We start from the raw sequence: 72,089 nt of genomic DNA, 5'->3' as shown, positions 1-72,089 counted from the left end.
TATGGACCCCGGACTGGGGGAGCCCCTGGTGTAACTCTCCTCTCCTACATAGCCCTCCATCTTTCATCCCTCTAATGTACCTGCCTTTACCACGCACCCACCACTCTCTGTGGAGAAAACTTACCTCAGGCAATCCCCTATATTTTTCTCCAACCATCTTAGAATTATTTATTTATTTACACAGTGGGGAAACAGGCCCTTGCAGCCCAATGAGCTGCACTGCCCAGCAACTCACCCTGTTTCACTCCAACCTAACCACAGGGCAGTCTACAATGACCAATTAACCTACTAACCAGCACGTCCTCGGCCTCTGGGGGGAAACTGGAGTTACTGTAACCTTCTCTGAAGTACATTAAAATTATCATTCTTTTAAAACTCTTCCATGGCCATGTCCTTCTCTTTCTCTGTAACCTGCTGTATCTCCAAGATATCTGCACTCCCATATCTCTGGCCTAGGACCCCAGTTCTGTTGACAGCTGTGCTTTCAGCTGCCAAGATCCTACGCTCTGGAATGTTCTCCACAAGCACCGCTACCTCCCTCTCCTTCCTTAACGTATCCCTTAAAGCCCAACTCTTTGAGTTTATGGCCACTTTCCCTGATATTTACCCTGTGACAAATGTTGTTCTGTAATTATATTCTAAATAATAGCTACAGCACGTTATAAGTACATTATAAACTAAGCTACTGTGTTGATCCACTTAAAATTCTTAGGATGAAATTAAATCTACAGCCCCAAAGTGAACAACACAATCATTGTTGTATTTTGAGCTGAAGTTCCAGCTGAGAGTTTCTCCTATCAGGAGCATACATTATGCTGTTTCCTATAAGCCTATAATTAATGGGTTGAAAATCCCTCATTGTGCGTCACAAACTTGAGCTAATAGTCCTAACATTGCTGATCAAATATCATCTTAAAAAAAAATTTAGGAACAAGGTCGTCATATCTTAAGTGGATCTAACTGAGCTTGTGATGGAGTCATACAGCATTGAAACAGGCCTCTTGGCCCAATTAGTCCAAGTCAACCAAGACTCCCATCTAGGCTAGTCCCATTTACCTGTGTTTGACCATATCCCTCTAAACCTTCCTATCTATCTGCCTGTACAAGTACATGTTGTCAATGTACAGTTCTGTGCAAAAGCCTTGGGGGTGGGTGTGTGTGTGTGTGTGTGTGTGTGTATATATATATCCCACCTCTCCCGGAAGTTCCGGGAGTCTCCCGCATCTCGATAGTGGCTCCCTGATGCCTGGAAATTATATACAATATCACGGAAATAGATTTTTTTGAGCGGGAGAGGGAGAGTGGCATCCTGATTGGTCTCTCTTCTTGCTAAGAGTGACCCTCAACCACCGGGCCACAAGGAAACGATATGATTTGGCGAAATGAAACGATATGAGTCAGCTGCATCTTTCCTCATTCCCTGTCACGCCCACTGTTGAATTTTTAATGCACGCGAGGTCATCAGTGACCCAAGATGTGCAAAGGAATGGGTCCGTGACCCATTTGTGAATGTCCCCGGTGAATCATCCATGTCAGTGCAGGAAAAAGATCAACTCCTCGAGCTTGCAAATGACGGTGGGCTGAAAAGTATGTTTGACATAACATCTCTGCTGGCATTCTGGATCAAAGTCAAGGCTGAATATCCTGAGATAGCCATGAAAGCACTGAAGACGTTGCTTCCATTTCCAACATAATATCACTGCGAAGCGGAGTTTTCTACAATGAATGCAATGAAAACTACATTGTGGAATAGACTGGAACCCCCTTCGAGTATCGCTGTCTCCCATCACCCCTCGATAGGACCGTGTTGTTGCAGGAAAACAAGCCCAGGGCTCCCACTGATTCAGCGATATTGGTGTGTTGCAATGATTTTATACGTTCATAGGAGGAAAATATGTGCTGTGTGTTTAATATCCAAACGTTACTTAAAATGTTATGATGCTATTGACTTATAAGTGACTTATAATTCAGTGGTCCCCAACCTCCGAGCCGTGAAGAATACAGCGGTGGCCGGAACGCACCCAGCACATCTTTAAGAAAAAAGCCAAAATAAGTGAGCTAATTAAATAGGCGCTGCCCAGCACGTAGATGTCGGCCCAGATCAGAGGTGATTGCCGATTTCGTCGTCTCTGATCTGGGCCGGCATTTATGTACCGGGAGGCACCTAATCGATTAGCTTGTTTATTTCGGTTTTTTTCTTAAAGATGTGCTGGGTGCGTTCTGGCTACCGCTGTACCGCTGCATTCTTCGCGGCCCGGAGGTTTGGGACCACTGTTAGAACTGACTTATCACTACATTCATACGAGGAAAATATGCGCTGTGTGTTTAATATTATATTTGTTAGATAAACCCCTTTAGAAACGAAATTGAGTGTATTAGCTACTTACAAGTGAATTATAGTTGACGTATCACCTATATTCTGGTGGCGTTTAACACCACCTCCACCCCACCCCATCTCTGGGGTCGGCCAGTCCGCAAGAATATTGTCAATATTAAACCGGTCCGCAGTGCAAAACAGGTTGGAGACCCCTAATTTAAACTAGCTGGCTAGCTGCCAAGGAGCTACGCTATTGATGTCCTACGTGATGAAGCCAAACTCCCTGTAGTCTTGCTTAAAGTTGTAATAGAATAAACATGATAATATAATACAAGTACATATTTTAATGTCACATTTTATGCATATACCCAACTTGGTTTACAGATTAGACAAAATCACTAAATGAAGTATTACATGCGCCCTTGGAAGTCGACGGGGCGGGGGGGAGGATATGGGGCTGCAGGGGGTGGGGGTGCTACCTCCCTGAAATGAGTTTTTGTAGGGTGGGATGTCTGTATAGCTAGGGTGTACTTTGGCACAGTGCAGTAGTAATTTTATGTATTGCACTGTACTACTGCCACAAAAAAAATCAAACTTCATGACATGAGTGATGTTAAACCTGATTCTGATCTGCGTCTCTATTGTGGACTGAGAGTGGGAAGGGGGCAGAGAGAGGGAAAAGGGGAATGGAAAGGGGAGGGAGTGGGAAGTAACTGAGAGACATTCTGTAATTATCAATAAACCAATTGTTTGGAATCAGATGACCTTGCCTGGGGTCTCAGGGCTGGGTGTGTCTGCACCTGTGCCGTGTATATATATATATATATATATATATCTCCCTCAACCTTTCTCTCTCGTGGTTTGTTCCATATACTGACAATCCTCTGGGTGTAAGAAGATGCCTCTGAGGTAATTATCACTATGGTTCCTGATGCCTAATTCTGAGAAAAAGACTGTGCCCATTGATCCTGTCTGTGTCCGTCACAATTTTGTACACCTCAGTAACATCACCTCTCATTCTCCAACATGCAAAGTTTGACTTTTCTGTTTCATAATGTACCCAACACCACCTGAGTTTATTTCCTCGTTTTATGAGAGTTGTGATCATTATTGAAGACTGAAGTCCCAGCAATTGGGCTTAATGTCTAGGCCATGTGCTTTGTCTGTAGAATGGGCTGCGTTCACCAGCAACTTTGATGTATGTTGCTTGAATTTCCAGCATCTGCAGAATTCCTGTTGTTTGCAGTAACTTGGCAAGTTTGCTGACACAGTACTTTGTGATCATGACCCTTTCGAGTTCAAGGTCACATTTATTGTCATTGAACCATACACATGTATACATCTAAATGAAACAATGTTTCTCTGGGACCAAGGTGCAAAACATTATATATATATATACACGCGCGCGCGCGCGCACACACACACACACACACACACACACACAGACACACACATATATATATATCACATACAGCCATAAAATAGCATTTACACAACAATATTAACAAATAACACATATTCTATAGATGTACAAGTTGACATAAAGTGTATATACAACATATTAGATTAGATTATGAGGACACTCAGTCCTCGTTTATTGTTATTTAGAAATGCATGCATTAAAAAATGATACAATGTTCCTCCAGAGTGATATCACAGAAACACAGGACAAACCAAGACTAAAACTGACAAAACCACGTAATTATAACATATAGTTACAACAGTGCAAAGCAATACCGTAATTTGATAAAGAGCAGACCATGGGCACAGTAAAAAAAAGTCTCAAGTCCCGATAGCCTCATCATCTCATGCAGACGGTAGAAGGGAGAAACTCTCCCCGCCATGAACCTCCAAGCGCCGCAAACTTGCAGATGCAGCACCATTGGAAGCACCCAACCGCAGCCGACTCTGAGTCCGTCCGAAAACTTCGACTCTCCGACCAGCCCTCCGACACCGAGCACTGAGCACCATCCTCTGCCGAGCGCTTTGACCCCGCCCCGGCTGCTGAGCAACAGGCAAAGCCGAGGACTCGGGGCCTATAGTTAAATATACAACAGTATGATGCTGCTCTGCTGACTTTGTCATAAATAACGTGTACTGGGTGGCGGCAGGGGTTCAGAAGTCTCACAGCCTGGGAGAAGAAGCTGTTACCCAGACTAATAGTCCTTGTTCAGCTACTGTGGTACCTTCTGCCTGATGGTAGGAGGTCAAAGAGATTGTGGGATGGATGGGAGAGGTCCCTGAGGGTTCTGTGAACTGCTGGTATGTCACCATTTACAATTTACCTTACCAGCCAGACACCATACTGACTAGGTCTTCCGCTAGTTAAGGTCTGGGAGTCCTCCAGAGCACCATGCAGAAAAGCAATAGTTCCAAGAAGAAAGCTCTCCACCAGCTCCTCGCCTAAACAGAGGCAGATGTAGACAGCAAATTTTAAAAGACCCATAAATGTTGTTGTAGAACCCAGTCATTATTTCATATCAAACCTACTTTCAGTAAGTTTATAGACTCTTAGTCATAGACCACTACAGCATAGAAACAGGCCCTTTGGCCCATCTAGTCCATGCTGGACTATTATTTTGCCTAGTCCCATTAGCCTGCACCTGAAGCATATCACTCCCATCCATTTACTTATCCAAAAATCTCTTAAATGTTCAAATTGAATCCACAGCCACTATTTACGCTGGCAGCTCGTTCCACACTCTCACCAACCCCCGATTGAAATTGCAAGCTCTATCAATCTTTTATTGACTAAACTCTCTTTTTGAAAATATCCGTCACTAGGCCCCAGTGATTAAAATCTCAGTGCCCGTGTCTATTTGTTAGCTAAAGGTTGATGGATGAAATAGCGTAATGCTTCTAGAATAAGTGAGTTATGTAGTTGTCCTGGAATTTTGCAAGTAATGTCCCCATGTTATATTATTGGCTATGAGTGTCCACAAGCTTGGAATGTTATACATATATATATATATAAACACACACACACACACACACACACACACACACACACACACAGACACACAGACACACACACACACAGACACACAGACACACACATGCACACTCTCACGCAGACACACACACACACACTCATGCACACACAGACACACACACTCTCTCTCACACACACACACACACACACACACCCGACACACACACACACACACACACACACCCCAACACACACAGACTCACCCTGACACACAGACAGACACACACACACTCACACACATGCCAACACAAATGTGGCCTCTGTTTATTCACCACGAGATTCATGAAAGCAAAAATGCAAAAAGTTTAAAATTAAAACTGAAATTAAAATTGTGGGTCTTCCTTGCCTTTTGAAAAGTGTCTTGCTTACATATGAAAATTAAATCAGATAGCTTGCATATGTAAAATAATATTTAACGGCAACACCATGTGTTCTTCCAGAATCCATTTAAAGAAATGCTTTTGCTTCTACTAATAGAATAAACAGAATATCTCACAAAGAGTTCCAGACATTCTTTCAATCATTAAAGCGCTTTAACCAGGGACTGTGCGGTGTAGTGGGCATGGAGAGGATGTTTCCTATAATGGGGGAGTCTAGGACCAGAGGGCACAGCCTCAGAATAGAAGAAAGTCTCATTAGAACAGAGTTGAAGAGGAATTTCTTTAGCCAGAGAGTGGTGAATCTGTGGAATTCATTGCCACAGATGGTTGTGGAGGCCAAGTCACTGGGTATATTTAAAGGGGAGGCTGATATGTTCTTAATTAGTAAGGGCATCAAAGGTTATGGGGAGAAGGCAGGAGAGTGGGGTTAGGAGGGGATAATAAATCAGCCGTGAAGGAATGGGGGAATGGTGGAGCAGGTTTGAAGGGCTGAATGGCCTAATTCTGCTCCAATGACTTATGGTCATATGGTGATGCAAACCCAACTTTGAGTTTCAATCCAGCCCAAGTTTTCTAAGATGGAAGTTATTCACCATTTAGCTGTAGTTGTCTCCTTCACTTCATATGCATCTATATTCATAGAGCATTTGGAAATCTATTCAGAAAGGTCACAGAGGTCAAAGAGAGGCTAACATTGATGAAGTGGCTGCCTTCTTCAGTCTGGACTTTAACATGCTGTAAAGGCACAATTTAAGCAGATTCGCACTACATAACAGTGGGGTTGGACCTCACCTACACAATGAGCTTCTGGAATTTAATAAAACATTCCCATGTCCAAAGCAGGTCACCTACCCACAGGAAAGATATCAATAAGATTGAAAGAGCACAGAGGAAAATAACAAGGGTTTTACTAGGTCTTGGTGACTTGAGGTAAGGGGTCCACCACCGAGCCCCAGTGTGGACTGGTCTATGCTCACTCTCCTTCCCATTCCTCAAGTCAACAACCAGCTCTTCAGATTTAAGGCGAGATTTGATAGAGCTGTACAACATTATGAAAGGTACAGAGAGGGTAAATGTAACCAGGCTTTACCCATTGAAGTTGGGTGAGACTAGAACTAGAGGTCATAGGTTAGGGGAGCTTCTTCTCTCAGAGGATGGTGGGAGGGTGGAACGAGCTGCCAGTGAAATAGTCATAGTAGTCATAGTCATAGTCATAGTCATAGTCATACTTTATTGATCCCGGGGGAAATTGGTTTTTGTTACAGTTGCACCATAGATAATAAATAGTAATAGAAATATAAATAGTTAAATAGTAATATGTAAATTATGCCAGTAAATTATGAAATAAGTCCAGGACCAGCCTATCGGCACAGGGTGTCTGACCCTCCAAGGGAGGAGTTGTAAAGTTTGATGGCCACAGGCAGGAACGACTTCCTATGATGCTCTGTGTTGCATCTCGGAGGAATGAGTCTCTGGCTGAATGTACTCCTGTGCCCACCCAGTACATTATGTAGTGGATGGGAGACATTGACCAAGATGGCATGCAACTTAGACAGCATCCTCTTTTCAGACACCACCGTAAGAGAGTCCAGTTCCATCCCCACAACATCACTGGCCTTACGAATAAGTTTGTTGATTCTGTTGGTGTCTGCTACCCTCAGCCTGCTGCCCCAGCACACGACAGCAAACATGATAGCACTGGCCACCACAGACTCGTAGAACATCCTCAGCATCGTCCGGCAGATGTTAAAGGACCTCAGTCTCCTTAGGAAATAGAGACGGCTCTGACCCTTCTTGTAGACAGCCTCAGTGTTCTTTGACCAGTCCAGTTTATTGTCAATTCATATCCCCAGGTATTTGTAATCCTCCACCATGTCCACACTGACCCCCTGGATGGAAACAGGGGTCACCGGTACCTTAGCTCTCCTCAGGTCTACCACCAGCTCCTTAGTCTTTTTCACATTAAGCTGCAGATAATTCTGCTCACACCATGTGACAAAACTTCCTACAGTAGCCCTGTACTCAACCTCATCTCCCTTGCTGATGCATCCAGCTATGGCAGAGTCATCCGAAAACTTCTGAAGATGACAAGACTCTGTGCAGTAGTTGAAGTCCGAGGTGTAAATGGTGAAGAGAAAGGGAGGCAAGGCAGTCCCCTGTGGAGCCCCAGTGCTGCTGATCACTCTGTTGGACACACAGTGTTGCCAACACACGTACTGTGGTCTGCCAGTCAGGTAATCAAGAATCCATGACACCAGGAAAGCATCCACCAGCATCGCTGTCAGCTTCTCCCCCAGCAGAGCAGGGCGGATGGTGTTGAACGCACTGGAGAAGTCAAAAAACATGACCCTCACAGTGCTCGCTGGCTTGTCTAGGTGGGCGTAGACACGGTTCAGCAGGTAGACGATGGCATCCTCAATTCCTAGTCGGGGCTGGTAGGTGAACTGGAGGGGATCTAAGTGTGGCCTGACCATAGGCCGGAGCAGCTCCAGAACAAGTCTCTCCAAGGTCTTCATGATGTGGGAGGTCAATGCCACCGGTCTGTAGTCATTGAGGCCGCTGGGGCGCGGCGTCTTCAGCACAGGGACGAGGCAGGACGTCTTCCACAGTACAGGAACCCTCCGGAGCCTCAGGCTCAGGTTGAATACATGGCGAAGTACTCCGCATAGCTGAGGGGCACAGGCTTTGAGCACCCTGGTACTGACACCATCCGGTCCTGAAGCCTTGCTTGGGTTGAGACGTTTCAGCTGTCTTCTCACCTGTTCAGCTGTGAAGCCCGTGGTGGTTTCGTGTGGGGGAGGGGTATAGTCATGACAGCAGGGTGGGGGACTGTGAGGAGGGGTAACATAGAAACATAGAAACATAGAAAATAGGTGCAGAAGTAGGCCATTCGGCCCTTCGAGCCTGCACCGCCATTTATTATGATAGGAGGGGAGAGTGGAACATGTGTTGGTTGGGGGCTGACAACAGATGGCTCATGTGCAGGATGGGCAGAGGTCACAATGTCAAATCTGTTAAAGAACAGGTTAAGTTCATTGCCCCTGTTCACACTACCCTCAGCTCCTCTGTTGCTAGTTTGCTGGAACCCAGTGATGGTCCTCATCCCCCTCCAGACCTCTTTCATGTTGTTCTGCTGGAGTTTCCACTCAAGCTTCCTCCTGTACCTGTCTTTAGCCTCTCTAATCCTGGTTTTCAGGTCCCTCTGTATTGCCTTCAGCTCCTCCCTATTTCCATCTCTAAACGCCCTCTTTTTAGCATTCGGGATGTCCTTAATGTCCTTTGTCACCCATGGCTTGTTATTTGAATAACAAAGGACAGTTCTTGTTGGAACATTGCAGTTCACACAGAAGTTGATGTAATCAGTGATGCACTCTGTGAGCCCATCAATATCCTCTCCATGTGGCTCACAGAGTGCCTGCCAGTCTGTCACCTCAAAACAACCCTGGAGCGCCTCGTAGGCCTCCTCCGACCATTGGCTCACTGTCCTCGAGGTTGCGGGTTTACTCTTCACCAGAGGCACGTAGCAGGGTTTTAGATGCACCAGGTTGTGATCTGACCTTCCCAGTGTGGGGAGGGGAGAGGAGCTGTATGCATCCTTAACATTAGCGTACATCAAATCCAGAGTCCTCTCCCCTCTGGTTGTACAGCTCACATACTGCGTGAAGTTGGGCAGTGTTCTAGTCATGGTTGAAGTCACCTGAGATGGTAATGAGGGCAGTCGGGTGCTAGGTTTGTAATCTGGCTATGACGGTGTAAATGATGTTACACACCAACGTTGGGTTGGCAGAGGGAGGGATGTACACAACAACCACAATTGCATGCGAGATTTCCCTTGGCAAATAATATGGCCGGAGTCCAACAGCAAAAAGCGGTGGATGGAAGGCTATGGTCCGGGTGCAGGTTGATGACTAGACAGATTAATAGTTCATCACGGTCTCGATGGGCCAAAGGGCCTGTTTCTGTGCTGTAGAGCTCTATGACTCTCCGACTATCCTGTGCTGAACTACTTTAAAAGAGAGACTTACACCTTTATGCCAACTGTTACCAGTTGTATAATACAAGTACTCCACAGGTTACGGCAGGGTTCCGTTCCTGAGGGCTGTTTGTAACCCACAGTGTTTGCAAGTCGGAAATGTGCCCATGAACTGAGCTCTCTCTCTTTTTCACACAGAGGGTTGTGGTTCTGTGGAATGCTCTGCCTCAGAAGGCAGTGGAGGCCAATTCTCTGGATTCTTTCAAAAAGAGTTAGATAGAGCTCTTAAAGATAGCGGAGTGAAGGGATATGGGGAGAAGGCAGGAAAAGGGTACTGATTGTGGATGATCAGCCATGATCACAGTGAATGGCGGTGCTGGCTCAAAGGGCTGAATGGCCTACTCCTGCACCTATTGTCTATTGTCTCACATGGCAGAAGGTTCTTCCAGCCCAACAGCAGCTAACACATCCTTCCCTTTGATGTCACAAATTCCGCACCATATGTACGAGATATACATAGGTCGGCTGTTCCTAAGTTTAGGAAGAACTAAACCCAGAAGTACTTTACTGTCAATAACAAGTTATGCGAAGTGTAGTCATTGGGTAATGTAGGAACTTATATTTAAAAGGAAAAGGATATCATTAATTATTGTGATGGAAGAAACATTAAGGTGGAATATTTCTGTTGTTCAGTCATTAAAGATTCATATCAAGTATATTTAATTTGCAGGTTGAGTCTGTGGTGAGGAAGGCAAATGCAATGTTAGCATTCACTTCAAGAGGACTAGAATATAAACACAAGGATGTAATGTTGTGATTTTATAAACCAGGGGTCCCCAACCTTTTTTGCACCGTGGACCGGTTTATTATTGACAATATTCAGACTGACCCTGGGGGGGGGGGCGGGGGGTAGGGTTGCCAACGGACAAGAGTAGCAGTCAAATATGTTGTGTTTACCCCAAGAAAGACTACAATGACCATGAAGCCTTGCACGGGCACCTGTGTGCGCATGCATGTACGTGCTGATTTTTTTTCTACAAATCGTTTTTGGGGATTCTGTTCGGGGGGTGGGGTTAATCACGACTGGAATATAGGTGATAAGTGGCTAATACACTTAATTTCATTTCTAAAAGGGTTTATCCAATGAATTTAATATTAAACACACAGTGCATATTTTCCTTGCATGAATATAGTGATGTCAATTATCAGGGGAGGACAGGGGACCTTGAAGTAAGTATTGAACGAACTTCCAGTAGAAGTGGTAGAGGCAGGTTCGATATTGGATAGGTATATGGACAGGAAAGGAATGGAGGGTTATGGGCTGAGTGCAGGTCGGTGGGACTAGGTGAGAGTAAGCATTCGGCACGGACTAGAAGGGCAGAGATGTTTCCTATGGTGGGAGTCTTTAAGACCAGAGGACATAGGCTCATAATAGAGGGACGTCCTTTTCTAATGGAGGTGAAGAAGAATTTCTTCAGTCAGAGGGTAGTGATCAATGGAATTCATTAACACAGGCAGCTGTGGAAGCCAAGTCTGTAGGTATACTTAAGGCAGAGGCTGATAGATTTGTGATTGGTCAGGGCATGAAGAAATATGGGACAGGAGATTGGGGCTGAGAGGAATAATGGATCAGCCGTGATGAAATGGCGGAGCAGGCTCAATGGGCTTAATTCTGCTCCTATGTCTTATGGTCTTATATAATGGAGTCCATTTGATAATTTTGTTCTCACTATGAGGTTGTGAATTAGAGATGCAGAGACTCGGCAGGTGCTGGAAGTCTTCAGTAGCACACGCACGCGTTTGGTGGTAGGATCCCTTTGGAGATGGCGGATGTAGCAGAGCATGATGGGTTGAATGTGGAGGCTCATGGGATGGTACGTAAGGGCAAGAGGAGCTCTATCACTGTTAAGGCGGTGGGAAGATGGGGTGCGCACGGATGTTGGGGAAATGGAGGAGATGCGGATGAGGGCGGCATCAAAGGTGGAGGGAGAAGTACCCCACTCTTTGAAGGAGGATGAAATCTCTGATGTCCTGAAAAGGAAGCACACACAATGCAGGTCAGGCAGCATCAATGGAAGGGAATAAACAAGGGATGTTTCAGGTTGTAAATTAATGCTTGTTCATGGTTCTTAACTTGAAAACATCTGAATCCATTGTCTATCTGACCCAAAAATCAAATGGCTTTGTACTCAGACTGTCCAACTTCTGGTTTAAGATGGCACTACTGAAGGTGAGCGATGGCTTGCTGGTAGTTCAAAAGGCAAGAGATTCAACTAAAAGCATTTTTAAGAACAGGACTCAATTTGGTTCTGACTGCCGCTACTCACTTCTGTTGATTGCATAATTTCTGTACTTTTTCTCTTTCTGTGCACATTGGGTTTTGGTCTTTTTTTAAATTAGGTTCTTTCAGGTTTTTTGCTTTGTGGCTATCTGTAAGGAGACAAATTTCAATGTTGTATAATTTTATCAATTTCAAAAAGCAGCTAATCGTATCTCAGGTAGTTTCCTTTTGACTCCTGTGTGCAACAGCAAGCATTCAAACTATTCATCATTCTCAGTGCAACGCTCTCGAAATAGTCAAGAACTGAGAGCATGGGGCTTGTTTTTATTTACCGCCGTGAGAACAGTATTTAATGATTTGTGCAGCCGATCACTTAGGTTTTTATGCAACAAGACATTGTCCGTGAATTACGCAATGAATGGTAAATATGTTAAGTACTGTACAGCACTTTTCCAGAAAGTGGTCACTCCGTGGTGGCGACCCGTCATTGACAGTGCCTCATCTGTTGCACAAGCAGGAGTATTGGTGAGTAGGAGGCCCTTCGTTTTGAAAAATTGATCAACAACCTGAAATATTGACTCCCCCTTCATTTCTGTTTTTAGCTCCCTTGCAAATAACAACTCTTAATCCATGCATTCCGCTTTTATGAAGTGAACATAACCAAGAGGCAAAGATTCATTGCCTGGCAAAGTTGACTCATCCAACTGTTGACCTCAGTATGTTGTACAATGTGTTTTTCACATTCTCAGACGTTTCATCTATTCGTCTTTGAATAGAGTTGTTCAAAGAATCACTTTAATTATTTGATCTGGTGACTTATGCAAAACTGTCCTCAGAACCTCCCTGATTCCTAGCAGAATCAATTATTCTCCAGTTGCACAGGGCTTTCCAGATCTAGCGCTGAGCGATGAAGTATATGAAACACGCAAACCATCACTGTTTTTTTGTGAGGTGCTGGCAAACATGTTTTGAAGTGTTCTCCATTGCTGAAAGTTTTCACAGTGACCGAAAATAAGCCAAGTTTTTATTTGCTTTATCAGGGTGTATTCCTCTCAAATGTTCTAGCAGCCTGGATGGTTTCATTGCCTCAGATGTAAAAAAAATCTCACGTTAGTCATATTGGCTGCTGTTGGTTGCTTGGTGCTGGTATAAATCCATATTTCAGATACTGCACACTATAGTATCTACACTTTTTTTCATTTGGCATGCTTCTGCAATTTTCATTATGGATTAATGACCACAGTCAATCACCTATTGTTTAAGTCTAACCTTGAACACTGTGATCAATAAAGGGGAAAGTTATGATGTTATCATAGCTCAGGCAAAACCTGACACTCTGCCTGAAGGTACATGAAGTGAGGGAGCGTTATATTGGTTGGGCCATAAGCTGGATGAGTGCAGTCCAGACTACTCAAAAGGACAGGCTCTGAACTTTACTCCATTCAATTCTAGATCCTAATTGACAGGAATTGTGTCACTGTGTGATTAGAGTACAGCTAACGCTGTACTACCGTAGTGAATGGCAATAATGCGTAGGGCTGGAAATAACACAATTTCTTCAATCCAGATTTCTCATGATATGACAGATACAGAAGAGTCACCTTGCTTTTCAGCAACTATAATGCACTTCAAGCAAAGTCTAGGAGAAGGGTGGGTTAGCAAGAGATGAGGTGATCAATGTAATCAATTATGAGGCACTGAGGTTCAAATGCTTAAAATAAGTAATTAATTTCTTAAATGAAGCCTGGAATCACTCAAATGCCCTCCTTGCTGTTGAGCACACCCCTGCCCCCTTTATCTTTATCACCCCCCTTCGAAATGCCTACTGCCCCCAAGGGGGCGATATTGCCCACTTTGGGAACCACCGGTCTAGAAGGTAAGGAACTCGAAAAGCTTTTCACAGTATCTCAGTATATGCAACAATAATATACTGTTTCAATTACAATTCCGATGAACGACCCTGAGGCACAACATTTCATTTTAACATTCTGTGAAACTCTCAGAGAATGATAAATCTCTATTACTAAGAATGTTAAAATTATCTGGGAAGCTGGGGGGGGGGGGTCAACCATCAAAAACAATAAAATCAGTAAAATTTGAAATAATAAAAGCTCTAATAGAAAATTACAAAATCGTCAATTAAGATACTGGAGTCAATTGGAGAGAAATCTTTTATTGTCGTGTATCATAGTAAAAAAATTGTTTGTGATGAGAGATTTTTTTACCTTTGACGTTTCTAAGAGGTATTTTAGTAGGATACATAATGATAGGACCTTTAAGGTGGAATTAGTAGGTGGAAGAAATTGGGCAAATAACGTCAAATCACTTGTCACCCTTCTAAACATGGTGGTTCTTTTAGTTTGGATAGACCTGATCAGCAATGGGGAGGTGTGTTCATAGCCCATGGGTCCAGAGGAGTTCACAAGAATGTTTTTGGGAATAAAAGACTTAACTTATGATGAGTGTTTGATGGCTCTGGGTTTGTACTCACCGGAGTCTTGAAGAATGTGGGTGGGGGGTGGATTTCATTGAAACCCACGGAATATTGGAAGCCCCGGATGGAGTGGATGTGGGGAGGATGTTTCCAATAGTAGGATCTGATGGTAGAGCTCAGAATAGAAGGACATCCCTTTAGGGCAGAGTTGGGGAGAAATACCCTTATCCAGAGTGTGGTAAATCCGTGGAATTCATTGCCACAGACGGCTGTGGAGGCCAAGTCATTGGGTATATTTAAAGTGGAGGTTGATAGGTTCTTGATTACTGAGAGGAGAATGGGGTTGAGAGGGAAAATAAATCAGCCATGATGGAATGGTGGAGCAGATTCAACAGACCGAATGCCTTAATTCTGCTCCTATGTCTTATGGAGGATTCTTGGCCCGTCAATTGCTCTAAATGTGGTGCCTCTTTGCACCTGCATGTTCCATGAATGTAGTGTACATATTGCAGACTCCCCCTCCCCACCAGTTAAAGAATCAGTGTTTGTTGTGCGAAGCAGGGAAAGTGAAGAGTTCGCTCGTCTGTATGGTTCAGTGGATCCTATAATGGAACTCTGACTGCTGCTTAAACAAACAAGCTCGCTGAAGACTCTACGGCTCGCATGAAAGATTCATGAATTAGAAACAGAAACAAGTTGGCCATTCAGTCATTTGTGTTTGCGCTCCAGTCCTGTTAACATCCATGTGCAGTATTTCTACCATCAGGTAGGAGGTACAGAAGCCCGAAGGCACATACCCAGCGATTCAGGAGCAGTTTTGTCCACTCTTCCATCCGATTTCCGAATGGACCTTGAACCCATGAACACTACCTCAGTTTTTCCTTCTGTTTTAACACTATCTTTAATTTAACTATTTAATAAACATATATATACTTACTGTAATTGATTATTTTTTTCTCTATAGTTATCATGTATTGCATTGTACTGCTGCTGCTAAGTGAACAAATTACATGACATATGAGGATGATATTAAACCTGATTCTGATTTTAAATTCTAGACTTTATTATTATTTTGCTATAATTATGTTTCCTGTAAAAATTATGTTCAATTTATGCTTTTCTTGTGAATGTTGCTTGTTCCTGTGATGGTGCTGAAAGTAAGACTTCCATTGAACTTGTACAGACTGTGCATGTAATTGTGCATTATGACAATCAACTCAACTTTGACTTAATTGTTCTTTGAATGCACATTCCGGGATTGAAGAAAGTGAGCTGAAGCTGGACAATAACTCTTCGAGCTCGGAAATCAAATCACTTCAACGACCTACTTGGTTCGGTCCTCCTCCCTGAGTGTTTTTGAAGGTAAAGGGAGGAGTCTGAAGCTGATTTGTGACATCAGCAGTTCTACGGCCATTGTTCTCTCTGCTCCCTGGAGAGAGCCATGCGGCAGTATCACGGACAACTGCTGTTATGCACTCTGCTTTGCCCAGGAGGTGATGATGGAGTTATGCAGCCCTGCACCCTAGGCCCCAAACTACTTCCACGATGGATTCCACTCTGTCAAGGTCACTGCCGCCCCTGAACATTTATATCCCCAGCACGATGCCTTGGGGAACACCCATCATTCAGTGGAAATGTCTCCATGCGACAAGGCCAGAGTATCGGCCTGAAATAAATGAACGTCACTAATAAATATAGTAGGGAGCTCTTCAGCTAGAAAGTAACTCAAGCCCTCCCATTGTTGCGTAAGCCCTGTGCAATATTCCTTAAAAATTATGAATTCTAGTGGTGGATGAGAATTGAATTGATGATTGATTTTCCAAGGCCCTTGGAATTTTTTATTTCCTTCTGACATAGAATGAAACCATTCGGCCCATTGAGTCTAGACCAATTCTCCGAGCAATCCCATCGATCTCATCATTTCCATGTGACCATTACTTTCTCATACCCCTGTCAACTTCCCCACGATTTTCACCGCACCCACCGATGCTTGGATTAACCTGTCGCACCTAATTAAACAACCAAACAGCACTCCAGGTGAATAGCCCTGCTCAGTACTGAATTTGTCAACATGGAGCGGGGAGCAAGTTTGTAAATCTATCAGGAGCAAAGGATGTTGGGAATGGTGAGGGTGGAGCGCCACGGGCGGGGTGGGGGAGAGATAGCAGAGAAGGAATGCCAGGGACAGTGGGGGTGGGGGTGGTGAGTTGAAGGAGCAAACCACCCATCCCTGAGACAGAGGGCAATGCTATTTGATTCCAAACAACTGGTTTATTGATCAATGCAGAATATCTCTCTGGTGCTTCCCGCTCCCTCCCCTCTCCCTTCCCATTCTCCCAAACATGATTCCCCTCTCCCGGCCCCCTTCCCACTCTCAGTCCACAATAAAGTCCCGTGTCAGAATCAAATTTATCACATATGTCATGATATTTGGTTTTTTTTGTGACAGCAGTACAGTGCAATACATAAAATTACTACAGTACTGGGCACAAGTCTTAGGCACCCTAGCTATATACACAGTGCCTAAGACTTTTGCACAGTACTGTATCTATAGAACCCTGCCTTCTCCAAAAACTTTCTTCTGGAAAGCTCTACAGAGCTATTTAAAAATAAACTTCACGGCAATTTAAAAGTTTTTACCCCAGGCAGTGAATCTGATCCATTATACTAGTTAGCCACTCCAACTCCTCCATCAATTACTCTCATCACAAAATATCACTGCAAACACTTTAAACCACTTTCTACAATAGTGATTACATTGTAAGTACATGCTGGTATATATGTATTTATGCAAATTGTATTTCCATACCTGTACTTTAACCTGTAACATTTTTATGTAATCCTTTATTCTTTTGAATTGTTGAATATTATTGTTTTTTTGTTGCATGTCAACACACGATAGAAAATTCTAAATAAGGTCACTCCTTGGTCTTTAATCATCTTCCAAAATAGCCCAAGGTATAAGCCAGTCTGTACAAGGCCAATTAACAATTGGCAATAAATGGTAACTTGCAGTCTATGGGCTTAAAGTGTTATAAACAAATATCAAAATGCTTATATATGAGTGATGGTCTGATTCTGGGATCTTCCCGATCCATACGCCTCAGCAACACAGGGATTGAAAAGGTTTATCATGCACCAAACCTGCCGGTTGTAGCTACTAACATGAAAAACAATGCAAGGTTATCAGGAAAACAAATGTGGGCGCCCACAGTAGCTGGGACGGAGGGAACCTGGTAAATGTACACACATACACCAGTCATTGAAAGTGGGAATGCAGGTACAGCAGGCGGTGAAAAAGGCGAATGGTATGCTGGCATTTATAGCGAGAGGATTCGAGTACAGGAGCAGGGAGGTACTACTGCAGTTGTACAAGGCCTTGGTGAGACCACACCTGGAGTATTGTGTGCAGTTTTGGTCCCCTAATCTGAGGAAAGACATCCTTGCCATAGAGGGAGTACAAAGAAGGTTCACCAGATTGATTCCTGGGATGGCAGGACTTTCATATGAAGAAAGACCGGATGAACTGGGCTTGTACTCGTTGGAATTTAGAAGATTGAGGGGGGATCTGATTGAAACGTATAAAATCCTAAAGGGATTGGACAGGCTAGATGCAGGAAGATTGTTCCCGATGTTGGGGAAGTCCAGAATGAGGGGTCACAGTTTGAGGATAAAGGGGAAGCCTTTTAGGACCGAGATTAGGAAAAACTTCTTCACACAGAGAGTGGTGAATCTGTGGAATTCTCTGCCACAGCAAACTGTTGAGGCCAGTTCATTGGCTATGTTTAAGAGGGAGTTAGATTTGGCCCTTGTGGCTACAGGGGTCAGGGGGTATGGAGGGAAGGCTGGGTTCTGAGTTGGATGATCAGCCATGATCATAATAAATGGCGGTGCAGGCTCAAAGGGCCGAATGGCCTACTCCTGCACCTATTTTCTATGTTTCTATGTTTCTATACACACACACACACACACACACACCCTCAATAGACAATAGGTGCAGGAGTAGGCCATTCAGCCCTTTGAGCCAGCACCGCCATTCACTGTGATCATGGCTGATCATCCACAATCAGTATCCAGTTCCTGCCTTATCCCCATAACCTTTGATTCCGCTATCTTTAAGAACTCTATCCATCTCTTTTTTGAAAGCATCCAGAGACTTGGCCTCCACAGCCTTCTGGGGCAGAGCATTCCATATATCCACCACTCTCTGGGTGAAAAAGTTTTTCCTCAACTCCATTCTAAATGGCCTAACCCTAATTCTTAAACTGTGGCCTCTGGTTCTGGGCTCACCCATCAGCGGGAACATGCTTCCTGCCTGCAGCGTGTCCAATCTCTTCATAATCTTATATGTTTCAATAAGACCCCCTCTCAGCCTTCTAAATTCCAGTGTATACAAGCCCAGTCGCTCCAATCTTTCAACATATGGCAGTCCCGCCATCCCGGGAATTAACCTTGAGAACCTACGCTTCACTCCCTCAATAGCAAGAATGTCCTTCCTCAAATTTGGAGACCAAAACTGCACAAAGTACTCCAGGTGTGGTCTCACCAGGACCCTGTACAGCTGCAGAAGGACCTCTTTGCTCTGATACTCAATTCCCCTTGTTATGAAGGCCAGCATGCCATTAGCTTTCTTCACTGCCTGCTGTACTCGCTCACCCTTGTCATTTTGCTCGTCACGCTGAGTGTACGCACCTCAATGTCTTCCCCGGTTTATTCTCATAATGTGTCCGAAACACTCGGGATGGGTTTACGGTTGCCTTACCTGCCGTACATGGCAGAATATCCAATTTCTTCAGCAATGGGGATGTGTAAATGTGATCTGTTGTTGTAAACTGTATTTAAGGTAGATACTTTTTATTTATATGTAATATGATTGTAACTACATTGTGGGATGCATCATTATCTAATTCATCTGAAGTCTTAAATTAACTTTGTGGGTAATTAAAGATGGTATGCCCTGGTACCTAATAAAAAGGGGTTCTTGGCTGTCAATAGAAGAGGTAGATTGGGGCTGCCAGGAGTTTACACTGAACAACATAGTATGGAGCTATTATTGTGTTTACTGGTAGATAGCATTTTATAAATATTGGCAGTTTTCTCTTCACTATTTTTGCTAATTTCTGTAAGTTTGTTTTTAATGCACCTATTAATATCCTTGCACTAAAGTGTGAAGTGAGCCCAGCCATCTTTCCTTTGGTCATAACCCACGTATCTAGCAGTAGCAGAGCTGTTAGTTCAACACTACTCAAGCTCAGGGCATCAGAGTTCAAAGTTCATTTTCCACTGCTGCCTGTAAGAGTTTGTATGTTCTCCCCAGGACTGCGTAGGTTTCCTCTGTGTGCTCTGGTTTCCTCCCACAGTCCAAAGACGTACTGGTTGGTAGGTTAATCGGTCATTGTAAATGGTCCTGTGATTAGGCTAGAATTAAATCGGGGGATTGCTGGGTGTCGTGGCTCATTGGGCTGGAAGTGCCTGCCCTGTGCTATACTGCTAACTAAGTAAAATAGACGCGAGAAACATATTTCACTTTCTGATAAAATATTTTTAATAAATAACTTCATATATAGGATTAAATGATCTTGTGCATGGCACATACACAAAAGTGCAATAGAAAATAAAGTCTAAAGAGGTTTCTACATAGTTTGTTGCATCAAGTACAATTTACAGAACAGTTTGACAGTCCTTCATGCAGTTGCTGAGGTACCTTGCATTATAACACCGTACCAAAGGGAATCTGCAAATTTAGCCCACATCTGAAATGGGACAGAAGCAGCAATATCTTCTCAGCCAGCTTGGAGTTCTTCTCGTTAAAGAGGTATACACAAAATAATGAAATTCTTCATTCTAAGTTGCCTGCATCGTACTTGAACTGCATACGATAATATAAGATATTCATCAGTACAGATACTTTACAATGAAGCATTTCATTATAGCAAAATAACAAAGATGAGTAATTAAGTGATCCCAGTGTAGAATCATATAGTCATAGAGTACTACAGCACAGAAACAGACTCTTCAACCCATTTAGTCTGTGACAAACTATTCATCTGCCTACTCCCATCGACCTGCACCCAGACCTTAGCCCTCCACACCTCCTCCCATCCATGTCCCTATCTAAATTTCTCTTAAATGTTGGGATCGAACCTGCATCTTCCACTTTTGCTGGCAGTTCGTTCCAGACTCTCACCACCCTTTGAGTGAAGAAGTTCCCCCTTAAACATTTGACCTTTCACCCTTAGCACATGACATCTAGTTCCAGTCTCGCCCAACCTCAGTGGAAAAAGCCTGTTTGCATTCACCCTATCTATGCCCTCATAATTTTGTACACCTCTATCAAATCTTCCTTCATTCTCCTATGTTCCAGGGAATAAAGTCCTAACTATAATAAAGTCCTATTCTATTCAACCTTTCCCTATAACTCAGGCCCTCAAGTCCTGGCAACATCCATCTAAATTTTCTCTGAACTCTTTCAATCTTATTTATATCTTTCCTGTAGGTAGGTGACCAGAACTGGACACAATACTCCAAATTAGGTCTCACCAATGTCTTATACAACTTCAACATAACATCCCATATCCTGTAATTTATGAAGGCAAAATATGCCAAAACTTTGATTGATGAATGCCAACTTCAATGTAGATTTCAACTTTAAAAGAAATGTGTTCCTTTGTTGATCACAACCATACATTTTTTGGACAAATTTCTGGATGGAGTTGCCTGCAGCACTAGGGAGATTGAAATACCACCAGTTTTAAATGCCATTTTCCCATAAGGCCGTAGACATAAGAGCAGAATTAGGCCATTCAGTCCATCGAGTCTGCTCCACCATTCCATCATGGCTGATTTATTATCCCCCTCAACAACATTCTCCTGCCTTCTCCCTGTAACCTTTGATACCCTTACTAATCAAGAATCTATCAACCTCCACTTTAAGTACATCCAAATGACTTAGCCTCCACAGCCATATCTGGTAACAAATTCCACAGATTCAACTCCCTCTGGCTAAAGAAGTTCCTCCTCATCTCTGTTCTAAAGGGAGATCCCTGTATATAAATACAAAGTTTACTCATGTTCTTTTCTAGGAGTGTAGGGATGGGAGCCATTTGCTTTGACATACAGATACAAAGGCATCTGTAGAAACCTATTACCAACCCTTTCACTCCAGTGGAATAATCACTAGGGATTCAATTTGTAATGTACCGAGGTAGTTGATTTATCCTTGCCACTTCATCCTATCATCAAATTAAATGAAAGTTAATTAAAAATTAAAGTAAATTAAAGTTAAATTGCTCCAACAGCTCTCTGATTGTGATGCTCCCTTCATCCCTGCAGACTATCCTGTCTGCTGTTGCAAATAAAATAAAATAGCTTGGTACTTATTCTTCTGAACATCTGAAATATGCATTACACTAAAATATATCACCATTGTAGATGAAACCAACCTTAAGAGAGCATCACACCTTTCATGTTCTTCTCCCCTCTACATTACTTTTTTCCCTCTCTGTCCTCAGAAAGAGCTATTGATTTTTTAGTTAGGTTTATTTCCACATCATTCACTTCTTTATGAAACACCTATGTTTTACCGTTACTCATTCTTAGTCTGATATATAAACAAATACAAATTCTGCAATCAATCAGGGATGCGGGTGAAAACCTTGTTAACTTTACTCAGACTAAGCAAGAGACATGGAGTTCAACTTCATTACTCCCTGTTTGCCTTAGCTGACACCATCTCACCAACAGACAAGTTCTCCCGGACCATATTGTCCTTCGACAACTTTCTTTCCAAGTCACAATGGGAGCCAAATTTCCTCTCGTTACAACTCATCTTTCAAACCACCTGTTCTGATTTTCCACAAGAACACTTCCTCAGAATCTTGTACATCAGAATCACCACTATGGCATCCTACAAAATATTGGAGTTCATGCAGAATTGAATCAAAGCCCTCAAATAAATTGCATTAAAATATTCTGCTGCTTTATAACTTTACAATGACTAAGTCATAGTTTATGACTCTCATTCTTTTGTTGGAATCCTGCTTCTACATAATCTCTCTTGCTCATCTACCTACCCACTGACATTACTCAAATTCTTCATACCATCTGCCCTCTTTCTTGTCTTTGGTCTTCTTCACTTTCTACCACTTTCTGTTTTGCTTTACCTAACATTATAAGACCATAAGATCACAAGATCCTAAGATATAGGAGCAAAATTAGGCCATTTGGCCCAGAGTCTGTTCTACCATTTCATCACAGCTGATCCATTTTTCCTCTCAGCGCCAGTCTCCTGCCTTAACCCCGTATCCCTTCATGCCCTGCCCAATCAAGAATCTATCAACCTCTGTATTAAACATACATAAAAACTTGGCCTTCACAGCTGACTGTGGCAACTCATTTCAAAGATTCACCACTCTCTGGCTAAAGAAATTCCTCCTCACCTCTGTTCTAAAAGGATGCCCCTCTATTCTGAGGCTCTGTCCTCTGGTGTTAGACTCTCCCATCACAGGAAACATCCTCTTCACATCCACGTTATTCCCATTCGATACGTTTCAATTAGGTCACCCCTCATTCTTCTGAATCCTAGTGAATCCAGGCCCAGAGCCATCCAACGCTCTTCACATGACAAGCCATTCAATCCTGGAATCATTTTCGTGAACTTCCTTTGAACCCTCTCCAATGTCAGCACATCCTTTCTAAGATAAGGGGCCCGAAATTGCTCACAATACTCCAAGTGAGGCTTCACCAGTGTTTTATAAAGTCTCAATATTATGTCCTTGCTTTTATATTCTAGACCTCTTGAAATGAATGCTAACATCACATTTGCCTTCCCTCATCACAGACTCAATCTGCAAATGATTTGGCATCCATTTTACAGAGCTCTTAAGGATAAATCCATTGCTGAAGTTAACTGTGACTTTTTCTTTTCATTTGCAAGGGAGTATAACTTCGGCAAATCCGCCCGTCTGCTTGCGATGACAGTGATGAGCTTTACTCTTGACAGTGGATATTGCAAGCACTTCAAGGATAACATCAAAATCTGCCTCACGAAATTCAATATTACATCTAAAAACTGGGAAGACGTCACACTCAATAGATAACGTGCAGGAAATCTGCTCAGCAGGAAGCTGTGCTACATGACAGCAACCTCCACTCTGACAAAGAGAACAAGTGGCAGCTGTGTAAGGAGAGACTGAACAATCAAAGGACCCAATCTTTACACAGACACCACTTACTCCTACCACACTGCATCAAAACATGTGGATCCCAGATTGACCTCTACATCCATCCACAAATAGACAACCCCTTAGGGGATCATCATCCTCAACTCGAGTGAATCCATTACCACTACTATATATAATATTAGTTCTTCCACAGTCTGGGACAAGGGACTTTGATCCAGTGGCAATGAAGAAATGGTGTTATGTTTCCAATTTAAAATGGATCACTTTTCTACAATACAAAGAAACTCAAAATCTATCAAACAGGCTATTAAACACAGCTAATATTATTCTTTAGCTACAAGGTACAAAGTCCTGGACAAATCAATCACACATCGAAAAAGATCAGTTCATTTATAAGTCAATCATTCACCTGAAATTGTAACCTTTGCAGGTTGTATTTGGCCATGACACCATGGGTTATCACCACCAGCGTGAGCCTTCATATACTGTGTCCAACTACAGCATTTTCAGCCTTCACCATCTTCCAGAAAGCATGTTAAACTGAAATTCCACCTGAACTGTAAAGCTCCTTGGTGCTACCATGAGAAAAGGGGAAAGTCTCTAGTTATCTTAGCTAATATTTGTTCCTTCAACCATGTATTTCTGAAGGCTGATGGTACTGGTGCAGAATTTCTGCTCTCCAGAAGACAGAGGAGTAGAATTGGGTCATTTGGGTCTTTGAATCATGCCTGAGTTATTATCCCTCTCAATTCCATTTTTCTACCTTTCCCCCATAACTTTTGACACCCTGTCTAATCAAGCGTCTACCAACTTCCACTTTAAATATACCCAGAGACGTGGCCTCCACAGTCATCTGTGACAATGAGTTCCACAGATTCACGTTACTTTGGCTAAAGAAATTCCTCCTCATCTCCATTCGAAATGGACCTCCTTGTATCTGAGGCTGTGCCCTCTGGTCCTAGACTCCCCCACTATAGGAAACACCCTATATATCTTTAAGTCCAGAGATACTTATCTGTAATAAAACACTTGAGGGAGTAGGACGTGAAAAGGCACAAAATAAATCCAAATATTTCAAGTAATTGCTATTTCTCAGAGAGAGTGTCTGTTCCGATAACCATCAACAGTTTAACCACAGTCCACACAAAATGAACAAAAGTGCTTTATCAAGTAAACGGTATAAAACAATAACATAGTAATAACTGAGTTGGAATGAACATGGCAGTCATCTAATTGAAAGGATTGTCCATTGATAGTAAACTCTTCTGAACATGTTTACTTGGAATCTCAGGGAACATTGAGATTCCAGAGATTAATCCCAGCAATTTGCTGCCTTGGACTCATTCCCAGTGACAACCATTCTCTGTAATACTGGATTGTGTTGGATCACTGTACATGAAAAATGAAAACCTTTAACTCCAGAAATGTGGAACATTGCTGTTGCCCACAAACCCTTTTTTCTCGACAACCTCCACAAATTATTAAATCTAGCACCAGCATTAAATTCCAAGGGTAGCTGTAAAAGCTGCAGAGACATATGAAAGGTTTAAAAGAGTTACACTTAAAAGCACCATTTCAAAGGGATATACATTTACAAGCAATAGATATTGAATACAGTACATAGGTTACAAACTCTCAGTGGCCATTTTATTAGGTACATCTATACACCTGCTGCTTAATACAAATATCTAATCAGCCAATTGTGTGGCCGCAACTCAGTGCATAAAAGCATGCAGGCATGGTCAAGAGGTTCAGTTGTAGTTCAGACCAGACACCAGAATGGGGAAGAAACATGATCTAAGTGACTTTGACCGTGCCAGACAGGGTGGTTTGGGTATCTCAGAAACTGCCGACCTCCTGTGATTTTCACACACAACAGACTCTAGAGTTTACAGAGAATGGTGCAAAAACAAAAAAAAAATCCAGTGAGTGGCAGTTCTCTGGGCCTTAACGCCTTGTTCATGATACAAGTCAGAGGAGAACTTTGAACCTTGAACTGGATGGACTACAGCAGCAGAAGACCACACCAGGTTCCACGCCTGTACCTAATAAAGTGGCCACTGAGTGTATGTTGAAATGTTTGAATTTCAAAGCAGTAAATTTTGTATGAGTTTTGTTCAGTATATTTTTGTTGGCAAAACTGCATTAAATCCCAAAATGAAAGGAATAATTATTATATGATGTCCAAACAAGATTAGTATTTAAGTAATACATAGTAATACCATACTGATAAATATCAACCCTTATTTATTAACTTACGCACAGCGACTCTCAAAACAACGTGATATCAAATTTACACAGAAATATGCTGCAGGGATGCTAAGTTACAGGTCTGGCATTTTTTTTAAGGCATGACAGATTGCTCCAGTCTTTTTCCTATCAAAATTCAGCCAGCAGATTTATGGTATAATTGCAGGATTCAAGCATTCCAATAGTCCGTTAACAGTTCGGTTTTATTTGGAATAAAATTTGAACCGCTGAATAGTGGTTCATTTTCAAACACCATGATACAACAATGATCTAAGCATATTCTCAAACATTTATGTTATAATTAGTTACTAGTTAAGGAACATTTCCAGAGGTCCATTGCTAAAGCATGGTTAAGGCTTTTAAATTGCTTTAAGAAGTTGCAGCAGATATGTTTTATTAGGAAAGCTATTTGCCCACTATGAAGAGTAATGTTATTCATGTATTCTTTTATATCACTGTGTACGATCTCAACAGAAACAACAGAACAAATATTAAAGTCACTCAGAAGGAGGCATTTGACCTAAACACAAGAGATTCTGCAGATGCTGGAAATCCAGAGCAACACACACAAAATGCTGGAGGAACTCTGCAGGTCAGGCAGCATCTTTGGAGGGGAATAAACAGGCAATGTTTCAGGCCTAGACCCTTCATCAGGAAGTTCCTTAGGGTGAAGGGTCTTGGCCTGAAACATTCCTCTAATAGATGCTGCCTGACCTGCTGAGTTCCTCCAGCGTTTTGTGTTTTGCTGAGGAATTTGACCTATTCCCACTCTTTTGGAGAGTCTTCTAATTTGCAAAATCACTTTGTTATTTCTCCACTGCCTTGGAAATACCCCATTTTCAAGCACATATCCAATATATTACCAGAAGTTTTTATGGAATCTGTTTCCACTGCCTTTTTAGATCACAATAACCCTCAGATGAAAATGCCTCCTTAAACTACTCACCAAAAGCAAATACAAACACATTTGGTGTGTTTATAATCAATTGGTTCAATGCCCCACAATATCTTAATGCTAAAATCGTGTATCTATTTGCAGATAAACCTTTAAAGACCTCTCCTTGATAATCCACCCTATTGTAGGCACAGTTGTCTATTTAGATGTAAGACTTCCCTTCCATAATCCACCCAATTGCAAGCACGATTGTCTACTTAGGATTCAAGACCTCCCCTCTATAATTCACCCAATTGTTGGCACAATTGCCTACTTAGGATCTAAGACCTCCTCTCAATAATCCGCCCTTTTGCAGGCACAGTTCTCTATTCAGGATGCAAGACCTCCCTTCCATAATCCACACTACTGCAGGCCCGATTGTCTCCTCAGGGCGCAAGATCTCTCCTCCATAGTCCACCCTATTGCAGGCACAGTTGTCTATTTTGGATGCAAGGCTTCCCCTCCATAGTCCACCCTATTGCAGGTTTGAATGTCTACTTAGGATGCAAGACCTCCCTCTATAGCACACTCTATTGTAGGCACGATTGTTTACTCAGGGTGCAAGACCTCCCTTCCATAATCCACCCTATTGCAGGCACAGTTGTCTACTTAAGATGCTGATACCTTTTACATATTTATATCAGTTTACTGGTTTCAATTCAAGGCAGCCAATCCCAGTAAACCAGCACTGGAGCTGTCCAATCAGCACTATCACATCAAAGTCAATATTTATATATGTGCATAATCGTATAAAAATTATTCAATATTTAACTTTATTAAACCTTGAAAATGAATTACTAAAACACAAGAATGTCTTATAACCATCTCCTGTTCTAATCATTCAATATATTTTAAACACAAGAGATTCTGCAGATGCTGAAATCTAAAGCAACCTGCACTAAATGCTGGAGGAACTCAGCAGGTCAGGCTGCTTCCATGGAAATGAATAAACAAATGATATTTTGGGCCAAGAGACCCTAATGAGACCTAAAGAAGATCTCGGCCTGAAACATTGACTGTTTATTCATTTGCATAGATGCTGCCTAACCTGCTATGTTCCTCCAGCATTTTGTGTGCGTTGCCTTCAGTATAATTTCCCCTTTCCGTCTTTGAATGTTCTTAGACCTGTCTGCTCTGAGAGACTAACTGTAAAGTGAAAGGAGAAAGACGATGAGAAGGTCCATAATTCACAAACACCTCCTGCTGTTCAGAACAGGGCTGGCGTTTGACTGGCATTGGAGGAAATCTGTTATATAACCAGTAGCAGCAGTTCATTGTTTGGACACGAAGTATCGCAAGGGCAACCATGTCCTAAATCTCCACTAAAGGTATCAGTAATCTACAAGCCCACTTACCATCAAGGACAGTTTGTGCATGTGCCTGGAAAAAGCCAACATCAATATGGAAACCATCTGTTTCTTACCCACTGTGTGTGTTGCTGCTCTCTTTTTTACCTCCTCGGGCTGTGTTTACTTCACTGGTGTCTGGTTCTACCAGGCTACTTCTGGTATGCTGAAGCAGGACCTCACATTCCTGCCTCACTCATGATCACTGGTGGCCCGCCAGCTACTAAGACCATCAGAACAAAACTGCTTACTTTGTTATTTATCGCACGTTTCCAGGGATTCCAGGGATAGTGAGGGGTGCATTGTTTCATGGAGTGACAGAGTTATACAGCAGAGGTACAGCCTCTTCAAACCAACTCATTCATGCCAAACTAGAAAGCTACTCAAGCTGGTCACGTTTGCCTGCATTTGACCCTTTTCCCTTCTAAACCTTTCCTGTCCATGTACCTGTCTAAATGGTTTTTTTCACAATATTCCTAAGAAACAAATTAGACTGACCCATTTTTTTTTATCAGTTCCATGTGACGTCGGGAGTCATAAACAAGAACGCGCCCAAGGGGGAAGGATTCAACACACCCACAATGGCATTCCTGTTAGAATCTACCCATTTTATTTATTGCTGACTTGGTTCCAAGTCACGTATCACTTTGGTGTTCAGCAATAATCACCTCTCCAACGCACCACCAATGAATTCCTTACATAACTCATTGTAATGCAAGAAACTGTCTGATGAGGCTAACATAGTAACTGATGACTCCTCTTTTATATAAGGGTGTAAAACCTCAGGCTGTGAGCACAATCTGACCTTTATGGTAAGTGACCTTTACGCTTGCCCGTGGTCATACTTTCTTTTTAAAGCAGCATTAATGTCAAAATAACTATAAAAAGTAAAACATATTTACACGTAATGCCGTTTCCACATAAGTTAATAAGTTAATGTTAAACTAGAAATGTCCTGTACATATATACTCTTCTGCAATGCTATTTCCATGAAGTTTAGGACTTGTGAAATTTCAAGTATTTGTTTCTTTACAGCCTCGGCAAAAAATGCGTAACTCTCAAGGTGGGTGAAACTTTGCTTCCTCTTTTTGCTCTTCCGTGCTTACTCAGTGCTATGTACATCCCTGGGTAGGCCTTTGATTCATACACGTTGTAGCGATTGGGCAAGAGCCTTTCTTTGAACTCGCACTCGTTATTGAAGTCCGTCTGAAAGAGAAGTTACTTGTCAGTTGATGCCTGTTCATAGAGAGTGCTCGTATAATTACAGCACAGGCTTCAGTTCCTCATTACAAAACCATTTTTAGCGATGTAGTAGCAATTGTATACAAGCTTAGAACACCAAGCCACTGAACAAAGCTCCCCTCCACTAACTGTATTGTATCACTCACTGTGACAGTTAGCTCCCATTTCTATGGAGAATATAGAGAATCAGAATGAAAATCAGGTTTAATATCAGTTAAAATCAGTGAAATGTGAAATTTGCCATTTTTGTGGCAGTAAAACAGTGCAAGACATTAAAAAGACTATGAATTACAATAAGAAATATATATGTGTGTATATATATAAAATGATATATTATGATGTGTTTCTGGTTTTTGGTCACACCTTTTTTATTGCTATTTTGTGGAATTTTCTTCAGGACAGCCTGCAGATATTGAACAACACTTTGAATTTTTAATTAAATAAGAAGCACAGAAAAAGAGTCAAACAAAGATAGCAAGGCAGTGTTCGTGGGTTCATTGTCCATTCAGAAATCTGATAGCGGAGGGGAGAAGCTGTCCCTAAAACAGTGAGTGTGTGGCTTCAGGCTGCTGTACCTTCTCCCTGATGGTAGCGATGAGAGAGGGTATGTCCTTCATGACGAATGCCACCCTTTTGAAGAATTATCAAAAATTCGGAAAGAAAAGGAGTGTCATGCAAAGGAAAGTTCTGACACGCATCCAGCTATCAGACTCACTCATAATGTCAAACCAGTGTGACATTTTGGTGTAATACTGGAGGATTGTTATACTGCTGCTGTCATACTTTGTCGGTGACTATACAATATTTCATTAGAAACTTTGGTGTGTCACCAAATTTTCTAACAAATTTTCTACAGTTGTACCACGAAGAGCATTCTAACTGGTTGCATCTCCATCTGGTACTCCACAGGATTGGGAGAAACAGCAGAGGGCCGTAAACTCAGCCGGCCCCATTGTGGGCACTAGCCTCTCCAGCATCAAGGATATCTTCAAAGGCTGATGCTTCAAAAGGGTCACATCCATCATTGAGGACTTACCCTCTTCTCTTTATGATCATCAGGGAGGAGGTACAGGAGCCTGAAGAACATGAACAGCTTTTTCCCCACCACCATCAGATTTCTGAATGGTCCATCAGCCCATTGTGCGGGCACGTGGCACGTGGCCAAACATTGGACTAGCTACCTGAAGATCGTGAGTCCGAGCCCCAGCTGAGGGAACGTGTTGTGTCCTTGAGCAAGGCACTTAACCACACATTGCTCTGCGACGACACTGGTGCCAAGCTGTATGGGTCCTAATGCCCTTCCCTTGGACAACATTGGTGTCGTGGAGAGGGGAGACTTGCAGCATGGGCAACTGCCGGTCTTCCATACAACCTTTCCCAGGCCTGCGCCCTGGAGAGTGAAGACTTTCCAGGCGCAGATCCATGGTCTCGCAAGACTAACGGATGCCTTTACTTTACTATCAGCCCATGAACACTACTTCACTTTTTGCTCTCCCTTTGCACTACTTACTTTTTTTAAAATATATTTCTTATTGTAACTTAGCATTTTTATTTGCATTGCACTGTACTGCCGCCATAAAACAACAAATGTCACGACATACGTCACTGATAATAAATCTAATTCTGATTTTGATTCTGTTAGCTCACGTTTATACAATTATAAAGTGTCTGTGCGAGGAGTGGTGCCCCTCAAAGGCTTCCAATCTGCGCCCTGTAAGGCATGAAAATGCCCGACGCAGGCCTCTCATGGTCTGAGTCGATGTTCCCCTCCCCTCATACAATTAGGAAAAATATAGAAAGAAAAGGACTGCAATGTACCTTAAAGGTCTGACGCACAAAGATAATGATAATGATTAAGTTTAGGTTTATTAGTCCCTTAGGCAGTACTGTATAAAAGCTTCGGGCACATATATATAGCTAGGATACTTAAGACTTTTGAACAGTACTGTATTTGTCAAGGTGGTGCAGACAGCAAACTGTGTTGGGAATGGCAAGGGTGGAGTGCCACGGGTGGGGTGTGGGATTGATAGCAGAGAAGGAGTGCCAGGAACGGCGGGGGCGCAGGGGTGTGTCGCGGGAGCAGAGACACCCAGCCCCGAGAAACCAGGCAAGGCCATTTGATTCCAAACAATTGGTTTATTAATCATTACAGAGTGTCTCCATGGTGCTTCCTGTTTCTTCCCCTCTCCCTTCCCCTTTTCCCCACCACGATTCCCCTCTCCCTGCCTCCTTCCCACTCTCAGTCCATAATAGAGACCCGTATCAGAATCAGGTTTATCATCACTCACATACGTCATGAAATTTGGAAATTTGCTTTTGTTTGTGGCAGCAGTACAGTGCAATTCATAAAATTACTACAGTACTGTTCCAAAGTCTTGGGCACCCTAGCTATATATATATATATGTATAGTTTGTGTGTGTATATATATATATATATATATATAAAAAAACTGTTGCCTAGTACTGTACATTGAAACGTACAGCGGAGTGCAATTAACAACCAAAACAATCCAAGAGTTGTGCTGGGGGCAGCCTGCAAGTGTCGCCGCACTTCCGGCGCCATCATAACCCACGTCTCACTAACCTTAATCGTACATTTCTTTTTGGAATGCGGGAGGAAACTGAAGCCCCTGCAGGAAACCTATGCGGTCATGGGGCGAGCGTACAAGCTCCTTACGGACAGCAGCGGGATTTGAATGCTGATCGGTGGTCGCCGGTGCTGTGAAGTGTTGCCACCGTGCTGCCCTCTCACCCACGCCCGACATCTTGGTGTCATGTTGGGGGAGTGTTGTACCACTGCAGTCAGCCTGCCAGTAAAATGGTGAACTGAGTGCGTGACCAGTCACTAACGTGAGGAACTGAGACCGAGGCTTGGGCCTACTCCAGGCTGCTCCGGGGATTCGGATCTAAGGGCTCAATTTGCCGAGCTGGAAACACCCGATTTTGTGCTAGAAAACTGAAAAAGAGAAGAGGATGGACACAGTTGATTTTACTCACCGCTGCATACAGTCGACCTTTGTTATTCATTGCAATGAAGGCATGGGTCTTCATACCATACAAACTGACCACTCCCAGCTCTACCGTAGAAATCATTAAAAGACCTAAAGGGAAAAGAAATAAGAATCATAAATGTCATTAGACCATAAGAGATAGGAGCAGAATTAGGCCATTTGGCCCATCAATTTTGTTCTGCCATTTCATCATGGCTGATCCATTTTCCCTCTTAGCCCCAATTTCCAGCCTTCTTCCCGTAACCCTTCATACCCCTCAATCAAGAATCTGTCAACCTCTGCCATAAATATACATAAAGACTTTCCTCCACTGATTCCTCACTCTCTGGCTAAAGAAATTCCTCCACATCTCCAGTCTAAAAGGATGACCCTCTATTCTGAGGCTGTGTCTTCTGGTCTCAGACTCTCCCACCGTAGGAAACATCCTCTCCACATCCACTCTATCAAGGGCTTGTAACATTCTATAATTATTCCTACCAATATAAATGTCATTTTGAAAATAAATACTGTAATCTTTCAGAGGCACGTCACTTCTAGAACCTTCTACCTGGAATTCAAAAGAAAGCAAACCCTAGTGGTTCATAAACACAAGATATCACAGAGAGAACATGCAAACTCCACAAAGTCAGCACCAGAGGTCAGGATCAAACCCTGGTTACTGGAATATCGAGGTAGAAGGACCATATCACCATGAGACATAGGGCCAGGATCTGGATGCTTGAGTCTGCTCCACCATTCAATCGTGGCTGATTTATTTTCTCTTTCAACCTCATTCTTCTGCCTTCTCCCTGCAACCTTAGCGTGCTTGCTGATCAAGAACCTATCAACTCCCACTTTAAATATAGATAGATAGATACTTTATTGATCCCAAAGGAAATTATAGTGTCACAGTAGCATTACAATTGCATAGATATACAAATATTAGAAGAGAAGTAAGAAGGATTGAAAAAAAAAAGCTATTTAAAGTAGTCTAATAGGAGGAGTTCATTGCTTTCCCAGCTGTAGGTTGACTCGTTATAGAGCCTAATGGCCGAGGGTAAGAATGACCTTCTATGGCGCTCTTTGGAGCAGTGCAGTTGTCTTAGTCTATTATTAAAATTGCTCCTCTGTTCAGCCAAGTTGGTAAGCATAAAGGAGTTGGGGGCTTGCTGTTCTGGTTAACAATGGATGGTGTAATCCTGGTCATATTACGATCGAGGAACGTGTTTGTAGACCGGATATTGAACTTTTTGCTGTTGGACTCCGGCCATATTCCACCGAGATACAACACTGGGCGTCATGGGAGGTTGTTCCTGCCTGTGGCCATCGAACTTTGCAGCTCCTCCCGTGGAGGGTCAGACACCCTGAGCCAATAGGCTGGTCCTGGACTTATTTCCATCTGGCATAGTTTGCCTATTGGTGTTTGATTGCTTGTGGTTTTTGTATTGCTATATTTATGCTATATGGTTGGTGCAGCTGTAACAAAACCCAATTTCCCTCGGGATCAATAAAGTATATCTATCTATGCAGAGAGTGAGAAATGTCTAGAATTGCCAGGATTTTCCACTGGGTCCTTTGTTCTACCACAGCTTCCAGTGGGTCCATAATGACTCCTATAACAGAGCCAGCCTTTCTCATCAGTTTATTGAACCTGTTGATATCGCCCGTGTTGATGCACCACCACATGTAAGATTGTACTGGCAACAACAGACAGGTAGAACATGTGAAGGAGAGGCCTGCACCCTCCAAAGGACTTCAGTCTCCTCAGGAAGTAGTGACGACTCTGGCTCTTCTTGTACGCAGGCTCTGTGTTGGTGCTCCACTCAAATCTGTCATCTAGGTGCACGCCCTGGCACCTGTAGGTCCTCACCACATCCACGTCCTCGCCATCGATAGTAACCTGAAGCTGTCCAGGTTTAGTCTGCCTAAAGTCTATCACCATCTCCTTTGTCTTACTGATGTTGAGCTGCAGATGATTCAACTTGCACCATTTGACAAAGTCCTCCACCAGGGCCCTGTATTCATCCCCCCCCCCCCCACCCCATACACAATGACTTGGCCTCCACATCCATTTGCGGCAATGAATTCCACTTGAGATAAGGGGCCCAAAACTGCTCACAATACTCCAAATGAGTTCTGACCTATGCCTTATAAAACCTCAGAATGATTAGATTAGATTATGAGGACACTCAGTCCCCGTTTATTGTCATTTAGAAATGCATGCATTAAGAAATGATACAATGTTCCTCCAGAGTGATATCACAAAAAAAGGACAAACCAAAGACTAACACTGACAAGACCACATAATTATAACAGATAGTTACAGCAGTGCAAAGCAATACCATAATTTGATAAAGAGCAGACCATGGACATGGTAAAAAAAAAGTCTCAAAGTTCCGATCGACTCCCGATAGTCCCGATAGCAGGCGGCAAAAGGGAGAATCTCTCCCTGCCATAAATCTCCAGGCGCCGACAACTGCCGATGTATTGGAAGCATCTGACTGCAGCCGACTCTCAGTCTGTCTAAAAACTTCGAGCCTCCGACCAGCCCTCCGATACAGCCTCCCGAGCACCATCCTCTGCCTAGCGCCTTAAACCCGCCCCGGCCGCCGAGCAACAAGCAAAGCTGAGGACTCGGGGCCTTCTGCTCCGGAGATTCTGGATCACACAGTAGCAGCGGCAGCAAAAAAGGCATTTCAGAAATTTCTCCAGATGTTCTTCCGTGCTCTCACGTCTGCCTCCATCAAATCAGGATTGTGCACGGTACCCTACTTGACAGATAACAGATATCATTCACCGGAGCGGCTGCTGTGCGGTGTCGCACCGCCATCATCTCCTCCTCAGGAGAATGACATCCTTGCTGTTATATATTCTAGACCTATTGAATGCTAACATTGCATTCAAGTTCCTTACCACTGACACAACCTGCAAATTAACCGTTAGGGAGTTATGCACCTCTGATTTCTGAATTCGGTCCCCATTTAGATAATAGTCTACACTTTTATTCCATCTAGCAAAGTGCGTGACCATACACTTCCCTACACTGTGTTCCATCTGCCACTTCTTTGCCCATTCGAATCTGTAAAATGCTTAAATCTCTGGACCCTGGACTCAAGACTTAACTACTGTGCTGCACATGGTTTCAAGCTATAAGACTGAACTAGTGAGTGTGCGCTATGCTCAGTCTCACAATTCAATCAGGCAGGATTAACTCTCCATATATGGACAAGTATTGCCCTCACAATACCTGCACAAGTAACTACTGCTACACCTCCCACTTATTCATGCTGGCCAATGGCACCACAGTTTCCAGGTTTGCTGACCCTGGTAACTCCAGCATGCAGGTTATGCATGGCTGTAATTGACCATTACTCAAGAAGAAGTTAAAAATTACATCCATTGTAACTTTCCCATAACACAGATTTCCTGTTGACTGATCCGTTTATTTTACTGAAATAAAATTTATTATTTTACTGAAATCCGTTTGCCATTTTGTATTTCAGGTCTACAGAAATCAATCAAGGTTGACGAGGGCTCCCCAGCAACATCAGCCTTCCAGATGGAAACAGTACTTGGTAAAAAGGATCAAATCCCACCCACAGAGTGGTGAACACAGCACGTTCAGAAATATTCAAAAGCTTTTCACCTCAGCTTCACGACCTATGGACTTACTTTCAAAGACTATACAACTCATGTTTTCAGTATTATTTATCTACCTATCTGTCTATTTCTTATGCAGTTCGTCTTCTTTTGCTCATTGGTTGTTTGTCTGTCTTTGTGATAGTTTTTCATTGATTATATTGTGTTTTTGTTTTAAAAGTTCAAAGTTCAAAGTAAATTTATTATCAAAGTACATATATGTTGCCATATACAACCCCGAGATTCATTTTCCTGTGGGCATACTCAATAAGTCTATAGAATAATAACCATAATAGAATCAATGAAAGACTGCCTAACTTGGGTGTTCAACTATGAATGCCTGCAAGATAATAAATCTTATGATACTATATGGTGATAATAAATTAACTTTGAACTTTGAACTGGTATGGTTACTTGCAGTGGTATTATGAAATAATGTAAACTCTGACTAAGCAGAGGATCTGGTGTACTTTTGGTGGAATTAGTATTATTCAAATAGATAAAAAGATAAAAAGTTGGCAGAACTTTAACCAAGATTAAAGCAGTGTGTCACACATTGAGATGATTCACACTGCACAATCATTAATCCCTAAGCACTGGTATATTATGTTCCAAAACTGCTAGCTTCTGTTACAAGCCTTCCAGTGTTGTCAACTTTCACTAATCAAAACTCTACTGATCATCGGCAGAAGTAGCTCAGACATTGTTAGAGGAAAGGATCGCCAGACTGGGTAATAATCTGTCGCAACATTGTGTTCCATACAAGTAAACACAGGAGATTCTGCAGATATTGGAAATCCAGAGTAACACACACAACGTGCTGTAGGAACTCAGCAGGTCAGGCAACATCTGAAGAAATAAGGAGTCCAAGTTTTGGGCTGAGACCCTTTAGAAGCAATAAAAGTATACTATTTTTTTTGAAATTACTAACTATTTTAAAGATGCTTTCTGATCAATAAACCATTGTTGAAACATGACATTGCTATTTAGATAATAGTTAGATAACATAGAATTAGAGGTCATAGGTTAAGAGTGAAAGGTGAAACACACTCAGTGGCCACGTTACTTAATGACTGTACAATCATGATCTTCGACTGCTGTAGCCCATCTGTTGCGTATTTAATGTTTAAATAATATTTGAGTAATCTTGTATATATATTGGCTGATTAACTATTCTTGTTTGTTTAAATAATTCATTTTGAGTTATATGTATAAATACACGAATAGCATATGTCATGACGCTACCGCGTGATACATCCCTGCCTTAGTTAAAGTAAACACAAAGTCAGACCTGCACTCCCAGACTCCCATGTCTTCCTTTGAATCAGTTTAAGGTTTCGACGATGCAAAACATAACACTACCCACTTCAAGGTTCGATGTTTTGTGCTTCACAAATGCTCTGCTGTTGTAACTCTTGGTTATTTGAGTTACTGTCATCTTCCTGTCAGGTTGAATCAGTCTGGCCATTAACCTCTAACCTCTCTCATTAACAAGGTGTTTTTGCCCACAGAACTGCCGCTCACTGGACTTATTTTTTTTGTTTGTTACACCATTCTCTGTAAACTGGAGACTGTTCTGTGTGAAAATCCCAGGAGATTAGCAGTTTCTGAGATACTCAAACCACCCCCTCTGGCACCAACCACGTTCAAAGTCACTTATATCATATTTCGTCCCCATTCTAATGTTTGGTCTGAACGACAAGTGAACCTCTTGACCACATCTGCGTGTTTTTGTGTTTTGAGTTGCTGCCAAGTGATTGGCTGATTAGATATTTGCATTACCCGAGCAAAAAAAACCTAATGAAGTGGTCACTAAGTGTACTTAATGGGAACCCAAGGGGAAACTTCTTCACTCCGAGGTTGGTGCGAGCGTGGAACAAGATGCCAATGGAAGTCACGGTTGCATGATTGATTTCACCATTTAAGAGAACTTTGGATAAGCACATGGATTGGAAGGGTATAGAAGACAATGGTCCAGGTACGGGTCAATGGGACTAGGTAGAATAACAGTTCAGCATGGATTAGATGGGCCAAAGGGCCAGTTTCTGTGTTGTGGTGTTCTATGACTCTATGACTGCATTTCTACAAATAAAATTAAAATTAAAATTTGGGAAAATATCATCCTGACACCTACAGAAAACAGACATCAGAAGTGACCTCCAGACTAGGGGATTAGCCAAGAGACAGGCTACCTCTTTTAGACTAAGTAAGGCTACCTCATTCATTCATTAATGGATATGGCTAACTCACATCACTAGAGGTCATTATAAACACAAGAGATTCTGCAGGCACTGGAGATCTTGAGCACCACACACAAAATGCTGGATGAACTCAGCATGTCAGGCAGATTCAATGGAGGGAAATGAACAGTTGACACTTGGGCTGAGACCCTTCAATAGGACTTCAGCAGGAGTCCCAATGAAGGGTCTGGGCCTGGAACGTCGACATTTCATTTCCCTCCATAGTTGCTGTCTGCCCGTTGAGTTCCTCAAGCACTTTGTGTGCGTTACTGCAGGCAACTTGTTTGATACTGTGAACAGGGGAACCCAGAGTAATATGCTAGTTGGATGCAAACTTCTCTTAAACGCTGAACTCGAACCCACATCCAGCATTTCTGCTGGCAGTTCATTCCACATTCTCACTAACCTCCGAATGAAGAAGTTCCCCGTCATGTTCCCCTTAAACATTTCACCTTTCACCCTTAACTCATGAACTTTAGTTTTAGTTCCACCCAATCTCAACGCTTGCATTTACCCTATCAATACCCCTCATAATTTTGTGTACCTCTGTCAAATCTTCCCTCATTCTCCTGCTCTCCAGGGAATAAAGTTCTAACCTATTCAACTTTTTCCTATAACTCCTTGAGTGAAAGTTCCAGCATTTTACATTTACAAGTCATGTGCCTCCCTCATGCATGGCTGACAATGCCATAGACCACTTCCTGGAAAGCAGGGGTTCCCAACCTACTTTTATGCCATGGACCCCTATCATTAACCGAGGGGTCTGTGGACCCCAGCTGAGGAACCCTTGCTGTGAGGAGTCGGATCTGTCCAAGAGAATTGTTGTAGCCCCACAGAAAGGTCTGACATGAGGAGTATAGCTTTATTTAATTTTGCTTGTTTTGTGTACTTTCTACCATAGCATCCCAATGTTATCAAAGTTTCCATGGTCTCCCTGTAACTAAAGGGATTGTCCTGCTAGGTTGGATTCAGGAACACACATAGTACTCCTATCCATCTAACTTGGAACAAGCATCAACTAAAACTCGATCAAGCAGGCATCGAGAACATCTGCCGAGGGTTGAAAACTCAGCCAGCTCCATCGTGGGCACTAGCCTGCCTACCATCAAGAATATCTTTCAAAACATGATGCATCAAGAAGGCAGCGTCCACCATTGAGGTCTGTCACCACCAAGAACATGCCCTCTTCTCATTACTACCATCAGGGAGAGGTATAGGACCTGAAGATGCACACTTAATGTTTTAGGAACAGCTTCTTCTCCACTGCTATCAGATTTCCGAAACGTCCAGGAACACTACCTCACTATTTTTTATAATTTATTTTTTATATTTCATTCTGTAAGTATTACAGTGTACTGCTACCCCAAAACAACACATTTCATGACATACGTGAGTGTCGATAAACCTGATTCTGATTCTGATGTTCAAAGGAGATAAAACCTTGATGCCTGCTGTCGCCAATGTCCCCATGAACAAGGAGGAAAGATCAGAGCCACGTTCTTCCCAGGTCCAGATTCACTCCTTATCTCACCACAGGATCTGCTTCCTTCCATGTCTTGCAGCTCCCAACATTCCCCAGCAGGAGTACACAAATGGAAACTTTGATGGTCTTTATGCTCCGTGTGAGGCTCCCCAGAACACAGAGTGAACCGTTTAGCACTGCGATGGGAGAAGGCATGATAGGGAACCTCCAGAGATAAAGATTAGCTTTATTTGTCACATATTTATAAAAATAAACAGAGAAATGTATCATTTTGCATTAAGGATGTGCTGGGCACAGCCTGCAAGTGTTTCCACCAACATATCATGCCCGTAACCTGCACGTCTTTGGCTGTGGGAGGAAACCAGAGCACCTGGAGTAAACCCAAGCAGATATGGGGAGAATGTGCAAACTCCTTACAGACAGCAGTGGGAATTGAACCCCAATCTTACAGTTGGCATGTCTCCCCATGGGATAGACTCCATGGGACACGTCGGTCTCTTATCGCGTTGGAAGGAAATATGGAGATGAGGAGAAACTCTTCTTGCCTGCACATTGCCGGATTTTAGAATCCTCTCCTGCAGTTGTGAAAGTCCAATCATTGAGAGTAATAAAGGAAAGATAGAGATGGCTTCTTGCGATACACTCTGAATGAGCCAGGGCCAAGTACGTGGATAAGGTAGATGATTTATTTTATTTTTATGGTTGTTTTTGTATTTATTTTTGCACTACTTTAATTTAGCTAATATATATATATATAAGTAATTCACATTTTTTCCATCATTATGTATTGCATTGTACTGCTGCTGCAAAGTTAACAAATTTCACAACATATGCTGGTGATATTAAACCTGATTCCGATGAATTGAATAGTGGACCTGTCTCATGGGGTCATGTAGCCAGCTCCATGCTTCCACCCCAACTTCTTTCAAAAGACAAAGGTTAGCTTTATTTGTCGCATAAAGATCGAAACATCCGAACATAGGGTGAAATGAGTCATCTGTGTCAAATCAAATCAGCGCAGATTGGGCCAGGCAGCCCGCAAGAATCACCACACTTTTGGTGCAAACATAGCATGTGCACAGCTCACGAACACTAACCTGTATGTCTTTTGGAACGTTGGGGGGGAAATTGGAGTACTCGTAGGGAATTCAAGTGGTCATGGGGAGAACATATCGGCTCCTGATAGACAGCAGAGAGAATTGAACCCCAATCTTCGCAGTTGTCGCTGTAAAGTGATTGCGTGCACCACTACGCTACGTGCCGCCCTCTGCCCTCCATAATCGACTTGTCCCTTTCACAACATTGGTGTTTTGTTCCACATTCTAACAGATCCCCACTCACACCATCTCTGAGTGAAGACGTTTCTCCTGAATTTCTCATTGGATTTACTGTGCCTATCTCATATTCTTGGCCTTTGCTTTTTGGATGTCTAAAAGCAATCACAACTCCTCTATGACCATTCTAATGAAGTTCCTTCATAAGGTAAAAGGCCCCCAATAGCTTACTTCCTGGGTCTTTGCTTGCAACAAAGAAGTTACCCAACTTTGTTGCACCAACATGGGCAGAGCTGGATAGTCAAAGATTCAGTAGGATAGAGATCAGTTGTACACCAGCATCGAGAAATTGAAGGTGCATTTTAATCTGGGCAACTGTGAGCTGCTGCATTTGGGACGTCAAAAGAAAGTATACAGTAAATGGCAGCACTCCTAGAAGAATTGATATGCAAAGGTTATCATGGGATATGAATGCATAGTTCCCTCAAAGAGACAGTACAGTTGGAAAGCTCGCCCCACCATTGAGCACATCTACAAGGAGAGCTGCCACAAAAAAGAACAGCATCCATCAACAGGATTCCCACCATCCAGCCCATACTCCCTTCTCATTGTTGCCATGGGATGGAGGTACAGGAACCTTCGGTCCCATACCACCCCAGGTTCAGGAACAGTTATTACCCCTCTGGACCATCAGGCTCTTGAACCGTCATGGATAACTTCATTCCCCTTAACTCTGAACTGGTTCCACAACCTACAGACTCACTTTCAAGGACTCTACAACTCACGTGCTCAATATTATTTTTGTATTTGCACAGTTTGTCTTCTTTAGCACATTGGCTGTTTGTCGGTCTTTGTGTGTAGTTTTTCATTGATTTTATTGTATTTCTTTGTATCTACTGTGAATTCCCACAAGATAATGAGTCTCGAGGTAGTATATGCTGACATATAGGTTGTCCATCATATCCAACTCTCTGACAGTCAGATTTGCGCAGTTCTGTTGTGTGTTCATATGACATATAGGTATTTTGATAATAAATTCACCTTGAACTTTTGAAGTGGTAAAGGTGTATGGAACTCTTGCTTTCATCAGTCAGGGCAATGAGTATAAAACTTTGGTTAGTCCACACTTGGTTAGGCCGCCTCGGTATTGTGTGCAGTTCTGGTGACCGCGTTACAGGAAGGATGTGGAGGCTTTGGGGAGAGTACAGGTGAGGTTCACTGAGATGTTGTCTGGAATGGAGAGTATTAGCTTGGAGGAGAGGTTGATTAAACTTGGAGTGAATAAACTTGGAGCATCGGAGCTTGAGGGGCGGTCAGATAAAAGCATACAAAGTTATGAGAGTTGTAGACAGGGTAGATAGTTAGAGTGGTTTTCCTACGGTGGAAATGGTTAAATACTAAAGGGAACGGGTTGAAAGTGAGAGGGGCAAGTTTAAAGGAGAAATACGACATGTGTTGGTTTTACACAGAGAGTGGTAGGTGCCTGGAATGTGCTTCTAGATCAGATAGAGGAAGCAGATCCAATAGGAACATTTAGACAAACACATAAACAGGCAGGTGTATGCAGACTATGTGCAGGCAGGTGGTAGTTTAATATGGTCAGTACCGGCATGATGGACTGAACAGCCTGCTCCTGTGCTGTTCTCTGTTCAATACTCTAACTTAAGTGGTGATGGTGGGTGTGTGGAATGCACTGCCAGCGACGCTGGTAGCGGCGGATACAATAGGGTCTTGTAAGAGACTCTTAGATAAGTACATGGAGCTTAGAAAAGTAGAGGGCTATGCGGTAGGGAAATTCTAGGCAGTTTCTAGAGTAGGTTACATGGTCTGCACAACATTGTGGGCCGAAGGGCCTGTAATGTGCTGTAGATTTCTATGTTTCCATGTTTCTATGTCTATGTTTTTTTTTTAATAACAGAGAATTGCAGAAATTAATCTGTCAGACTGGGACTATGAAGACAGATTAAAAAAGCAAGCGGGAAAACATTAAGTAATTCAATTAAATAAATGTGCAAGATGGAATTAATATGTGGGCGAGAAAGAGAGAAGCAGAAAGGAAGTTACTTACCTTGAGAATAATGTAACGTGAGTTGCTGAAGTAACCTATACAATTTTTAATCCAGTGGATGTTAAAATCAGTCTCATCTTTCCCGCAATCATGTGCTTTGAATCAGAAGGTTATTCATTCAATCTGTTTATCCCACAGGAACTTAAGATAGGAATATTGTTGAGGTAATAGTCAGAATGTATTAATAGTGCCGTCTTTACCTTGTATCTTTGGTTATTTCAACAACCTTGCCTAGGAAACTCTGAGTTAAACATCAGTGATGAAAACGATATTCCAGTAAAATTTGTAATTTAATGAATAAATTGCTATAACAAAGTATTATTTGTGTAAGGATATGGCACCTCACAGAGTCTCCAAAACAATAATGCCATATTCATTCATTAGCGAACATAAGACCATAAGATATAGGAGCAGAATTAGGCCATTCAGCCCATCAAGTCTGCTCTGATATTCCATCATGCAGATTAATAATCCCTTTCAACTCCATTTGGCTGACTCCTCCTCATAACCTTTGATGCCCTGACATATCAAGAACCTACCAATCTCTGCTTTATTTATAATTCTGTGTTTGGATGGTGGTTTGGAACAGGGAATATCAGATTAGCTATCACCATTACTCTAAACACAATCCACCATCGTTGGTACTGAGAACGGTCATAATCAAAGTAAATTTATTATCAAAGAAGATATATGTCAGCATGGAGATTCTTTTTCTTGCAGGCAATAGAAATTATGAATAATTATACATAAATAATTTGGCAGGGCACTGTGGCATAGTGTTTAGTTCAACACTTTACAGTCCAGTGACCGGCGTTCGATTCCTGCTGCTATCTGTAAAGATGTTCTCATGTGACCGCGTGGGTTTCCTCTGGGTGCTCCAGTTTCCTCCCACAGTCCAAAGACGTACTGGTTGGTCGGTTAATTGGTCATTGTGAATTGTCCCGTGATTAGGCCAGGGTTAAATCAGAAGATTGCTAGTCGGCATGGCTTGAAGGGCCTATTCTACACTGTATGCCAATAAATAAAAAAAGTCTGACAAACAATTAATCTGTAAAAGAAGGAAAACTGTGCAAATAATAAAAATAAATATTACTGAGAACATGAGCCCTTGACAGTGAGTCTATTGCTTCTGGAGTAGTTCAGTGAAGGGGGGGCATTACCGGAAGTTCAAGAAATCAGTGTTCATTTTATCAGGTTGGAGGTTCAATTTCTCGGACTTCTGGTCATGGCCCCTCCTTCACCATTCCCCATTCCCGTTTGGCTCTCTCACCTTATCTCCTTGCCTGCCCATCACCGCCCTCTGGTGCTCCCCCTGCTTTTCTTTCTTCCATGGCCTTCTGTCCTCTCCCATCAGATTCCCCCTTCTCCAGCCCTGTATCTCCTTTACCAATCAACTTCCTAACCCTTTACTTCACCAACACCCCCCTTCCAGTTTCACCTCTCAACCTTATGTTTCTTCCTCCCACCCCCTCCCCACCCACCTTACTCTGACTCCTCATCATTTTCACTTCATTCTTGATGAAGGGTCTCGGCCCGAAACGTTGACTGTTTACTCTTTTCCATAGATTCTGCCTGGCCTGCTGAGTTCCTCCGGCATTTTGTGTGTGTTACTCCAAAAATTATTATCCAACTAGCAGTGGTAAACTATCATTCACTGGAGGTACAGAATTGTAATTCCTTCCACCAAATTCTGAGATGCTACAAAGTGACTAATTTCACAACATATATCAGTGATTATGAAACTGAAGCAACACACACAAAATGCCGGAGGGACACAGCAAGGCAGGCAGCATCAGTGGAGGATGATAAAGACTTGACATTTCAGGGTGAGACCCACCATCAGGACTGAATCTGAATCCGACTCTGATTCTGAAATTACTCCAGTTGAAATTCTTGGTCTTAAGAGTGCATTGTAAAACTCATCACCACAAATTCAATCAATTTAATGGTATTATCAAAACACGCTAGCTACAAGGCAGGTGACCACATCTACAGAGTCACATACTTAGTCACAAGGCTTGAATAAACCTACAGCTTCAACATCCCAAGTGTTTTAATGAAATATATAAAGTATAGGCATTAGTTAAAGCTTATGCAATGGTACAATTATCCACTATTCCAATTAGCCTAAAACATACTGAAATCAAAGAACAGAAAGTGCTGCCAGGCATCATGCCTGTAATGTAATGCTAAGCCATCAAAGCAACAAATACATTAGTGGTAGAGCCCCTTAACAATTACCAAGACATTTGTGTGCCTATGACTCTATACGACTTAAGAGTTGCTTGCATAGCTACATGGATGGAAGGGATATGGATGACTTTGGCCCAGGTGCAGGTCGATGGAAATAGGCAGAATAATAGTTCATCACAGACCAGATGGGCCAAAGGGCCTATTTCTGTGCTGTAATGCCCAATGACTCTATGATGTGAAGAATGGGTTTGAGAGGAGCACAGAGAATAGCAACGTGCGTTGTGGCAGCTGCAGTGCATGGATTAGAATACAGGATCTGTAGAGAAAGAGGAGAAGATGGCGGTGCAACGCAGCGTGCGGGGCCACTCCGAAATGATGTCGTATTTGTTAAGTGGGGCCATGCACAATCCTGATTTGATGGAGACAGACGTGAGAAGCACAGAGGAACATCTGGAGAAACTTCTGAAATGTCTGCTTTGCTGCCACTGCTACTGTGCAATTGAGAATCTCTGGAGGGGAAGGCCCCAAATCCTCGGCTTTGCCTATTGCCTGTTGCCGGGGCTGGGGTCGAAGCACTCGGCAGAGATGGTGCTCGGTGCTCGGTGTCGGAGGGCTGGTCGGAGGCTCGAAGTTTTCGGACGGACTCAAGAGTCGGCTGTGGTCGGGTGTTTCCAGGATGCTGCATCGGCAAGTTTGCAGCGCTGGAGGTTCATGGCAGGAGAGAGTTTCTCTTCCTTCTACCGTCTGCGTGAGATGATGGGACTTTCGAGAGACTTTGAGACTTTACTTACTGTGCCTATGGTCTGTTCTTTATCAAACTACGGTATTGCTTTGCACTGTTGTAACTATATGTTATAATTATGTGGTTTTTGTCAGTTTTTTTTAGTCTTGGTTTGTCTTGTGTTTCTGTGATATCATTCTGGAGGAACATTGTATCATTTCTTAATGCATGCATTACTAAATGACAATAAAAGAGGACTGTGTGTCCTCATAATCTAATCTAATTTGAACAGGGTGACTGCGGGGCAAGGATATTTCCACTGAGGTATATTCAACACCAGTGAAATCAACCCAGAGTTTCCCTTTTCTCTTCAGCTCGATTAGAGGAGCTTCCTTCAAAGTCAAATTAAATTTACTATCAAAGTAAGTATATGTTAACATGTCCTACCTTGAGATACATTCTCATGCAGGCATTTAAAGGCAATAGAATTTCTGAAAATCTATATATAAACAAAGACTGACAACTAATGTGTAAAAGAAGAAAAAAATACGCAAATATTAAAAATAAATAAATAAATATGACTGAGAATATGAGTTGTAGAATCCTTGACAACGAGTCTGTAGGTTGAGGGACCCGTTCAGAGTTGAGGCAAGTGAAGTTATCCACGCTGGTTCAGGATCTTGATGGTTGGAGGGTAATAACTGTTCCTGAACCTGGTGGTGTAGGCCCTGAAGCTCCTGGGCCTCCTGCTTGATGGTGGTTATAAGAAGTACAGGAGCCTTGGGTCCCACACTACTGGATTCAGGAACAATTATTAATTTACAACCATTAGGCTCCTGAACTGGATTATGAAAGCCAACTCTAGTCCAGGTAGTGGTCACTAATAATTGTTCAATCATTCACTGTAATGAATTTTAACAAGTTTGGGTACAAAGCTGCGAGAGAAAGTGTTGCCTCATAGAAACTCTGTGCTGCCTCATAGAAACAATTCTCTCTCGGATCATGGACATCACTGGTAAGATTTCAGGGTCGTACTTACCAATACCAGCTCTTTATTTCACAGAAACATAGAAACATAGAAATCTACAGCACATTACAGGCCCTTCAGCCCACATGTAACCTACTCAGGAACTACCTAGAATTTCCCTCTATTTTTCTAAGCTCCATATACCTATCTAAGAGTCTTTTAAAATGCCCTATTATATCCGCCTCTACCACCTTTGCTGGCATTGCATTCTATGCACCCACCACTGTCTGTGTGAAAACTTACCCCTGACATTCCCCTTGTACCTACTTCCAAGCACCTTAAAACTATGCCCCCTCGTGATAGCCATTTCAGCCCTGGGAAAAAGCCTCTGGCTGTCCACACGGTCAATGCCTCTCATCATCTTATACATCTCTATCAGGTCACCTCTCATCAGGTCACTCCAAGGAGAAAAGGTCAAGTTCACTCAACCTATTCTCATAAGGCATGCTCTCCAATCCAGGCAACATCCTTGTAAATCTCCTCTGCACTCGCTCTATAGTATCCACATCCTTCCTTTAATGAGGTGACCAGAACACATTACTCCAAGTGGGGTCTAACTAAGGTCTTATATAGTTGTAACATTACCTCATGGATCTTGAACTCAATTCCGTGGTTGATGAAAGCCAACACACTATTTCCTGATGTTTTAATGAGCCCCACCTGCTGAAACTGGCTTATTCTCTGCCTTATTGATCCAGTCCTCTGGTACAGCAACCCAGAGATGCTGAGTACTGGGTGTCAACAAGGCCGAGTTGGGTCAGCAGTTCTGGGCCTCTTATCTAAGAAAAGATCTAAGGAAAGGGTCCAGAGGAAGTTCACGAGAATGATCCTGGGAATGAAACGGTTAAGGTATGAGGAGCATTTGAAGGCTTAGGGCCTGTACTCACTGGAGTTTTGAAGAATGATAGTGGATCTCATTGGAAATAGAGTAGATGAGAACTTCATTGTCATTACTCAAGACAACAAGATTACCGTGCCTCTCCAATCCGAGCAAAACAGATATTTACAATGCATGTGGAACGACTTAATTTCTTAAAAATCCCATATTTACATTCAATAAATGACATCAAGGATGCATAACACTCAAAGGCCATTGGCAAGCCAGGCAAGCCTTATTCATTTGCACAACAAGCCTCAGGAAGAAGACGTTTTTCAGTCTAATTGTCTAAACCTATCGAATATTGAAATGCCCAGATAGAGTTGACATGGAGAGGATGTTTCCCATAGTGGAAGGGTCTAGGAATAAAGGGCACAGCCTCAGAACTGAAGAACATCTCTTTAGAACAGAGATGAAGAGGAATTACTTCAGCCAGAGAGTATTGAATCTGTGGAAGTCATTGCCACCTGTAAATGCGGAAGCCAAGTCGTTGGGTATATTTAAAGTGGTGGTTCATAGGCTCTTGATTAGAAAGGGCATCAAAGGTTATGGAGAAAAGGGAAGAGAATGGAGTTTAAGAGGGATAATAAATCGACCATGATAGAATGGCAGAGTGGACTTGATGGTCTGAATGGCCTAATTCTACTCTTATGTCTCATGGGTGTCCTCTTGTTCCTTAGCTACTGAAACTCCTCCTGATACAGAAGCACAGAAAAATATTCTAGGCTAATATTTTAATTCTGAGGGAGTGCCACGTGCTTGAAGAACTTTAGTCATGAGTGAGAGCTCAGAGAAAGGCACAGACTGTTTCCTGGTGGATATAAAAGACAAATCTATTTTGAAACAGGACAATAGAGTTATTTCCAAAGCACTGACCAACATTTAAAGTCATAGAATCATGCAGCACAGAGTACAGGCAATTCAGCCCTATCATGTTTGCCCAACAATGATTCCAATCTATTAATCCTATTTGCTCACTTTTAGCCCGTGTCTTCAAAACCTTGTCCATACATGTGGCTACCTTTTAAATGTTGAAAGTTCAAAGTCAGAAGTAAATTTATTTTCAAAGTATTTATACTATTTACTTGCAGGCATTTACAGTAGGACAAAGAAATACAAAATAAATGAAAAGCTATATACAAATACTGACAAACAGCCAATGTGCAAAAGAAGACAAACTACAAATACAAAAAAAAGTAAATAAGTAATATTGAGAACAAGAGTTGGGGAGTCCTTGAAAGAGAGTCCGTAAATCATGGATCCAGTTGTGGAATCTGTTCAATGTTGAGGTAAGTGAAGTGAACTGCACTGGTTCAGGAGCCTAATGGTTGAATAGTAATAACTGTTCCCGAATGTTGTTAATATACTGACCTCAAGCACTTCCTCAGGTAGCTCATTCCACATATTGACCACGCTCTGGTTGAAAAAGTTGTCCCCTGGGTTTTTAAAGATAAGGTCAGCTTTATTCATCATGGACACGTTGAAACATATAGTGAAATGTGCCTTTTGCATCAAATCAAATCAGCGCGGATTATGCTGGGCAACCTCCAAGCGTGGTGATGCCTCAGGTGCCAACATAGCAAGCCCACAACTCACAAACCCTAACTGTATGCCTTTGGAATGTGGAAAGAACCCAGAGGAGCCCACGAGGTCACAGGGGGAATGTACAAACTCCTTATAGACAACAGCGGGAATTGAACCCCAAGCTTACAGCTCGTGCTGTAAAGCATTACATTAAGCACCACGCTACCATGCCATCCTTTGTATCAAATCCTTTCTTCTTTCATCTTAAGTCTATGCCCTCTAATTCTTGATACCCTGAACATTATTTTCTCTTCTTCCTCTTCCCCCTCCGACTGAAAACGCAACAGCTTTGAAAGCAAGTACCATCAGAATCAAGGACAGCTTCTCTCCTACTGTTACCGTGAGATAAAACTACCGAGCAGATATGGGAGGATGAGCCCTTCACCTCACAATTACCTTTTCATGGCCTTGTGCCTTATTGTCTGTCTGCACTGCACGCTTTCTGTAAGCTTATTCTGCATTCAGTTGCTGCTTTCCCTGTTTTACCCCAATGTCCTGATGTGATGAAATGATCTACAAGTATGACATGCAAAACAAAGCTCCTCACTCTACCTTGGGACATATGATAATAAATCAACAACCAAGTATCAATAAACACTACTCAAAGATACTCTACCTGCCCTTCAACACTCCGTTGTTTGTGACAACTTGCTGTTTGTCAATTAGTTGTTGTTTCCTATGTTGCAGCAGGGATTCCTTTAGCTTCCTACACTCAGTGGCTACTTTATTAGGGACGGCTAATACACCTACTCGTTAATGCAAATATCTAATCAGCCAATCATGTGGCAGCAACTCAATGCGTAAAAGCATGCAGACATGATCAAGAGGTTCAGTTGTTGCTCAGACCAAACAACAGAATGGGGAAGGCATGTGATCGTGGAATGGTTGTTGGTGTCAGATGGTGTGGTTTGAGTATCTCTGAAACTGCCTTGTTAGTGAGAGAGGTCAAAGGAGAATGGCCACGCTGGTTCAAGCTGACAGGAAGGTGACAGCAACTCATACAACAGTGGTGTGGAGAGGAGCATCTCTGAACGCACAGTACATTGAACCTTGAAGTGGATGGGCTACAGCAGCAGAAGACAACGAACATACATTCAGGGGTTACTTTATTACATATAGGAGGTACCTAATAAAGTGGCCAATGCGTGCATGTTGCTACAGTGTTTCCTCTTGCTTCCTATGTTGCAACAGTGGCCACTCCTCATTGGCTGTCAGGTGAGGGACGTTGAGGTTAGCACGACGCGACGACAGACCGGCATCCTCTGTACGTCCTCCCCGTGGAGTGAACGGGTTTTTTCCAAATCCTCCAGTTTCCTCCCACAGTCGAAAGACATACGGGGTAGGTTAATTAGTCACTGTAAATTGTCCCATGATTAGGTGTGGGTTAAACTGGGTTTTCCGGGGGTCGCTAGGTGATGTGGCTCGAAGGACTGAGAGAGCCTACTCCGCATTGTATCTCTAAGTAAAAATAAATAAATGAAAATGGGATGCTCTTCAAGGGATGTGAAGGGCGCTATAGAATTGCTAATCTTCCTTCTTCAGTAACATAACCACAACCCAATACTTACCGCTTGATATTTTTAAAGACATTTGGGTAGGTACATGCATAGGAAGGAACTAGAAGGATATGGGCCAAATGTAGGTAAATCTAATTCACGTTTAACTATTATTCAACCATACATGAATACAGCCGACTGAAGCAGTTTTCCTCTGCGGCCAAGGTGCAAAATGTACACAGCACGTTCAAAATAGTGAGCAAAAAAAAAGGTCATGCAAAAAAAAATATATAGTCCAAAACCCTGAGCAACATGGTCCACAAATTGATTGTACAGGTTCCTAGTCGTGCTTGATGGGAACGCAGATGAGTTGGGCAGAATTGTCCTATTTCCGTGCTGTATTAGCCGGTGACTCTATGACTTTAACTTTCATTTGCATTCCTTAAAGTTCTCAACGGATGCTAACATGTTCTCAACAGAGATTGTAAATAAACACGTGTCAGGCATTCAGCTTCAATTTTTAATGGAAAGGATGTTGGAAGTTAAGTAATCACTGCAAATTGTTTCCTGCATTTTTTACCGTCTGTACATTTACTGAAGGAATATTTGTTCCGCAAGATCAGGATTGCATACACAAACAACAGAAGCAAAAGGGTCATTCCTGGGGGTTACCAAGCTTTTTGCTATCTTTTTGCATTACTTATACCATACTTGTAACATACAGTAATTTTTTCATCTATTGCACTGTACTGCTGTTACAAAACAAATTTCACGACATACTGTAAGTCAATGATAATAAACTTGCTTCTGATTCTGAAAAACTATTTTGCAGTAAAAAGTAGTTAAAATATGAAATTCCAGAAGGTCTGCATGCATTGCAAACGAAAGTAGACTTTTGCAGACAATCTACTCCTCAAAGCTTACAGTATATACATGCACACATAATTCAGTGGCGAAGGAGGCTACTTGTAACTTTGCTTACAGTCATGCTGTAGCACATGCGGTCTATTTTTGACCAAGCATTTTGAAGGGTGGAGGCTTGGCATTGGTGGGTGGAGACGTGAAGGTGGGAGAGTCTGGTCTAAAATAAAACAGGGCTTGAAATACAAGGGAAATGCATTGACCACTGCCCGGGATTACTCCTAGTATCAGCTGATCTTGTACTTCAGCCAAGATGCAGTAATCCTTATTTGAAAGTCCACCCCCTGTCCAAGTATACTCAATCTCCTTTAATTAAACCATCATTATCAATGATTCAAAAGTGACAGGTGCAGAATTATTCACGGTGAATGTCAAAACACCTCTACCTTGAAACACAAAGGCAAACTGGCATTCTTTACTCTCATTTTTGCAGTATCCGCTTTGTCCGCAACATGTTTTTAACCATTTGTGGTGTGTTCAGCAATTGAAATCTTTTTGTATTTTTAAAAATACAAGTTAACCAGTATCTTGGTCCCGCAGACTTCTCCCCTGCCTCTTTGCAACATCAGGTAATTGTTAAGCAAATGTTTATATTACACCATTTAACATAAACACATAAGATTTCAAAGCTGGTGAGGATGAGTCAGGAACTCAACACATTCACAATCCCAGTGCAAAACACTATAAATTCCATAAGGCCAGTTGCATATAAGTCATGTTTTTAAATAAGGAAGCAATTGTGCTGCAGTAATTGACTATTCTATTCAGCGGAATTTAACACATGTAATAACATTCTGGACAGCCTTTTAGAGAAATTACTTCTTATTGAAAGATTGTGGGATTCATTCAGGATGAGGCCAGGATAATTTCCTATTGATTTTCTAAGGTCAATAAAGAGAGATATTGCTTCCTTAAATCTTGCATAAGGTACCTGTACATTTAAGCACCACAGAGTGAATCTCTTGCCTGAGTAAGTGCCCGTCTATAAAAAATACAAACAGAAACTGGAATAAAACCAAGAAAAGCTGCTGACAACCTACTGTACTGGTTTTCAGGGTGTGCTCCACTAATTTGTCCATCTGTCGTGATTTGAAGATGAAACCCGATGCCAACATTGCAATAAAGCCTCCTCACTCTCTTGATTCCTGTGAAATAGTCCCTGTCCCAGCCGAGGTCTAATTTCCTCCCAGAGATCGGATGCAAGGATCTGGAGAGGAGAGTCTCCCATCTCCCTTCCAAGCTCCCTCTTGCTTTCGTTGCTATTGGAGCTGGGCAGGCTATCCCAGCTAGAAGGCCGAGCAGAACAACCAGCCAGGTCCAGTGGAGAGGAGCCTGGTGGAACATTCTAATCAACTTAAACCGACACGTGGGTAAGGAATTGATGGACTAAAAATAACCGAGCTTCTAGATTTTCAGTCCAATGTCTGTCAGGGCTCTCTTTATTTTTGGAGCCTGCCTAAAGTACTGCTGACACATACAAAATCCAAAGAGAATATTAAATAAAACACCTTTAACAGAATCAATATTTTTCTGGTGTGTAAACTTGGTGGCCAATAGGTTTCACTTTTAATCCGTCCTGTGAGCACATGAACTTTGCCTTTCGATGTGCTGACACTTGAGGTTAAAATAAAAAATAGAACGGGAATTTTGGGAGGATACAGCGTTTGTTAATTTGGCATCTATTTATTTTTGATCGATGATGTAGAGGCTCAAAATGCAGGCAATCCACTGTATCACCTCACATCATTACACAGGACCAGCCCCCGACTGCAGTAAAGTGTACTACGTAGCAACAGCAGAGGGGATTTAAGACCAGAAAACGTAGAAGCAGAATCAGGCCATTCGACCCATCGAGTCTGTTCTACCATTCAATCATTGCTGATTTATTAACCCTCGCACAATCAAGCTGTCCTGCCTTCTCCTGTAACCTTTGATGTCTTTACTAATCTAAGATCTATCAATCTCTGCTTTAAATAAATATATATGGTATATTTAAAGCAGTGGTTATATACACATGTACACATATATAATTTTGCAGATATGTATTATAATAAACATTTATTTTTCGTACAAGCGTCTTTGCAGATTTTAAGCGTACTTCAGTCCTTCACTATGTATAAATATTAAAACAACGCAGACACACGCCAGGAGGGAATGTTTTCCACCGTGCAGACAAGTACCCCTTCCCTCAATAATTAGAATGTATTTCCTCCTCCTCTCACTCCTCCCCCGCTCCATTCAACCCCATCCTGTTAAATAAACACACAGCTCCGCAGCACAACCCACATTTCTGCTGACAGCCTTGGTACATATCCAGGAGGAGTACTACTGACGGGGAGTTGCAGTCCTTTACAGAACATTCAATATCCTGTGGTTAATGAACAGAGTGACCTATTGGTGCCACGGATCAGGAAATATTACACAGTGGTGTTTGAACCTCTAAGGCTGGGGGAAAAAGAAGCAGCGTTTGATGGCTGCTTACAAGGGATGCTGATCACTCCTGGGCTCTGGCCTACAGCTTGGAAGATTCCATTTCAGCTTTCCCCAGAATTAGGTTTCCATCAGCTTCAAGAGCTTCACAAATTTGCAGGGACGTAAGTAGCCGCAGAGAGGATTGAACTCAGCCCAACACGTCATTGGAAGTATTTGCAGCGCACGCTGTCTCAGGAAGGCCTTGTCATCAGCCATCCCCACCGTCCGGGCCGTACCGGATTCTCGTAGCTACCGTCGGGCAGGAGGAAGAGAGGCCTAAGCAACACACACACAAAGTACTGGAGGAGCTCAGCAGGTCAGGCAGCATCTATGGGGTGGAACAAACAGTCGACATTTTGGGCCGAGCCCCGGCAAGGAAGGGGGAGGAAGTCGGAGTAAGAAGGTGCGGCTTTGGGGGGGTGGGGCGGGAAGGAGCATGAGCTGGCAGGTGACAGGTGAGACCAGGTGAGGGGGAAGGTGGGTGGGTGGGCAAGGGGGACGAGAAGCTGCCAGGTGATAGGTGGAAGATGTAAAGGGCTGAAGAAGAAGGAATCTGATTGGAGTGGAGAGTAGACCATGAGAGAAAAGGAAGGAAGTGAGGCACATCACCACGTTCAGGAACAGCTACTTCCCTTCAATCACTCGGTTCTCCAACCGAATGGCACAACCCTAATAACCACAGTTTAGCAACTCTCAGATCTCTTTGATCACTTTGCACAAAATGACTTTTGTGTATTCTTCCTTATAAAATTGTATCTAATTTATGTTTGAAGTATGTGTTTTTTTTTATTGCTGCTTATCTGATGCTATGTGTCTGTGATGTTGCTGCAAGTAAGTTTTTCATTGCACCATACAGCACAGTACAGGTCCTTAGGCCCACGTTGCTGTGCTAACCTTTTAACCTACTCTGAGATCAACTAACCCTTCCCTCCCACATAACTCTCCATTTATCTATCATCCATGTGCCTATCTAAAAGTTTTTTAAATGCCCCTTATGTATCAGCCTACAACCCCTGGACGCATATTCCACGCACCCACCACTCTCTGAGTAAAAGACTTAACTCTGACATCCCCACCTATACTTTCCTCCAATCACCTTAAAATTATATCCCCGATACTGCCATTTCAATCATGGGGAAAAGTTTCTGGCTATCCTCTCCATCTACGCCTCTCATCATCTTGTTCACTGCTATCAAATCGCCTTTCCTCCTCCTTCCATGCTCTTGTGCATATGACAGTAAATCGGGTTTGACTTTGAGTAATCACAGGCATAAATGTACAAACTAATACTCAGCTGATAAGAAATCTAGAAGAGACCATCCCCCGTTGCATTATCTCCTTGTTGTCCCGTACATCGCATAGGATGACTGTATGGATCAGTTGGGGGCGGTCCCATCTCCAAGTTACATGGCCGTGGATTCCGTTCCAAGGATATGCGCATTGCAAAAGTCCAGGTTGAAACTCCAAAAAGCAGCTTTCATTGTCAGACATCTCAGCTTAGCACGAAAGAACACAAGGCACAATTTCTAAGTACAGGAAAGTTCCCACACTGTCACCTTCTCCCCAGCCAATATTCAGAATCCAGGTTCAATCCCAGCAACAATTATCTGGACTCTGACAGGTGTCAGTTTTCTAAATTTCCTGGGTGTCCTTTGTACACAGAGCACTGTAAGTTAACATACTGATGTTAGTTGGCAAATAGGATGTTAGCCTTCATGGCAAGAGACTTCGAATATAAGAAAGTCTCACAGAAATTATATGGATTCATAGAGTAAAATTAGAGTAAAATACTGCTGATGCTGGAATGTGGAGATAAAGATCAAGGATCAAGGATCAGATTTACTCACCATATACGTTTACATGTATTAGGAATTTGCTGTGGTGTGATGGTTAGTGCACAAGATGCAAAAAGCCACATTAAGCAATTATAAATAATAAAGAATTATATAAAAATAAAGTTAGAGGTCAAAATATGAATATGGAATAAAATGTGCATAAAATCTGCATGTATTCACAATATAAACAGCATTATAAAATGTGGTTTAAAGTGCCTGCAATGCAGTGGTGTGACTAGGTAATAGATAGAGGGGGCTAAGTAGAATGGTTGATCAGATTAACTGTCTGAAGGGAAAAAACTTATAAGATCACGTGAAGTTTTTATTTTAGTAGCTCTAAAGTGCTTTTTAGAAGAGAACTTCTGGAAGAGGCATTCTGCAGGGCGGGTAGAATCTGCAATGTCTTATTCCTGGCTGCTTCTTTGTTCTGGACACACACAAATCCTGCAGTGATAGTAGACACACATAACTTAGAAATAGAGACAGCAGGTGTGTACAGAGGAAAATATTCTTCACCAGTATCTAATCTTAACGATATGCATTCAAAATAGAAACAAAACATTGGGCAGTAAGGGGAGAAACAGGCCATTCGCACATTCCAAGTAGACACCATTTAGTCTTACAAACTTCTATTTTGTGCTACACGTTTTAGTATCAAATTTAACTCCTTCCTTACACTTTGTCCGACCAGTCCCTCTTCAGTCCTCCTTGTAACGTAAAACAAGTTTGATTTCTTAATGTTTCAGTTCTGAGGAGAGTTTTCCACCAGAACAATTTCCTGCAGATGCTTCTTGTAGTGATTTCTTTTTTATAAAAAAAACATAAGTATTCTGTCCTTCACCATAGTTGGCTGCATCTGAAATTGATGTAAAAGAGTTCTCTGTGAGACTTGCCTTCATCAGTGCTAGGGCCTTCTTGCTCAAAGTTCAAAGTAAAATTTATTATCAGAGTACATACGTGTCACCACATACAGCCCTGAGATTCTACAGGCCAAACTTAGCAAATCTATAGAATTAGTAAATGTAAACTGTAAACATCTTGTCTTGTCTTGTCCATACTGCACCACAGCCGCCGCTGGGCTATAAACGTGCAGGAGCAATGTGTGATTAAGTGCCTTGCTCAAGGACACAACACGTTGCCTCAGCTGAGGCTCGAACTCACAACCTTCAGATCACTAGTCCAACGCCTTAACCACTTGGCCACGCACCAACAACATCAGGAACTGTTAGCTGTAAACAAACTGGGCAAATGTAGATGTAAATAAATAGCATTAAATAACGAGCATGAATTAACAATATAATGGAGTCCTTAAATGAGTGTAGCTATCCCCTTTTGTTCAAGAGCGTGATGGTTGAGGGGTAGTAACTGTTCCTGAACCTGGTGGTATGAATCCTGAGGCTCCTGCACCTTCTACCTGATGGCAGCAGCAAAAAAAGAGAATGGTCTGGGTGGTGAGGATCTTTGGTGATGGATGCTGTTTTTCTATGTCAATGTTTCATGTAGATGTGCTCAATGGTTGCGACATTAATGATTAAAGATTAGATATGTTTTATTTGTCACATGCGCGTGGAAATATTGAAACATACAATGAAATGCATTGTTTTGCGTCAATGACCAATCCGAGGATGTTCTGGGGGCAGCTCCCAACTTCAAGAGGTACATAATTGTACACAAATATGCAACAATTTTAAATGTTGCACCATCACTGAGAGAGATCACCAGACAATCCCTACTGTTCTATGAGACTTACAGGAATCCATAAGGTCCCTGAATCCTTCATGTATCTTTTTCACTCAGTCATGGCAAGTTGGCATTGCTGCCAGAATTTGTCACCAAACCCAAGTTACCCTGAAGTTACCCTGACGAAGGGTCTCGGCCTGAAACGTCGACTGCGCCTCTTCCTATAGATGCTGCTTGGCCTGCTGCGTTCACCAGCAACTTTGATGTATGTTACCCTGAAGTTGAGAGTCAAGCACATTAGCGAGCGTGAAAGTTCAGGAACAGCTACTTTTCTACAACCATCAGGCTCTTGAATCAATCTGCACAATCCTAACCCTACCTCAGCAACAAAACACTACAGCTACCTCTTACACCAACTCGGATTTGCTTCCAATTGTGTTTTTGTTTCTGCAGTAATATCTTGTCTTCTTGCTGTTGGCATCAGGAAGGAAGTTCAGGAGCCTCAGGGTTCACACCACCAGGTTCAGGAACAGTTAATATCCCTCAACCATGAGGCTCTTGAAGCAGAGGGGATAACTTCACTCATCTTCACTCGCCCATCACTGAACTGCTACCACAACCTATGGACTCACTTTCAAGGACTCTTCATCTCATGTTCTCAATATTTATTTATGCTTTATTTTTACTTTCTCTTTTCTATTTACACATTGTTGTCTTTTGCACATAGTTGTCACCTTGTTGGTGTGGTCTTTCATTGGTTTTACTAGTTATTGAATATATTGAGCATGCCTGCAAGAAAATTAATCTCAGAGCTGTATATGGTGACATATCTGTACTTTGATAAGAAGTTTACTTTGAACTATGAACTTTGAACTTTTTCTTCACTGCCTTGTGTGATTGATGTAGAATATATGCTCTATGTATTGTCTGAACGCACATGCCTGTGGCGCTGCTGCAGACAAGTATTTCATTGTCCCTATTCCTCACTGTGCTTGTGCACACAACAATAAACTTGACTCGACTGGGGTGACAAGCTTCCTTCCCTGCTGGACATAAGTGAGCCAGATCAGGTTTTGCAAGAACTAGAAGTTTCATAGTTACCGCTACTGAGAGTATCTCCAATTCCACATCCGTTTACTGACTTGTATGTCAGATCATCTAAGTCCCCCACCATCCAGGCCATGCTCTCTTCTCACCACTACCATTGGGCAGAAGGTCCCACATCATGAGGTTCTGGAACAATTATTACTCCACAACCATTAGACTCCTGAAATGGCGTGGATAACTTCACTCACCACAACTCCAAACTGATTCTATGACCTACAGACTCACTTACAACGACTCTTTGCAACTTGTGCTCTCAGTATTATCTTTATTCATTTGCACAGTTTGTCATCTTTTGCACATTGGTTGTTTGCTAGTCTTTGTTTATGCATGGTTTTTCATAAATTCTGTTGTATTTCTTTATTTTCCTGTAAATACTTGCAAGAAAATGAATCTCAAGGTGGTATACATTAACATCTACTTAACATGGATGACAAATTTCACTTTGAGGTTTCTTTTTGATTTTTGAGGTGGCCATGGTGGGATTTGAACTTGTATTCCTCGATGGACTATTGTTTCAGAACTCTGGTTGCTAGTTCAGTGATGTAATCGCACTGAACTGCACCAGCTTTGGCAGAGAGCATTTAACAAGTGGGACTTGTGTATCTGCGACCTTGGAGCCGCGTATCCTATAGAACAGCAGGGGCAACTCCTGTGGGAAGCATTCCTCGAGTTTCAAGGAAACTTGAGAAATGGGAACAGCAGTGGGCCATTCAACCCTGTGAACCTGCTGGTTGTTCTGTTCGATCATGGTCATTCACCATATCCCCGCTCTCATCTCATACCAGAATCAGAATCAAGTTTATTATCATAAATCATGAAATTTGTTGTTTTGTGGCAGCAGTATAGAGCAATACATAAAATATAGAGCACTGTGCAAAAGGTGTAAGTATATATTTATAGCTAGGGTGCTTACGACTGTTGCACAGTACTGTGCATGTTAGCACGGAGCAGAGGGTGAGTTTGTAAATCAGGCATGAGTGAATAATGCTGGGAATGGCAAGGGTGGAGTGCCATGGGAGGGGTGTGGGACAAGTGGCAGAGAAGGAGAGCCAGAGGCAGTAGGGGTAGCACAGGTGCAGACACACCCAGCCCTGACGCACCAGACAAGCACAATTGATTCCAAACAACTGATTTATTCCCTCCCCTCTCCCTTCCCCTTTTCCCAACCATGATTCCCCTCTCCCTGCCCCCTTCCCACTCTCAGTCCACAATAGAGACCCATAGCAGAATCAAGTTTATCATCACTCACATAGGTCATGAAATTCCTTTGTTGTTTTTGCGGAAGCAGTGCAGTACACTGCAGCGGATAGTGAGGTCAGCTGAGAAGATCATCGAGGTCTCTCTTCCTGCCATTAGAGACATTTACACCACACACTGCATCCTCAAAGCAAACAGCATTATGAAGGACCCCACACACCCCTCATACAAACTCTTCTCCCTCCTGCCATCTGGAAAAAGGCACCAAAGCATTCAGGCTCTCACGACCAGACTATGTAACAGTTTCTTCCCCCAAGCCATCAGACTCCACAATACCCAGAGCGTGGACTGACACCAACCTACTATACCCTCCACTGTGCCTATTGTCTTGTTTATTATTTATTGTAATGCTGGGTTTATAGTCCTTAGGAATTTGCAGATATTCGGCATGGTATTTAAAATTGACAACCTTCTATAGATGTGTAGTGGACAGTATTATGACTGGCTGCATCACGGCCTGGTATGGAAACACCAATGCCCTTGAATGGAAATCCTACAAAAAGTATTGGATTCGTCCCAGTGCATCATGGGTACAGCCCCCCCCCCCACCCTCCACCATCCACTGAGCACATCCACATGAAACACTGTCCATCATCGGCGATCCCCACCACCTCTCTTCTCTGCTGCCATCGGGAAGAAGGGTGCTCAAGCCTCAGGACTTAAATCACCAGGTTCAAGAACAGCTACTATCCCTCAACCATCAGGCTCTTGAACAAAAGAGGATTAAAGCGACGAGGGAGATTGAAACATCAAGGCGAATGCAGAGAGTGAGCGCCGGCTGCCTGTGTTTTATCCCTGATGGGATTGCTCTGCTGCCCTAGAGGGGAGAGGCTGCCATTGTGCCTGGAGAATGTTATCCAGGTTTTCTGCATTTTGGATATGGATAGGAATATGGACATGGACCATGGATTTTTATTCAGTCTTATAGTTTCTTATATTCTGTGTTTTTTGCCTGATCTTTCTAATTTTTTTGTGTGCCGGGGAGGGGGATTTGGTAGGTTGATGTGCCTGTTCTGTTTTTGTTTATGTTTTCTGTGCAGGATGTGGGGATTTGGGGGTTGATAATCCTGCTATAATTGTTTTCTTTCTTGGTTATCTGGAGAAAAAGAATTGCAGAGTTGTATACTTTGATAATAAAGGAACCTCTGAACTACTCCCAACTTCACTTGCCCCATCACTGAAATATTCCCAGAACCAACGAACTCACTTTCAAAGACTCTTCATTTCATGTTCTCGTTATTTATTGCTGTTTATTGAAGTTTGTTGTCTTCTGCACTCTGGTTGATCTTTCATTGATCCTGTTATAGTTACTATATTACTATTACCCATAAGAAAATGAATCTCAGTGGTGTATATGGTGACATATGTAGTTTGATAATAAAATTTACTTTGAACTTTGAAAATAGTAAGATAGATTGTACTCCTGTTGTTTCTCGAATGCATCTTGTTCCTTCTGAAATACATTATGGACCACTGTGGTCGTGAATTCCCAATGTTCAGCTTACTCTGAGTGAAGAAATTTCTCTTAATCTGTTACCTTATTACCTGGCACTACCATCTCTCAGTCCAGATACTCCAGCTATGGTAATCCCTCTCCCCACTTCCAGTCTGTCTTACTGTGCCACAATTTTGTAAATTTCAATTAGACCCTGTTGGATCCTGGTGTTTTTGTGATCAAGAAATTCAGAGGTCAAGAATGAGGCATAAAGCTTGTTGCTTATGGCCATTTTAATAAGTGTACAGGAACAAAAATAAAACAAAGAAGAGGCAATAAATTCCATTGGTTCTCTCAAACTATGTTGTGTTTAAACTTAGAAAAAATTGGAAGTGTTATTTATGATCCCTCTATTAAATTCAAAAAGGCTTGGAGGCCATTTATTCAACACTTCCATATGATGTAATTTGACCTTTTCCAAACCTGTTCTATTTTTTAAAATATATGTCGAGAGGAGCAGAGTCGACGACATTAATGGTTCTTTTCTTTTTGATGTTACATAACAGCCCATGTTTTTCTTTCTTTAGTTTAATTGGTTAGCATTGTTTAGGTTAGTTTTTCTTTTGGGGTGTATTTTTTTTTCCTTTTCATGTTATTTTTTTTTGTATATTATATTTGTATCCTGTATGATTGGGAGGTTTAATACCTGTGTGTCAACTGGGTTTATATTTAAATATGTTAGTTACAACAATGTAATCCCAATAACTTTGTATCAATACTATATTATGTTTATCATTATGAAACTAATAAAAAGATCGAAAAAGAAGAAAGCAGCAATAACAAAGAAGTTGTGAGTGTTCTCTACAAAAACTAACTCAGACTGAACAGAAACAACATTCCAGCGTTAACATTTAATCTGTAAAATAGCCAGGTTCAAGTGGTGTGACACCTACTGTGGAAAACTAGGAAGCTTCTAGAAAAATACAGAAGCAGCTATAATACATGTTAAAACATGGGCCGTGACCAAAGGAAAAAAAAATGGCTGGAGTAGCTTAACACTTTAGTGCAAGGGTGTTTAATAGGTGCAAATTAAACTTACAAAAATTAATGAAAATAACAAAAAGAAAACTGCCAATATTTACAAAAAGATATCTACCAGAAAACACAATAACATCCTTATACCATTCTTGTCCAATCTGAACTCCTGGCAGCCCATATTCCTCTTGCAGAGTGAGGGTGATGGACTCCTTTGATTTGGCACTGGGACATGTCATCTTTAATTAACTTGAGATGACACATGAATTAGAATATGATGCACCCCATAATGTTGCTACAATCATATTACAAAATAAACAGAAGTATCCATCTTAAATACAGTATGCAAACAACATTTACTCAGGTACACATCCCCATTACTAAAGAAATTGAATATTCCACCATGTACGGTGGGAAAGGCACCATAAAGACAACTGAGAGCATCAGCTCGGTTTTGGACACATTATGAGAATAAACCGGGGAAGACATTGAGGTGTGTACACTCAGCATAGAGACAGCAGGATGACAAGGGTGAGCGTGAGTGTTCAACTCATGAGGGGCAGAGATACAGACCTGCCTGAGGACATTCATTGCTGCCCCAAACACCAGTAGCATATCAGACAGTAGACAAAGAAGAAGAAGAAGAGGGCAACTTTTTTATTCGAGGGTGATAAAATATGGAAAGAGCTGCCAGAGGCAGTGTTTGAGGCAGGTACATGGATAGGAAAGGTTCAGAACAGGAGTTCCCAACCTGGGGTCCATCGACCCCTCGGTTAATGTAGGAGTCCATGGCATACAATACGTTGGGAACCCCTGCTTTATAGGGATATGGGCCAAATGTGGGGAAATGGGGCCAGATTAGATGAGAAACTTCATCAGCATGGAACATTCAGGCCGAGGAGCCTGTTTCCAATCTGTATGACCCTTTGACACTGCCTTTCAACAGCACCTCCCAAGGACCGAGACAGCATACAAGAGAGCGTTAGCATTTCCGCTACTTCCAAATTGCTCTGCAATTTGGAAATGCACCTCTGTTCGCCCATTGTCACTGGGTCTAAACACTAGGAACCCCCAGCCAAGGAAGGGCTGCTGAGTGGCACAGATAGTAGAGTTGCTGCCTTACAGCTCCGAGACAGTGGGTTCAATCCTGACCCTGGACTAACCCTGCGTGGAGTTTGTACATTCTCTCTACTTTGTGGGTTTTCTCTGTTTTCCTTCCATTTTTAATTTACTCTAAGTTCAATTTAATCCTTTCATCCCACATAGCCATCCATCTTTCTTCTTTCATCCATGTCCCTATCTAAGAGGCTTTTAAATGTCCCTAAAGTATCTGCCTCTACGACCATCTCTGACAGGGTGTCCCAAGCAGCCGCCACGCCCTGTGTACATAAACTACTTCTGACATCCACCCCCCCATACTTTCCTCCAATCACATTAAAATTATGCCCCCTTGTATTAGCCATTACTGCCCTGGGATCAATCTCTGGTGGTCCACTCTGTCTGTGCCTCTTAGCATCTTGTACACCTCTATCAAGTCACCTCTCATTCCCCTTCTCTCTAAAGAGAAATGTTTTAGCTTGCTCCTCTTAAGACAGGCTCTCTAATCAAGGCGGCTTTCTGGTAAATTTCCTCGGTACCCTCTCTAAGGCATCCCTATCCTCCTGTGTGAAGTTTGCACAGTCTCCATGTGACTGTGTGAGCTTCCCCTGCATTCTCTGGTTCCCTTCCACATCCTAAAGACATGCAGTTTGTTTGGTTAACCATCCTCTGCAAACTGTGAAGAAGCTACAGGGGGAGGGGTTTAGTAGGAATATAGGAAGAATAAAACAGGACCTTGACGGTCAATGAGGTGACTGTGAGACAAAGATCCTGTTTCCCTTCGGTTTCTCTCCATAACTCTGTCACAGAAACATGGAGGCACCTTCAGCAGATGGACTGCAGGGGCTCACCTCCTTAGGGGCATTGGGATATAGCCAAGAAACACTGTCAATACCCACATCCTGAAACCAAACTTCAAACTATCACTAAAATCCTTCAATGTTGCCTTAAAAATGCAACTTAGTTCCAAGCTCGGGATAATTGTTTAATAACACAGGATAGGCTGCGGTGGAGTCCTGATGGAGCATAGCACTGAGCTCCACGTAAACATCCTGTCCTTGCCTGGGGAATGGCTGTGTTTCTCTCGGAAATGCTCCATGGAATTTCTTCATTGATATTCCTTCAACTATATTCAGCTGACCACAAGGAGATGGGACAAATGCTAGCATGAAAGCTGATGCAATTACAATAATTGTATTTTCTAATTTCCGTCTAACATTTCCCCTTTCTAAATGGTGTGTAAGTCTCTTGTTTTCTATATTAGGGCCATTGTGTTGATATTCAATCATAATCAAAGACTACATCCACATTCAATGAAGTTTTTCTTTGTTAATTTGACTAAAGTAGTTCACATCAAGTAATAATGAGTTTTGCATTTTTGCTTTGTTTCTGAACATCCAGTTGCTCATAATCCACAGATTTATTTAATTAAGTTCAGACTGAATAGGCTTAACCTGTGGTAGCCTGTCTCCAGTTACCCTCCGAATCATTTAAGGAATGGTGTACTGTTCATATCCTTGTCCCTTGTGCACAGGGACGTAATTACCATCTATTCACTGCTGGAATATAATCCAGAGCAACCAGCCACGTTTTGCTTCCTGTTCCACTGTAGTCTCTTATCCCCTTTCCTCTTTCTCCATCACTCTTAATGGCTTCCACGTTGAACAGCCTGTGACCTCATTTAATTTAATAGCAGGCTGGTAATGCAAGTTGGGATCGGAAAAATAGATTGAGATTTCTGTGTTTTATTTCATTTATTTTTTGCATATATATTTATCTTTGTATGTATGTATCTATTTATTGATCAATTGATTGAGATACAGTGTGCAATAGGCCCCTCCACCCCTTCAAACCATGCCGTCATTCAACCCTAGCCTAATCAGGGGACGATTTACAATGACCAATTAACCTATCAACCAGTACATCTTCGGACTGTGGAAGGAAACCAACACGGTCACGGGGAGAAAGTACAAACTCCTGTGGGCAGCAGCGGGATTTGAAGCCAGCTCACCTGTACTGTAAAGTGTTGTGCTAAAAACTACTATCATGCCGCACTAAACCAGTTAGAACTAAAACTGGAGTTATCTGTAGCTAAAATGGAAACTGACCGCATTTCAGAATAGAACTTGGAGACAGAGAAGGGAAAGTGATAGTTTTAACTTTTGTTACATTAGTATAACAAATTCCCACTTCCTATTAAATGCTCCCAATGGCATGCGTCTCAAATAACTTCTGTCCAGCACCAAGTACTGGACTTCATGTGTGGCCTAGCTACTAAGCCCGGCGGAAACATTTCTACTGACAGGAGAAGGGGCAAAGGCGGGCTACTGGCGCCTTAAAACCTGCGGCTTTGGGCAGATAGGGCACATCCGCTGAGGTTGGCAGCTCATCTAGAAGGAAAACTGATCTCAAGCCACCACTGCCTTGTGACTATGGGGAAAGTTTTGGGAGTAAACCTCAAGGGAAAAATCCAGAGCTGGAGTCCCTAAGACAGTCTTATGTTAAGTTCAACGCCGACTGGCAACTCCTGAGATGCCTCTGGTGCCAAACTGTATTGGTCTTTGCCGTTCTTTTGGATTCATCAGGTGCGTGGAGAGGGGGAGCTTGCTACATGGGCAACAGTTTGCTCTCCATATTGTGCTGCCCAGGCTTGCGTATTTAGACAGCTAGGATACAGCTTCCATAGTCAACCCTGACCTACGGAGGCCTCGCTCACATTAGTGTAAAACATTAACTGGACAAAGAGCAAAGAAAATTTAATGAATCAGAATCTGGTTTATTATCACTGGTGCCTCTATACCTCAGAGATCCAGTAAGTCCTTTATTGTAAATTAATTTGTAAGTCTAGTTGCAGAGGGAGATCCAGAAGTGATAATGATGACGATGACTTCCTTCGAAGGTTAAGGACATTTAGCTCGTCACTGAAGACTTTACCAAACTTCTAGTACTGCTGAAAGCATTCTCACTGCTTGTATCATGGCCTGTAACAGCCAATTGAATGTGCAGGAACAGAAGAAGTTGCAGAGAGTTATGGGCACTGCCCAATACATCATGGTCGCATCCCTCCCCCCCATCGTCAGTATCTACTGGAGGTGCTTCCTCAGGAAGGCCAGATCCAACATCATAGATCCCCACCAACCGGGCCACATCACCTTCTCGCAGCTATCATCGGGCAGGAGGTAGTTAAACACAAGAGTTCCTGCAGATGCTGGAAATCCAGAGCAACGCACACAAAATGCTAAAGGAACTCAGCAGGTCAGGCAGGGGAATAAACAATCGACGTTTCGAGCTGATACCTTTCATCAGGACTCCTGCTGAAAGGAGGTACAGAAGCCTGTAGTCCCACACCTCCAGGTTGAAGAACAGCTACTTCCCTTCAACCATTCGGTTCCTGAACCCACTGGCACAACCCTAATCACTACAGTTTAACAACACTATGGTCACTGCACTGAAATGAACTTGATTTTTTTGTTGTTGTAATTGTGCTCTCTCTCTTGTAAAAACAGCGCATAATTTATGTTTTATGTGTGAATGCTGCTTATTTGATGCTAATGTGCCTGTGATGTTGCAGCAAGGAAGTTTATCATTCCCCTCGGGTTGAGTGAGACTGCAATTAGAGGTCATAGGTTTAGGGTGAAAGGTGAAATATTTTCTGGGAATCTGAGGGCTGTGTGATTGTGGAATGAGCTGAAAGAGGAAGTGGAAGATCAGGGGTTCCCAACCCTTGTTATGCCATGGACACCTACCATTAACCAAGAGGTCCATGGACCCCAGGTCTGGAACCCCTGTGGTAGATGCATTTCAATTGTGACATTAGACTTATGGATGAAAGAAAAATGGAGAGCTATGCGGGAGGAAAGGGTTGGATAGACCTTAGAGTAGATTAAAAGATCAGCATACCATTGTGTATCAAAGGGCCTGTACTGTGCTGTGCTGTACTATGCTCTAGGTACATGAATGAGAGGTATGGAGGACTATGGTTAGGGTTCAAGTAGAAGGGACTAGGCAAACAACCAGGATGGCATGGACTAGATGGGCAGAAGGGCCTTTAAGTGCTGTGGTACTCTATGACCCCACGACTTCATTCAGAAGAGCTTGATCAGAACCATTGTGCTTTGCGGCAAGTTCCAGTACCCGTCTCCTGCAGTAACAAGTACAGTACACATCTAACTTAAGTCAAAAAGAACACTTCTGTCTGATTGGGCTGGATACAGGCAGCCCCCTCATTAAGAACCCAAGCAGTGATCTTACTCGCAAACTTTATCAATTTCTTACAATAAGTGAAAGCAAAGAATTCACTTGGCCCTTTAACTCTGATTGAGATCTCCGGACTCTCATCTGCTTGGACACAGTGGCGCCCACTCATATTATAGCATTGCTGAATGACTAATCACATGCTAATATAACGTGGTACTTAAATATACCTCATCTATTCCTGAAACTCAGTCTGTCAAAAACACCATCGAATTCACCTTCTATTTATTGGAGCTCACAGCTAACAGATCCTTCCCAGTGTCTTACCAACAGTTTGGCTTCATATGGAGTTGCAAGGAGCAGTAGTCCAGCTTATATTTCAATTTAAAAAGGTCCCTTTCCAACAGCAGAACTGCGCTGGACATCAAACAATGATAGGCCTTGCTGTTATGCTTAGCATTCAGTCGTCAGGCACCGGTGCCAAACTCAAAGGACTTCTGCATTACGAGAAAAACAAGAAATAGGTGCTGGAGTTAATCCTGTTGCCCCTCGTAATTGCAGTGTCTTTAAATAAGATCACCATTGCCAGTCCGATAGCGTTCCTGTCACGGAGGCGCTGGTGATGACTGAACCCAGCTGCAAAGGAAGGACAGACTTCTACATAGAGATGGAAACGAGAGTTTATACATAGGAATTCCTTCAGAACTTCGGTGGCTTAACCAAGCGACACCGCAAAGCAAATCATTCTCAAAACAAGGACCCCGCAATCAGTTCTAATCAGGAGTCCGCCTTAAATAATCACAGAACACGGAAAACCTATGCCATTCAAAATAAACTTGACAAGATTAAACAGAAAGCACAAGGAGTTAATAGCTCTAGTTAAGCCATCAATTAACAAATACAGGTACTCTCGAAAACTTGGAGCCCAATGCTCTACGGTTTGCCGTACAGGCCCAAAGGGCTCATGACATGCTGATTGCCCTTGTCCACAAACTGTGTGTATTTAACACTGTTACTGGACATACAACTTAATAGTTTTTGGTGTTCAATAAAGTAATACAAAATATATTTAGAAATCATGTCACACAGATAAAATTGCTGGAGGAACTCAGCAGGTCAGACAGCATCTATGAGGGGGAACAAACAGTCGATGTTTTGGGCCGAGACTGTTCATCAAGACAGGAAAGGAAGAGAGGAGAAGCCAGACTAAGAAGGTGGGGAGGGGGCGGGAGAGAAGCACGAGCTGGAAGGTGATAGGTGAAGCCAGGTGAGGGGGAAAGGTGGATGGGTCGGAAAGGGATGATGAAGTGAGAAGCTGGGAGGTGATAAGTGGAAAAGGTAGAGGGCTGAAGAAGGAGGAATCTGATAGGAGATGAGTATGGACCATGGGAGAAAGGGTGCTGGAGGCGGATGATAGGCAGGTGAAGGGAAGAGATAAGGAGGCCGGAGGGGATAAGCGGGTGAGAGAGGAAAAGAATGTAAAGGAGAGGAGCCAGAATGGGGAATGGAAAACAGAGAGAAGGGTCCCGGTCCCAGAGCCCAAAACTTGATTCTTTATTCCTCTCCACGGATGCTGCCTAAACTGCTGCGTTCCTCCAGCATTTTGTACGTGTTACTTTGGATTTTCAGCACCTGCAGAATCCCTCGTTGAAAAACAACATATGGAATTTGAGCTTTGATGGCCGACTGCTGCCTCATGTTGACAGGTGATTGCTCCCTAACCACAGACTTGCAGAGGCCTGTCCCCCGTCTCTGAAGATTTACATCTTTCTTTCATTTCCTCTTGGTGCTCTAGACACAGGCATCCTAGCTGAATTAAATCCTTATAATTTGGCTTTGATACAAATTATTAAAAAAACAGTACTTACAAGAGCCTGCCAGTTTAATTGATGGCTCACACTTGGCACATTTTGAAGATTATAATACCTTAGTAAATGGTAATTGGTTTATTATTCTTACATAAACTCAGATGTTTTTCATGCCATCCAGGATGGATCATTCCAAATGTAAGTAGGCAGTAGTGAAATGGTTAGTATAATACTTTACAGAACCAGCAATGGGAAGGTTGGTGTTGAATTCCCACCACTGTCTGTAAGGAGTTTGCATGTTTTCCCTATGACTCCATAGGTTTCCTCTTTGGTTACCTTCTACTTTCCAAAGTCTTAAGGGTTAGGGTTAGTACGTATGTGGGTAAGCTATGTTGGTGCAAGTCAGGCAGCATCTATGGAGGGGAATAAACAGCCGATGTTTCAGGATGAGACCCTTCATCATGAAATAAGGACTTGGAAAGGAAATAAGGACTTTTGCTACCTCCATTTCCAGTCCTGTGAAGGGTCTCAATCCAAAATGCCAACTGTTTATTCTCCTACATGGATGCTGGCTGACTTGCTGAGTTTCTCCAGCATTTTGTATTGGTACATTCAGGTATCACAAAGGGGACAAGCAATAACAGAACGCAGAACATAGCGTTACAGCTACGGGCAAAGTCTTTTGCAGGTAGACAATTAAGGTGCAAGGGCAATGATGATGTAGATTAAGCGATCGAGAGCTTGTCTTTGTCATTTAGGATATCCATTCAAGAGTCTTTTTACAGCAGGATAGAAGCTGTCCCTGAGTCTGGTGGTACACACTTCCAGGATTTTGAATCTTCTGCTTGATGAAACGTGGGAGAAGAGAGAGAAGACTGGGGTGAGAAAGATTTTTGATTATGTTGGCTGCTTTTCCAAAGCCTTGGTGAGTATAGACAGAGTCAAAAAGCTGTTTTTCTTGATAGACTGGGCCATGCCTACAACTCTCTGCAAGTTGTTGTGATCTTGGGCAGAACAGTTGCCAGACCAAGCTGTGTTATATCAAGATGGAATACTCTCTCTATGGTGCATCTGGTGAAAGCTATGGGGGACATATTATATTTCCTTACCCTTCTGAAGAAGCAGAGGAGTTGGTGTTGAATGAACAATACACGGTCATTTCTTATGTATCTCTCTTGTTTCTTCCATGCAAATATGCAGATAACACTACATAATGAACTTAATTCACAGGGCTGAGGTGATGCCAAATTATTTTAATAAAAGGCTCATATTATTTAAAATAAAGCTAAAAGCAGTTTCTAATCTGCAGCTATGCAAAATCTTCCAGGAAACTAGGGGAAATATCATTGTATGATTGCACGGAATGGTATTGTCAATGATACATTATGAAACAGTGTAACAGGATAACTTAATTCACAGGGATGTCAGATTAAGTTCTCGGATTGGATTTTACGATCTAGTGTTAAGGACAGCAATACAGAAACATCTGGTTAAATGCAATCTTCCAGAACTGATCAGGGAACGGTTAATGCTGGATTGAGTAGAGAGCAGCAGTAACAGCTACTGCCGTGTCTCCTGGAGGGTGGAGATTGGGGGGGGGGGGGCTTTGTAAAATGAAGCTATTCCAGTCTCCACAGAAATATACCAGAGACTGTGGCACCAGCTGGCAGGAAGATCGCTTCTTTCTGCAGCTTGCAGACCACACTTGGTCCGCGATTAGGAGCCGTCTCCTGCCGTAAATATCCAATTCCGTTTTTGTGACCGTCTGGAGCCGTGCATTTAACTATGTGGCCGGGTCTTCTTCAATGAGTCTCGAAGCGAGACACATAGACCCGGCAAGGTAAATTCAACAGTCGTCAACACACATCCCCTTGGACATTTCAGCAGCGATTGTTTTCCGGAAAGGCTTAGAGTACAGCCATTGAGTTTATAGGGATATTATACTGACTCTTCTACAGTTCTCCATGGGTAACTATTGATGATGGCCAAATATCAGCTCTGAGTATTAGGGTTATAATGACTATTTCAGTGATTCCTGAAGTCAGCATAACTAAAGACTCACGCAGGGCACACTATCCATGTTACGTTCTTGAATAAGCAATCTTTCCTAACAGCCAATTCTTATACATCTCTCTCATTCCTTCCATGCAAGTATTCCAGACCCAGAATTATTTATCACAAGTACATTGAAACATACAGTGAAATGTGTGGATTGCATTAACAACCAGCACACCTGGGGATGTACTGGGGGCAGCCTGCAATTGTCATCACATATTCCGGAGCCTATACGGCATACCAGCCATAATGCTGGCCAGAACAACACA

General features: G+C 42.5%; 1 protein-coding gene across 1 annotated transcript; it reads right to left on the bottom strand.

The window, feature by feature from the left end:
• Positions 1–29,118: 29,118 nt before the first annotated feature.
• LOC134355853 (fibroblast growth factor 4B-like) lies at positions 29,119–71,845 on the bottom strand. Its single transcript, XM_063066357.1, has 4 exons — positions 71,828–71,845; positions 52,885–53,197; positions 32,329–32,432; positions 29,119–29,295 (listed from the first exon to the last, which is right to left on the bottom strand). The coding sequence occupies exons 1-4, from the start codon at positions 71,843–71,845 to the stop codon at positions 29,119–29,121; spliced, it is 612 nt and encodes a 203-aa protein (XP_062922427.1).
• Between the last annotated feature and the right edge of the window lie 244 nt (positions 71,846–72,089).

This window comes from Mobula hypostoma, chromosome 13, assembly GCF_963921235.1.
Source record: "Mobula hypostoma chromosome 13, sMobHyp1.1, whole genome shotgun sequence".
Taxonomy (NCBI): domain Eukaryota; kingdom Metazoa; phylum Chordata; class Chondrichthyes; order Myliobatiformes; family Myliobatidae; genus Mobula; species Mobula hypostoma.
The sequence above is the reverse complement of the archived record's forward strand: the minus strand, read 5'-3'. Positions and strand labels throughout refer to the sequence as shown.

What these genes read in the sequence shown, in the direction of transcription:
- LOC134355853 (XM_063066357.1), bottom strand. An exon ending in ACACCCTGAAAACCAGTACA is followed by an intron (nt 32,433 to 52,884) that starts GTAGGTTGTCAG and finishes TTTTCCCTTTAG; the next exon opens with GTCTTTTAATGATTTCTACG. An exon ending in AAGGTCGACTGTATGCAGCG is followed by an intron (nt 29,296 to 32,328) that starts GTGAGTAAAATC and finishes CTTCTCTTTCAG; the next exon opens with ACGGACTTCAATAACGAGTG.